General features: G+C 40.9%; 1 protein-coding gene across 1 annotated transcript; it reads right to left on the bottom strand.

The window, feature by feature from the left end:
• Nucleotides 1-23398: 23398 nt before the first annotated feature.
• On the bottom strand, nucleotides 23399-53354 carry LOC121399323. The gene is made up of 4 exons (XM_041579711.1): nucleotides 53323-53354; nucleotides 51189-51269; nucleotides 47571-47686; nucleotides 23399-24759 (listed from the first exon to the last, which is right to left on the bottom strand). Exons 2-4 carry the CDS (start codon nucleotides 51195-51197, stop codon nucleotides 24195-24197), a joined length of 690 nt encoding a protein of 229 aa, XP_041435645.1. The 5' UTR covers nucleotides 51198-51269; nucleotides 53323-53354; the 3' UTR covers nucleotides 23399-24194.
• Between the last annotated feature and the right edge of the window lie 18735 nt (nucleotides 53355-72089).

The raw sequence follows: 72089 nt of genomic DNA, 5'->3' as shown, positions 1-72089 counted from the left end.
CCTAATATTGTGGGGGGGTGACCCATTTTTGCTCAAAATAGTAATTAGTAGTCTACCTGAGCTTGATTAGGTCCAACCTGCTTATTAAGGCATGTTATTGTGTGTTTGTTTTGGAGAATGAATACACAGAATAAATGAGGAGGCCTGGAAGACCATCCACTAAAAATACTAGGGGGGGGAGGAAGACATACGGTGCTGTAGAAATGCAGAATACTTATAAGATATTCACACGGTAGGAAACCGTTACGCTGTATAACAAGGGCATGGGTTCCATTTAAATAGAAGCATTCATAACATGCGAAATATACTGGTTAAGTCACTTTTATGTACAATGAAGCAGGACATTGTCGAAGTGGACAAAACATGTATGAAAGCTCTAAAATGCCATACATCTCTCAAAGATACCATCACCACTCATGGGCTTATAAATCATCATGGCCAGTAGTCAAACTCCTTAGAATATATTGTTGGTGAAACAGTCCAAGGTCGACGCAGAGCTTTGCTGCAAATCTCTTTATTCACACAACATGTTTCGAGCAAAATTGCCCTTTGTCAAGTGTACACTTGACAAAGGGCAATTTTGCTCGAAACATGTTGTGTGAATAAAGAGATTTGCAGCAAAGCTCTGCGTCGACCTTGGACTGTTTCACCAACAATATATTCTACTGAACGCCAATACCAAGGACGAGGTATAGAAACAGACCTTACAGGTTAGAAAAACAGAGGGGACAAAAACCACAGCCAGTGGAAACAATAGAAGTTTTCCAGTAGTCAAACTCCTGTTACTGCATTCTTCCCAACGCTTAATCTTTCCATTTTCCACCATCACAAACTTCCACTCCACATTGGTGTCTGCTGGGAGGATCGCTGAATGGGACCTGAACCCATCTTTTCCAGATTTCAGTAGTACAAAGGTCTCCCATCCACCCAACTTCTCATTATTCCCAGTTACAGCAAGCCACTGGGTGTCAGAGTTGGTTATATAATGTACTTTAAAGTCAACTTTTATACTATGGGGCATTGGTTGTACTGCTGCCACTCTCTTTATCTTTGTATGATCGATGTCTGGTAACTTTGCATCCAATATGGTTGCACTGACTAGATCAATCTTCTCAGGACTTTGCACTGGTTCAGATGGTTCACCGTTTAAATCCAAGACTCATGAATCCACATGTTCTGCTTCTGTGTGACTTTTTGGTAGAATTATGCATTGCCATTTCTCCCCTCTGAACGATGTGTAGAAAAAGCATCTTCCTGTTCTTGACATTCTGTTATTGCTCCAGTTTGAACACTTGGTGAAAATTCACATTCTACCACCTGGTCTTCACATGGCATGTCTGGCAAAGAATAAACACATTCTGGTGGGACGATAATTTTTTCTTCTGCATCTGTTGCTACTAATGCTTCAGGAGAATCTTTCCTGCCAAAGTCAGACTCCTTTTGTGTGGATGGAGCTCCATTTTCTGTTGTATAGAGGATTTGTGGAGCCACATTTTGACATGGATTTATAGACTCCTCTTTTGCTTTCACAATGGATTCTAAAATCACTTTTGATCTGGGTTTCTCACTTTCAGTTTTGTTTTCAAACACCTGAAGTTGTGCAACCAGGGGTGTGGAGGTGGCATCTCATTCCAGGCAAATGTATGGAGAGCCTGCGTGCCATAAGGATGACTAGGTGTACTTTTGGAGGGGAGAGTGCCAGGTGCACGTCTTGCACCCAGCTCAGCTTTTATGAAAAATTATCATGAAAACAGTAGAATGCATTAAAGGTTGCAAAAGAATTTAAAAAAATGTATAAGTGCATTTTACATGGCAAGAAAAGTCTACTTTCTGTACTGCTGCTCTTGTAAAAATAACATCATCATTATTGGAAATTCTTAACTCGTGGATCAGGAACTATAGGTCTCCTTGACCCAGTTTTAATATTTTTTTTCCTAAACAATGGCACTTAAGAGAAGGGACACAATTTGTTGTAAATCAATTCTTTATTAACTAATCTAATCCGACAACCAGACAAAATTGTCATGGGCCCAAGATTAGGAAAATCCTGATTTATATAAATATACTTTGTTAGCAGTGCTAACTAAAATCAGTATAATCATCCTGTTGCTAACAGGTAAGCTATTTAGAATGCAATAATAAGTCATTAGTCAAAATAGGGGCAATAAATTATATAGGCAAGTAAGACTGGGATTCAAAATAGACCCTGGCATTTCAAGTGCAGTGAGACCCAAACATCTCCCACCAGCCCCTTTCGTATATACTGGATAATATGTTTGAAGCCGGTTGGCCCCCGGCTCTTGTGGGCCCCACCGGCCCAGATCTGGAGACGACTTAGTGCTCATGCACACACGTGCAGAAGTGGGGGGTGGAGGCCCCGTTGGGCCCCCCAGTCCTATCCTGAATAAATAAGCTTTAAGCCTGATAGGGCCTATCTTCAGGTAGGAATAACACATGATGAAAGAAAAAATTACAGTATATTTAGTGTGCAGCTTCTTTTTGATTACAGGTATTACACTTAGTGGTGAGATGAGCCTCTTTCTATATGCTGCCTGTAGAGGCAGGATGGGGGGGGGACCTACCGATTTCTACGATTTAAAGCAGTAGTTCACCTTTGTTAACTGTTATTATGGTGTACTATGAATTATATTAGAAATATTTCAGTTGGTCTTCATTGTTTTATAATTTTTGAATTTCTAGCTTTCAGAGAAGCTACTACTGTTCAGGCCCTCTCCCAGTCATCTTTCAGTCTATTATTGAAACCACTGGTTGCTAGAGTATATGTGACCGTAGCAAACTGACAGCATCCAAATTTGGAATTTCAGAACCTACTGCTGAACTACCACTTTAAGCCACAAATATGTTACAGGATTCTGGAAGTTGGAGTCCTGCAACATCTAGGCTACGGTACAAGGAATTTTGGGTACTGGGACCAGGCAGTGGAGATAAATCCCTACAATGTTTGCAATGTCACCAGAGGATGCAGAGTGCATGTGGCCCATGCTCAGTGCAGACTATTGGCTAGCACTGGGTGGATAGAGGGCCTTTCATCTCCCAAACATTAAGCTACAGCTCCAGGGAGCAATATTTAAACCTTTATACATGAATCTCATAGGATTTGATACACAAAATGGTCTTTTCAGGCTGAATAAAAGACATGCCCAGCACAGAATATATATGAAATCCCTGGACATATGGTTTAAATAGCGGTGTAAGGATTGAGCTATTGCTGCTCAATTTTCAAAAATGTGCTTCGCTGACATCTTTTTAGTCCATCCCTGACATCTTTTTAGTCCATCCCCTTATAATAATGATTCATGTTGCTAGGCTTCCAATGAGCTTCTCAATAAGTTTGGTCCAATGGCGGTGGCTGATTTCTGATTAAAGTCTTATTTTGCTGGTTAAGAAAATAAACAGAACTTTCCCCACAATGCAGTTGGGGGAAAAGTTGTTTTTGGTGCATTGCCACCAGAAACCAACAAGTCATGAGCTTAGTTCTTTGCAGAGTTTTGCCACAAAAATGACGCCCATAGGCTCCAATGGGTGAAGCAACGCATCTTGTAACAAAAAAGTTTTGATGCCCATTGACTTCAATGCATTTTGGTGATGTTTGCAGTTTTGAGAATTTTTGGCGCAACGGGTCAGATTCGTCCATAACTACACGAGTTAAAAAAAACTTCATAGCTGCATACTCTGCACAGTTATTACTGGAAGTGTAGAATCGACTAATCTCCCCGAATCTGCCCTTACACTTACTCAGCATTACTGTAGTGAGGACAAGCCCTAATTACAAACATATCTAGTCTGATTAAACAGGGACCCAATAAAACTACCCCCACTGTTACCACACAGCGAGTCAACACAGATAAGTGGTATACAGGCTGCAACAAGCCTGCACAGTTTGGACCTGTACATGGCAATTTATAAATCATACCCTTAAAAGGGGTTGTTCACCTTCCAAACACTTTTGTTAGTCGAGTTGGTTTCAGGTTGTTCACCATAAACAGACTTTTTTCAGTTCTTTTATTTTTTACCGTTTTCCCAACATTTTAAGTTTTAGGGTCAGGTCACATATGCAGATTCAGGGAAGATTCGTCGCCCCAGCAACAAATCATCTCTTCTTCGGGGCCAACTGTCCGAACTGCCTTCTGCCGGCTAAATGGAAAATCGCCTGCAGCAATTCACACGCTGCGGTTCGTTTACCAAAGTCGCCGAAGTTTCATAGTGAGGCAAATTCGGGCGGCTTCGGAAAACGAAGCAGCTGACCAGTCTGAGGCAGTGGCTTAACTACCGGGGGAGAGGGGGTGCGATTGGGCCAGGGTCAGCACCCCCTCAGGGCCCCCTGGCAGCTCACGCACCGCTGATTCCGGGCAGATTCCTGGAGTACAGAGGGGGGGGCGGCTGCATGTTGCTGGTCGGAGGGGCAGAATACAATGTAAGTTAAAACATGATGAAGATTTAGCGTTCTCATCCGACAGTCGGATGCATGTAGCTGCAATATTTCATTAATTTAAAATTATATTCCCTTCCAACTGCTCGCCTGCATTTTCTTGCAGCGTGTCCCAGTGCACCGCATCGGATTGTGGAGTCTTGCCTTTAGAAGGTGAAAAATTAAACTTTACTCTTCTATATATTAGAAAAATAGTCACAAATATAAAGTAATTGGAAAAAAAAGTATTTCTGGTGAACAATCGGATACCAACTGAACAGAAGATAAGGTTTGAAGGTGAACAACCCCTTTAAGGGTTGTTTCCCAATAATGTAGGTGCAGTATTAACCCAATTACCAACAGTAACCAAACATTTGCTTTATTCAGCTTACTACATGTTCAAAAGTGAAACGTCTGATGCGTTGGGTAACTGCAGTGGTGAAATTTAGCGCTTACATAAGTAAATGTGCACTAGCGTCCAGGTGTGTGCGTGTCAGTACTTTGCGCTTATTATTATTATTACACCTGTAAAGTACACCAGAGAAGGCCCATTTTAACAATCTCGGTCATAGATCGCGGCAAGTGTAGTTACACTCCGTTAATATAAGGAAACTGCTCAGTGATCAGCAGCAGGTTGATCATTAAAGGAGAAGGAAACCCCCTGGGTGCAAAAATCCCTCCCCCCTCCCTCCTCCACCATGGCCTACCTGTCCCCCCGGGCAAATGCCCCTAACTTGTTACTCACCCCTCTTTGCAGGTCCTGTCCACGGAGCTCACAGGCGCCATCTTCTCCCAAGCGGTCTTCTCCCAGCTTTGATCAGCATCTTCTGGCGCATGCGCAGTAGGAGCATTTACTGGTACGGATCTACTGTGCATGTGCCGAATGTCACGAAATGTCGGAAAACTTCGTGACATTCGGCGCATGCGCAGTAGATCTGTGGCGGTAAGTGCTCCTACTGCGCATGCACCAAAAACGCCGATCAAAGCAGGGAGAAGACCACTTGGGAGAAGATGGCGTCTGTGAGCTCCATGGACAGGACCTGCCCAGGGAATTTCCTTCTCCTTTAACCCGTCCCTATCAGACACAATGAGCCGAGGAGTTTTGGTTTACAAAAATCATGCGGGTTTTATAGACAACAGAGCAGAGACTTCACTCTTACCGGAACTTGTTCCTCCAAGCTGTGCCCAGCTACACGGACTGGCTCCCCTGCACCGGCTGCACTTGTGCTCCCACTGAAATAGGTGCGCGGACCTTCACCTGCTCGACTCCCCCATCCTCCTGCTGAGATGCACAAGGCTTCTGTTGCACAGCACGTACCCTTACTATCACTTGTTCTGATTCTTTCTGGGGCTCCAGCCTCTTCTGCTCATTGGTACCCCTAAACCAGATCAAGGCAAAGATGGCACTTAAAACCCCCAGTACCAGGGCTACCCACACATTGATTGAGACCAATAAAGCAAACGAGGTGGGGAAAGAATACCAAAAAGCGCTTATAGCTGCATAGGTGCCTTTATTCACCGTCACACGACATGTTTCGAGCTAGGTAGCTCTTTTTCAAGTGTATAAATCACAACAGTGGAAACAATCAAGAAATAACCATCAACTCCTCCCCCCTCTATTCCTAATGGTCCTGAGGTAATTGCAAGGAGGATTTTCATGCCTAACCTCCACAATGAGCTAACCCTAAGTTAACCCTTTGTGAGAAATCCAACATGTTCAAAGTCCCATGTGAAAGTCCAATGTGTAAACGTTCATTGAAGTCATTTAGATCCTTGTGTGTTGTTGCTGAAAATGGAATAAATGAGAGAAAACATACTCTTAACCTTTGCACTGCTCATTGAAGCCTGCAAGAGTTACCATAGTCAGGCATACTTAAACACAGTAATAAAAACTGTTACATTCTGTTGCAAATATGCTGTCTTACTGTTTCAAATAAAGTTACTATGCTGCCAACCCTTAAATGTAACGGTAAAGTATCTTACCCATAGTAGAACTCGTTTTCAAAGGCAGCACTATCTGTTAAAGATGGAGTGAATATTAGCATTTCTTTACAAAAAGCTTACATTGATCATTTAATCCCTGGGGTACCATCGCACATAGTTTTTTGATCCACAGGGCCTCTTTTTGAAGCAGAATGTTCTTTTTATTGCCCCCTCTCTGTGGTGTTTGAACCACTTCTAGCACCTGCCACTTAAGTTGTGACATGTTGTGTCTACATTCATTAAAGTGGCGTGAGACCGAGGTGTCTGTGTAGGTATTAGGTTTGAAATTTTTAATATCACCTCCATGTTAATACCTGGCGCGAGGTCAGAAGAAAGCAGCACCAGCAGCAGCTCTCTCCCACGCATCAACACGGCAGCCAGAGGGAGTGTCGCCACCCTAACAGTCACCACAGTGAGCAGAGAAACACAAGTCCAGCGTATAACAGAAGGGATCCAACACTGGAACCAAGGAGCTTCGCAAAGGATTCCTCCAGCATCAGTGATTTAAGCGGCGCAAGTTTTTTAGACCAGGGGGCTGCATTCCAAAAGAAAAAGAAGAAAAATCCTCGGGCCCCAATTCCAAGGGAACAGTATCCCAGCAGACAGAGAAATTAAAGGTAATAGAGAATATTGTTATTAACATTTCATCCTATGACCTTTCTCCTACTTAACTTAATTTACTGAATCACGGCCTGGGCTTCATTCCCACTTATCAACTAGATTTTTGTGAATGGGAAATTGACTTTCAGAAGTTTATTAGAAACTTAAAATTGAAAATGTGCTTCCCTAATCAACCCGAGGCCTCTGTACCTACACAGAGGACATGGAAAAAGAAAAGCACTTACATGCCTGTTATTGATAATGATTCTTTAACTGCTTTTGAATTTGTTGTCACTAATGAAGTAAGGAAATTGTGGGACCACACTACCAGAATTGTACCCAATTTGTCACATGCTGAAAAATGTGCTTTAAAATCCCTAAAAAACAACGATGACATTATAATCAAACAAGCATATAAAGGTGGGGGGATTGTTGTTATGGACAAGGAGATGTATAAATGTGAGGCTCGGAGACAGTTAACTACCCCTGGGCATTACCAATTAATTGGTAAAGACCCAGTACAAGAGTTAACTAAAGAAATCTGTAATCTAGTAACTGATGCCTGGAATAATGGCACTATTAACCAAAATACCAAAGAGTTTTTGATTAATGAAACTCCTCGTACCCCTGTACTGTATCTATTACCAAAAATACACAAGACATTGGTTAACCCTCCAGGGCGACCGTTTTTCTCTGGGGTAGGTTCTGTGCTCAAGCCTCTCTCGAAATATGTAGACTCATATCTCCAATCATTGGTACAAAATATCCCTACATGCCTAAAAGATACAAATGATTTGCTACATAGGCTAAACCTGTTACCAACACTAGATGTTGATTGTATATTATGCAGCATTGACATTTTAAGTCTCTATACTTCAATACCACAGGATGAAATGTTGAACTGTGTAGAGGAAGCACTTTTGGAAACTGCCTTACCAAATAACATGATCTATTTCCTGTTAGATTGTCTCAACATCGTCCTAAAAAGGAATTACTTTAGGTTTGAAGACGAATTCTATTGGCAGAAACAGGGTACGTCGACAGGTGCGGCGGTAGCCCCCTCATTTGCAAACCTATTTGTCCACATGCTGGAATCAAAGTTTTTCCTTAAACATAGATACAGCGAACATATTTTAATTTACCTAAGGTTTGCGGATGATATTCTGGTTATATGGAAGGGAGATGTTACCCTATTTCAGGAAATGGTGTCTGAAGCAAATGAAAAACACCAAACAAATAAGTTTACCACAGAAACCTCAGACCAGTCATTAAATTTCCTGGACGTTAAGTTAACTATAACCAATGGAATGTTAACCACAGACCTTTACAGGAAAGCCACTGGCAAAAATAATCTCCTTAGCGTTAACAGTTTTCACAATCCCCAGTGCATTAAGAGAATACTAAAGGGACAATTTCTTAGAGCTAAAGTAGCCTCAAACAATGTGAAATACTGGGAAGCAGCAAACACACTGATTGATAGATTTCAAACCAAAGGCTACAAGAAAAAAACACTTTTGAATATTGCTAGGACTGTAGGGGAGATACCAAGAAATACATTGCTTGCCATTGCTTGCCAAAAATGGGAACTGGGAAGGGAATGTTAAGCCAATTAGAATACCTTTGGTTAGCAAATTTGCCAAGCAGATTAAACCCATCGTAAAAATCATCAAAATATTTTGGCCGATACTTAATGGAGATAAAACCTTGGGAAGATTTTGCACAGATAGCCCTTTGTTCAGCTACAGGAACGGTAATACACTTAAAGACATTTTGTGCCCAGCTGAGCCACGGATACCAAAAAGAATGGAGAAAATCTTTAAAGGTAAACTGAACCTAGGCACTTTTCCTTGCCTGGGCTGTGTGTGCTGTTCATCTATTATTAAAGGTGCGGTTGTTCAACATCCCACCAAAGGAAACAGCATTCCCCTAAGACATTATGCCACATGCAATACCCAAATGGGTAGTTTACATGCTAAAATGTCCTTGTGGAAAAGTCTATGTGGGCCAATCCTCTAGAGAAGTAAAAGCTAGAATAAAGGAACATAGAGGTGATATTAAAAATTTCAAACCTAATACCTACACAGACGTCTCACGCCACTTTAATGAATGTAGACACAACATGTCACAACTTAAGTGGCAGGTGCTAGAAGTGGTTCAAACACCACAGGGGCAATAAAAAGAACATTCTGCTTCAAAAAGAGGCCCTGTGGATCAAAAAACTATGTGCGATGGTACCCCAGGGGTTAAAGGGTCAATGGAGTGTTGTAAGCTTTTTGTAAAGAAATGCTAATATTAAATCTTTTCTCCTTCTTTAACAGATAGTGCTGCCTTTGAAAACGAGTTCTACTATGGGTAAGATACTTTACCGTTACATTTAAGGGTTGGCAGCATAGTAACTTTATTTGAAACAGTAAGACAGCATATTTGCAACAGAATGTAACAGTTTTTATTACTGTCTTTAAGTATGCCTGACAGTGTTTTTTGGCTATGATAACTCTTGCAGGCTTCAATGAGCAGTGCAGAGGTTAAGAGTATGTTTTCTCTCATTTATTCCATTTTCAGCAACAACACACAAGGATCTAAATGACTTCAATGAACGTTTACACATTGGACTTTCATATGGGACTTTGAACATGTTGGATTTCTCACAAAGGGTTAACTCTGTTCATTGTGGAGGTTAGGCATGAAAATCCTCCTTGCAATTACCTCAGGACCATTAGGAACAGAGGGGGGAGGAGTTGATGGTTATCTCTTGATTGTTTCCACTGTTGTGATTTATACACTTGAAAAAGAGCTACCTAGCTCGAAACATGTCGTGTGACGGTGAATAAAGGCACCTATGCAGCTATAAGCTCTTTTTGGTATTCTTTCCCCACCTCATTTGCTTTATTGGATTCAACTTTGGATGGAAGCAGGGGCTTAAGACACCTTCAAGAAAAAACAACAAGGGTGATTTATACCAGTTTATTATTTGATTGACATTGCTTGAGACATCAGTCATTGCGCCCTGCTCTCCGCCCACTGGACTCTGAGGTTTTCCTGGTTGGCCCATCCCACCCCGTTCTGGTTGAGCTCATGCAGCAGAGAAATGCGGCACCTCCCTTTATCTGGGTGAGGATCAGCTGGTGCTGCTGGACCGGGACCAGATCCCGCCCCCCATACTGTATAACAAATCATTCCCTCTGGCACTGGCAAAGGGAATATTCCCAACTTAAAAGGATACTCAAAATGTATCAGTTAATAGTGCTGCTCCAGCAGAATTCTGCACTGAGATCGGTTTCTCAAAAGAGCAAACAGATTGATTTATATTTAATTTTGAAATCTGCCATAGGGCTAGACATATTGTCAGTTTCCCAACCTTCATGTGACTTGTGCCAGTGTCGTAACTACCGGGGGAGCAGGGGGTGTGATTGGGCCAGGGCCCGCACTCCCTCAGGGCCCCCCGGCAGCTTGTGCGCCACTGGATTCAGCGCAGAAAATATCGTACAGAGGGTGGCAGGGGGCCCGGCTTCACGTCCCGCACCAGGGCCCGTCCCCTCTAGTTACGTTACCATCTTGTGCTCTGATAAACTTTAGTCACTCTTTACTGCTGTATTGCAAGTTGGAGTCATATCACCCCCTTTGTTTCCTCCAGAGCAGCCTAATAACAGAACAATGGTAAAGTAACCAGATAACAGCTGCCTGCAGGGCCGGGCCAAGGTATTTTGGCACCCTAGGCAAGGGCTTCCATCAGTGCCCCCCACCACCAGGCCATGCATTACCATTTCCCACCTTACCATTCATATTCCCCCCTGTACCTGTGCCAGCAGCCATCATATTGCCCCATGTACCTGTGCCAGCACCTATCATATTTCCCCATGTGTACCTGTTACAAGCAGTCAATCCCTCAGATTGCTCCCAAGCCCCAAATCAGCCCCAAATCAATACCTATGTCAGAGGCAGCTAAAAAAAAATCATCATATTGCCGCTAATTTGATCCTGTGCCAGCAGGAGCCAATAATCCATCATATTGCCCCAAACATCTGTGTACCTGTGTCAGCAGCCACCATATTGCTGCTGACAGCAGCCAGCAGCAAAACCAATCCCTCATTTTTCCCCAATCTGTACCTGTGCCAGCAGCAGCGATAAATCCACAATATTTCCCCCAAATATGTACTTTTGACTGCAGGAGCCAAGAGGGAGGTGGGGAGTGCTTCTGCCCGCAGTACAAATCACGAGGAAGAGGGGTTTGGAACAGGCGGTGTATAAAATTGAAAAACTTTTCAATTCCCCTTAAAAGTGCGCCCTCTCCCATGAATGCGCCCTACCCGTAGTTCCGGCCCAGGCTCCCTGTTAGATCTATGAACAGCATTCAACAGTAAAAATCCAGGTCCCTCTGAGACACATTTTTATGTTGTTTCTCCTACATTGAGTAGGAGAAACAACAGCCTGCCAGAAAGCAGTTCCATCCTAAAGTGCTGGCTCTTCCTGAAAGCACATGACCAGGCAAAATGATCTGAGATGGCTGCCTACACACCAATATTACAAATAAAAAAAAATACACTTGTTGGTTCAGGAATGAAATGTTATATGATAGAGTGAATTATTTGAAGTGTAAACAGAGTAATTTAGAAATAAAAACTACACCATAAAAATCATGACAGCATCTCTTTAACTGTGCTCAAATCCTCAAAAAAGAAAAAAATCATTTAAACAATATATATGTTGCCTAAACGGTGTCCATATTCAGCCATAATGTGCTTGCGCTCTATTACTAATTACATACGCTTTCCAAACAATTTTATGTTTTAAAACACCTGTACTCGGACATTGGCTGGGAGGCCCATCACAAGTAAAATGCCCAAACATGCTAAAGGCTGCTTCCCATAGATTTAAAAGGAAGTTGGGTATCTAGGGATTTTAGATTGCAATCTCTTCTGAACAGAGGCCACTCTACATTTGCATTGGTTACTGGTTGTTTTGTTTATTTTCTTGAAACACCCATTTATTGAACAGCTCTGCAGAACATTTGCACTGTATAAATAACTGTTTAAGGGGTGATTGACTTTTAAGTGAATTTTAATATGTTATAGAATGGCAAATTCGAAGCAACTTTTCAACTGGCCTTCATTTTTCTTTTTTATAGTTTCTGAATTTGTCCTCTTCTTCTGACTCTTTGCAGCTTTCAAATGGGGCCTAAAAACAAGTTCTCCTACACATTTACTGTTATTGCATTGTATTACCCATCTTTCTATTCACACCCTCTCCTGTTAATATTCCAGTTGCTAGGGTAATTTGGACCCTAGTATACAAAACACACCAGCCTTCCTATATTTTATTTTTCCATACCTGTTAAAAACATTAAGCCTCATTTTTACTGGCCATATGTCAACCCTGGTTGGTAGGTATTACACGGAAATCTGTCTACTGGTAAAAGTAGACAGTTGTATGGGGGAATGTAATAAAAGATTGTCACAAAAAATATGTCCAAATTTGTGAAAAAGGGTTTGCTTTTGCAAACTCAGAAAGTATTAAGAGACCTCATCAGCCAGTGGAGGAAAGATTGTACATTATATACTGTAATTAATAAACAGAATCTTCCAAATGAAAGTGCAGTGTTGATTGAAGTATGAATAACAGGGATAACTTACCAATACCCCATGTATGGTGGGTCCAGGTGCACAAGCCCCAGGGACTGCTGGCCTTATCAACTCTGGGGCCCGATTTAAACTACCCAATTTGTACCACTTTGGAGGGGCACGCTAGACTGGGTGTTGTCGACTGGCAGGGCTCAGGGGTTTGCAAATGGTGTCTTCTTCTCCTTCTCCCCTGCTGATTGCTGCTGAAACACTGCTTGTTCACCTATTTTCATTGTTCCATTGACCTTCAGCATATTATGGCACAGTTTGGCACCCAAGACTTCTGTATTAGACACAATGACAACCCCCTCCCCAATCCCCAGCTCTCTTGTCTCTAGGTGGCTTTGGGTACAATTTGTATAATGTGGGAAGTCATGGCACACTCATTCCATGAGACAAGCACTTCAGAGGGAGAGTGAGGCCCTCATGGGCAAAGGGTCCAATACGGTTCTGTGACCAGTGATCTGTTAACTAATCATGTTGAGACTGAAATACCTTGTAGTATCTTGCATGTTAACAATGTTGTATGCTCATCTGATGAACATCTTTGGCCATAGACCTCTACGTTCTGTATCAGAACATAATGCTTCCCAAGGAATTAGTGAAGTTGCCTTAGTAAATTCTGACTGCAGGGTTCGCTAGATAAATATTTCTGGAGTCACTTCCCCCATATCCGATAGCCATAGGGGATAATTGGATTACAGTTTAAGACACCAACTGCTTGGGCTCCCTGTTCTCTGGTTACATTTATGAAAATGGCACATTACTTCCCATTGTAGTCAAAACATCTGCTATATAACTGATGACTTTTTATTGATGCCAGGTAGAGGGTGTCTTAATCACTGCTACAAGCAAAGGCCAGCATAACCTCTTGTGTACTACAACCTTATAAAGGACAATCTCAGCCAGGGTCGGACTGGGGGGCCCGGGGCCCACCGGGACTACTGGCCAGGGCCCCTTCCGACCCCCCCTGCCCCCCATTGTGATGCACCGAGTGCGCGCACACAAAGGCGCCACTCGGCGCACCAGCGTGAAGGCGCTGTAACGATCTGTTACCTGGGATCCCGGAGGAGGACAGCTGGTCCTAGGCGGACAGATGGCAACTGGAACTCCTCTACGGCTCCGGTCTTCACCGACGCCCTTTTGGGGCCCCGGACTTTCTGCGGCGGAGTCAGCAAAGGAGCCAAGCGTGTTAGCCAAAAGCAAAGTATCCAGGGATCAGGCAAAGGCGTAGTCAATTACAGGCAGTGGTCGGTTTCAGGAAGCAGAGAAGCGAAGTACCAAGGGATAAGGCAAAAGCATCGTCAAGTTCAAGCAGTGGTCGGTCCGGGCAGCGAAGGTACAAGGTCGAATTAACAGGCCAAGGGTCGAATAAACAGGAAAGCAGGCAAACAGGACTTGAGCAGGAACTGTGGAAACAGAAGCCAGCTTGGGCAATGTGAGGAGGAAGAGGAAGGTATTTAAGGGGACAGGAACCAATCAGGAGCAGGCTGAGGAAGACAGACAGATCAGGGACCAATAGGAAGCCAGGCGCCCAAATTAGATGTCATAGCTCCTAAGTGTTTTGGTGGGAGCATCCATTTTGGCATGCACCGGTGTTTATGCGCCGGCGCCTAAGTTGACGCGCTCCAGCGTTTATGCGCTGGCGCACTGCCGGTGTTACAGGCGCCTGGCCCATGCGCAGAAGGCGCTGCGCTGATCGGCGCTGCGCCAATGGCGCTGCGGGAGGAAAACTTTTTGTTACAGATCTCTGGAGAGGTGTCTGGCCCGGCGGGGGCCCATTAAGGGTCGGGGCCCACCGGGTATTTTCCCGGTGTCCCGCCGTGCCAGTCCGACACTGATCTCAGCCAAAAATCATGGCAAAAGGGATGTTGTATCATATATAGGATGGAGAACAGGATTGAAATGAAACATCTAATTACATTTCCCTATGCTATGCCAGAATGTGCTGCTGGATAAAGCAGCCATAAAGAAGACCATTCCTGAAAGCAGAATGAGATGGAAATGGATGGCAGATGGTTAAGGATGGGAAAGAAGGAACAGAGAGATGAAATACAAGAGGGTAGATATGTAAAAGCAAACTCAGTAAGAAACTGAGAACATAAAGTGAATGGGACAAAGCAATAATATAATGGGAATATTGAGAATGAAGAAAAAAAGGGCAGAAGCAGGAAAAAGAGATGGCAAGAGTAAGCAATTGCAGAGGATTGAGAAAAAGAAAGCTAAACTGTAAAAGTGAGAAGTAGAAGATTTAGAAAGGAGAAATGAGTAAGTGAGATCAGCATAAAAGTGAATATTACTTAAAATAGGAAAGTACTTGCAAAGACCCACTTTAATCTACCCCAAAAATAGTACAGGATTTATAAAAGTATAAAAGAGGTACAAAAGGCTGTGACTGTGTGAAGTTCACTAATCCTGATGATTAGAGGAGGCTATATTTTGTGATATGGGAATGTGCTGTATATAAAATGCACTAGAGTTGAGCAGATTTCATAAAGTGTTTTTATTTTAGCCATTTTCAAATGAATGATGCGAATGGTGCTGTAATCTAATCTATTTGATGTCACATCTTTATCTACAGTGGTGTGAAAAACTATTTGCCCCCTTCCTGATTTCTTATTCTTTTGCATGTTTGTCATACAAAATGTTTCTGATCATCAAACACATTTAACTATTAGTCAAAGATAACACAAGTAAACACAAAATGCAGTTTTTAAATGAGGGTTTTTATTATTTAGGGAGAAAAGAAATCCAAACCTGTGTGAAAAAGTAATTGCCCCCTGAACTTAATAACTGGTTAGCAGCAATAACTGCAATCAAGCGTTTGCGATAACTTGCAACGAGTCGTTTACAGCGCTCTGGAGGAATTTTGGCCCACTCATCTTTGCAGAATTGTTGTAATTCAGCTTTATTTGAGGGTTTTCTAGCATGAACCGCCTTTTTAAGGTCATGCCACAACATCTCAATAGGATTCAGGTCAGGACTTTGACTAGGCCACTCCAAAGTCTTCATTTTGTTTTTCTTCAGCCATTCAGAGGTGGATTTGCTGGTGTGTTTTGGGTCATTGTCCTGCTGCAGCACCCAAGATCGCTTCAGCTTGAGTTGACGAACAGATGGCCGGACATTCTCCTTCAGGATTTTTTGGTAGATTTTTTGGCAAGTCTTCCAGGTCCTGAAGCAGCAAAACAACCCCAGACCATCACACTACCACCACCATATTTTACTGTTGGTATGATGTTCTTTTTTTGAAATGCTGTGTTACTTTTACGCCAGATGTAACGCGCACCTTCCAAAAAGTTCAACTTTTGTCTCGTCGGTCCACAAGGTATTTTCCCAAAAGTCTTGGCAATCATTGAGATGTTTTTTAGCAAAATTGAGACGAGCCTTAATGTTCTTTTTGCTTAAAAGTGGTTTGCGCCTTGGAAATCTGCCATGCAGGCCGTTTTTGCCCAGTCTCTTTCTTATGGTGGAGTCGTGAACACTGACCTTAATTGAGGCAAGTGAGGCCTGCAGTTCTTTAGATGTTGTCCTGGGGTCTTTTGTGGCCTCTCGGATGAGTTGTCTCTGCGCTCTTGGGGTAATTTTGGTCGGCCGGCCACTCCTGGGAAGGTTCACCACTGTTCCATGTTTTTGCCATTAGTGGATAATGGCTCTCACTGTGGTTCGCTGGAGTCCCAAAGCTTTAGAAATGGCTTTATAACCTTTGAAATTGAACTCAGGTGTGATAAACCACAGTTAAGTTATTTTTTAACAAGGGGGGCAATCACTTTTTCACACAGGCCCATGTAGATTTGGAGTTTTTTTTCTCCCTTAATAACGTAAACCTTCATTTAAAAACTGCATTTTGTGTTCAATTATGTTATCTTTGACTAACAGTTAACGGTTTTTAATGAGCAGAAACATTTAAGTGTGACAAACATGCAAAAGAATAATAAATCAGGAAGGGGGCAAATAGTTTTTCACACCACTGTAGTAGGATAATCCTTTGCTGAAGTTAATACTCTTTTAAGTAGCAAAAGTTCAGGGAAAAACATGAAAAACCATAACAGTTAGGGCCAGGGCACACACTACTATTTTGGGAGATTAGTTGCCCGTCGACAAATCGATTCTTCATTGGACGAGTAATCTCCCCGAACTGCCTTCCTGCCGGCTAGAATGTCGGATACCTTCAGCTTTCCAAAGTCACCTGAAGTTTCTTCGCGAGGCAACTTCGGGCGACTTTGTAAAACGCCGGCCCAAAGAAGAGGCGTTTTGTCGCTGGGTGACAAATCTCCCTGAATCTTCGCATGTGTCTCTGCCCTAAAAGCATCAGTATTAAAACATGAGAAATTGTCTCTAGTCATAAGCGCGATAGGCGCTTAGTGCTCCACTAAGAAAATATGCGCATGCTTGCACTCTTACGCAATCTTGCGGGAGTGAGGGGGCACCGGATTTCACATTTAGTTGAGGCCTAGATGTAGTCATAGAAGGGCCCTGCAGGAAAACTTCTGAAACTTTTTTGCAGTACTTTATTGCACCAAAAAACCTTCCAGCTGGTCCTGGCCCAGATTTTCCTTTTTTTGTTAAAAAAACAAAACATCAACAAACAAAATATAACACTATTTGCTTACAGCCAGAGAGAAGACAGAAATATGTTCTGAGCAATAGGGATGTAGCGAACTGCCGAGTATGTGTTCGCGAACGCCGTTCGCGAACACCGGCAAAAAATGCGAACAGTTCGCGAACAGTTCGCGAACTTCGAACATCCGAAAATCGTTCGATTCGAACGATCGAAGGATTTTAATCGTTCGATTCGAACGATCGAAGGATTTTAATCGTTCGATCGAACGATTTTCGTTCGAATCGAACGATCAAAGCCATTCGATCGAATGATTTCATTCAATCCAATGGCTTCGATCGTTCGATTCGAACGAAAATCGTTCAATTTTAGCGATCGAATGGTCGAACGATTTTGACGCGAACGCCTATTGGCGAACGTCGCGCGACGTTCGCGAACTTGCGGCGGACGCGAACAGTCGGAGTTCGCGCGAACTAGTTCGCCGGCGAACAGTTCGCTACATCCCTACTGAGCAATAATGTAATAGAGAACTAGTAAGCACCAAAGGAAGACATTGCGCTCACCTCTGGGTTTCTGTGTCCTCACTTTTTCAGAAATTCTTTAAAAGTAATACGTGAAAACTTTTTTGAAGTACAGCATACTAGGCTCTACAATGGCAGCTTTAGGGGTGGCACTCATACAGAAAAAGAAAATACTTAAAAAAATGAAAACTTCTAAATATATATATTTAATCTTGGAAGGAGCACGCTAAACGTGATTGTCAAATGCCTGGATGCTAAAAAAAACTATAAAAGAAAATAATTACAGCATTCAACAAAAGAAAGTTTTATTTTGCTTTCCCTTAAGAAAGGTCACATAAAGTAATGGAAATGTTGTAGAACTTGTAGAATATAGAAGTTTTAGCTTTGTAATCAAGACCTGTTGAGTGCTATATATATATCATATATGCCCTATATAGTTTGAACATGTCTACATACATGATGTCTAGAATAGGCTTATAATAGGTAACCCTATTGGAATGTAACTGGAAGGCAGTGAATAATTTTGCAAGGTCCATAAACATGTTTGAGAATGGAAACATTCTTACTGTGCCTTGATTTACACAGAAAGCAATCCTGTGAAATACAAAACTGTTAAATAACAAAAGCCCACTGTACAAAACAAACAGTGTTTTCTTACCAATGTAAAGACTTGTGCTTGAGGCACCATCATGCCATTTCAGTGCAAAACCGTAATTTCAAGGCCCAGTAATGTCCTACTTATTTAACAATAATAGGATACAACTACAAGCCAAATGGATGCGGCTCATTCTTATTCTTAACCATCAGGTCAGAAATCTTTGAACATACAGTAGAGATTAACTCAATAAAAAACTGGATGTGGTCATTAAAGATTTACTATAAAGGTAAAATATTTTCCACCTCATTTTCCTTACCAGCTACATATGAAATCCAAAGAAAAACAGGTAGAAAAATAAGTAAGCAACTCAAATCAGATAAGGTACAAGCAGCAGGCAGCATTTATTTCAATATCTCTCTGATTTGATTCTTAAAGGAGAAGGAAAGGTTTTTTTACTTGGGGTGTCAAACAAAAGTTAGGCACCCCCAAGTGACCGCATTTACTTACCTTAAACCCTGGGCCAGTGCAACTTTTAGGAGAAAACTGCACCGGCATGGGATTCTCCCAGAGAACACCATGGAGCGGTCATCTTCCGGCTTCCTCTTTCTTCAAATTTCCTGGGGCAGACGCATGTACAGTCGAATGAAATAGCTAACTTCTTCACTAACTTTTCACCATTTTGCGATACTGTGCATGCACAGCTGTGAATAAAAAGAAGCCAGAAATAAAACAACTCAAATGCTGTTGAACTGCAGATTTTCAGCTTTAATTTGCTGGATTGAACAAAAAGCCCTGGAGTTGATTTGAGGGGGAGTTCTTGTATGTGGATGATTTTGCTGTGAACGGACAACATGCGGTCAAAGGAGCAGGTAAAACAAGCCATCCTTATGCTGCAAAAACCAAAAAAAAAACATTTGAGAAATTGCTACAATATTAGGAGTGGCAAAATCTACAGTTTGGTACATCCTGAGAAAGAAAAAAAGCACTGGTGAACTGAGCAACGCAAAAAGACCTGGAAGTCCACAGAAGACAACATTTCCACTGAAGAGAAACCCATTCACAACAGCCAAACAAGTAAACACCACTCTCCAGGAGGTAAGTGTATCAATATTCAAGTCTACCATACCATAAAGAGAAGACTGCATGAAAGTAAATACAGAGGGTGCACTGCACGGTGCAAGCCACTCATAAGCATTAAGAATAGAAAGGCTAGATTGGACTTTGCTAAAAAAAATATCTAAATAAGCCAGCACAGTTCTGGAAAAACATTCTTTGGACAGATTAAACCAAGATCAACCTCTACCAGAATGATGGCAAGAAAAAAGTATGGAGAAGGTGTGGAACAGCTCATGATCCAAAGCATACCACATCTCTATAAAACATGACGGAGACAGTGTGGTGGCTTGGGCGTGCATGGCTGCCAGTGGCACTGGGACACTAGTGTTTATCAATGATGTGGCACAGGACAGAAGCAGCCAAATGAATTCTGAGGTGTTCAGAGACACACTGTCTGCTCAAATCCAGCTAAATGCAGTCAGATTGATTGGGAGGCGTTTCATAATGACCCAAAATATACAGCCAAAGCAACCCAGGAGTTTATTAAAGCAAAGAAGTGGAATATTCTTGAATCAGTCGCCTGCTCTGAACCCTATTGAGCATGCATTTCTTTTGTTGAAGACTAAACTTCTGACAGAAAGACCCACAAACAAACAGCAACTGAAAGCCACTGCAGTAAAGGGCTGGCAGCAGGGGCGATTCTTGCTATAATGCCGCCTGAGGCGGCCTTCTTTCGCTGCCCCCTTCCCTCCTCCCGGCACTAACCTTTATAGCGCCGGAGAGGGCAGGGGCGGTCCGCGACGATTCGTGCAGAGAGCGCAATAGCGCTCTCTGTGCTAGAAGAGCCGAATTTCCGGTTTGAAAACTGGAAATTCGGCTCTTAGTTACCAGGAGCGGCATTTTTGCCGCCCCTGGCAACCAGGGGGGCGCTGCCGCCTGAGGCGAGTGTCTCAACTCGCCTCATTGGTGGAGCGCCCCTGGCTGGCAGAGCAATAAAAAAAGAGGAAACCCAGAATCTGGTGATGTCCATGAGTTCAAGACTTAAGGCTGTCATTGCCAGCAAAGGGTTTTCAGCCAATTATTAGAAATTAACATTTTATTTTTAGTTTTTTAATTTGTCCAATTGCTTTTGAGCCCCTGTAATGAAGTGAGTGTGTTAAAAAAAAGGCTTTGGTTCCTCACATTTTTATGCAATATTTTTTGCATAAAAATATATATATATATCAATTAGACAGGGACCCGCACTCCAAAATTCAGTGACGAAAATTAATGTTTATTCATACTTGTGCATCCAACGTTTCGGTCCATGCCTGGGCCTTTATCAAGAATAGATTACAAGTGTTTTAGGTGCATATTTATACACATAGACCATCCCATTTCCAAAAAAGGGCACCTAGATATGACGTCATACATGTGAATCAAACCTCAGTAAATTAATAAACTTAGTGAACATACTGAATCCATTATGTCACGTAATTAGCATTCTCACCACAAGATGCCACTAACAAGTGGGGTAAGTGAATGTTCATATAAAAGTCCATTTGAAGAGATTCCTTCCATGTATGCCCTGCAAATCCATACAAAGTATATATTGTATTGTTATCAGAAGCGACAGACACACAATAAAGCAATTTTGTTACAAACAATGTGTCATTTTCTTATTAAGGACATTTTCTTACTCTTGTTACTTTGTTGCCTTTTCTGTCTTCTTATGGCCACACATCATGAAAATATGTTAGTTTCAATTTAAAAAGCCGCTCAACACCAATTGACCATTTAACCCTTTTTGTGCCACACAGTCCAACTCATAGGTCCAATTGGCTTTCCTCTGGAGTAAAGCCTTATCAAAATCACCTACACGTAATCTCTCTGGAACATGCTCTATAGGCATGCATCTGAACGCTGCAGGACTGTGCTTGGCTTCTGCCACCAGTTGCTGTGCTATATCTTGCTATCTGCCCTTTTCTTTATTATTATCCTCCCTTTCTGAGTCTAATGCAGCCCTAATAGCTCTATGCATTTCAATTCTCTCTTTGAGTTGGTGTATCATCTTCCCGCAATATAAGAGACCACATGGGCATTTTATGATATAGACCAACATAGTGGTGGTGCACGTCATACGTTACTTTATCACGTATTTTTTGCCAGTGTGGGGGTGAGTGGAGCTGGTATCCAAAATGAGAGTGCTACACAGTATACAACCGGTACATTTAAACACACCCGGACACGGTGTTAGGAAGTGCTGTTTCTGGAGCTCTGTATATATAGTTACCCGGTCTGCGCAACTTAAATTCTCTTTCAGACTCCGGCCTCTTTTGTAACTGAATTTTGGTCTAGGGGGAAGCATTTTAGCCAACGCCCCATCACTCTGAACCAATGGCCAATGTTTCAATACACACTTATGTCTGTAGCTTGCTGCTACATCATAACGACTCACATAATACATATCGTCTGTGTGTTTTTTATCAATTCTTTCATATTTTTGCTCCAGCAGCATGTCATCCCTCTCCAATTCAAGGGCCCACTGCATAGTATCATGTATCAATTTTGATGGGTATCCCCTCTCTTGGATAAGATATATTAAGTTGACAGTTTTACATATACCCCACTGTCATACATTGTGGACTGAAGTAGGTGGATCCTGGACATACTGCAGGGGGGGGTGCACTTGCTCGTGCGATGGGAGGATACAATAATGACTGTTTACATGGATTGAGAGTCTAAACAAAGTCTAATATTGGGACTTCATGCACACTATTTAATATTTTTTGTTTCTATACTGTCTTTTATTTTTTTATTTTTTTGAATTTTAAGTATATTTTTTATTTTTTTGTTTTATTTTGTTTGTGGGGCTAGATTATTCTTATACTTATAATTATACAATGGCTGCTCACAAGAAAGATTAACTATATTTGGGTTTTTGCACATACACATTATAAATATAGCACAATTGGGGATTTTTGTGTTTAATTTAACAATGGGATATGACATGTATAGGCTAATGGTTTATTGCATTATGGGATGGTTACGAGATTTGTACACATGAAGGGTTTTTGGATTATATCACATGTATATTTAAAAGAATGACATGAGTTAATGTGCCTAAGTAGTGAATAGATAACAGTTCCACACATACTTCGTTAAAATACATGGACTGACACTGTCATAAGGGATATACTGAGGAGGGGTGTAAACTATTGAGGCTAGTTCTAATACAATAGTGTGATATAAACCCAGGGGCATAGAGATCATACTAGCTGTAGGGGCCACCTAGCCGTTATTGAATGATAGTTTGTAATAGAGGTTTAGTTCAGAGCAGGCCTGTCAACTAGCTCAAATTAATGATATACTTTTGGCAACATAGTTTTACGGCTGAGATAAGGAAGTACGTTGTGACAGCAATTGTAAAATTATAAAACAGTGTTGCAAAATATTGTGTTTTTAATAATAGAAGTAATAATGGTTGTAATCAATGTATGTAAAATGCATGTTTAAGATGGATAAGTGTTTTTAATGTTGAATATGTAAATGGCTGTTGCGATTCTATGATGATGACAATACGTCAGTTCCAATGTGTCTATTTTTCCCGCCAATTCTTCTATTTAAGGCATTTTTACAACTTATTAGACACTTTAAGAAAGACCTCAGAGGAGGCCGAAACGTTAGTCTCGCATTTAAATAATAAAACCGTTTATATTTTCATAAGACCTGAGAGTGCGGATCTGTCTTTGTGGATTGAAATTTAAATTATTGATAGTGCACCCAGGCAATTCAAACTAATTTATCGAGAGGGCGGGCTACTGTGTGGACTATATATATATATATATATATATATATATATATATATATATATATATATATATATATATATATATATATATATATATATATATATATATACATATACATACATATATATATATAAAACCTGCCTAACTTTCAGAGAAAGGCAAAAACGCAATTTGAAGCCTCTCCAGTTTTCCTCAGAGGGAGAAAAAATCCTTCCTGACTCCAAGATGGAGTCTAGTCCCTGTATCAACTGTTACTGTGAGCTATCTTCCATAACCCTGTATTCCCTCATTTGCTAAAGAACTGTCCAACCCATTCTTAATGCTATCTAGTGTATCAGCTAACATCACTGATTCAGGGAGAGAATTCCACATCTTCCACCTATCTTCCACCTATGTATATGCTGTTGGCAGTTTTCCCATTGTCCTGGAAAATCATGGAAATGGACAGCACTGCCATAGATATATAATGTTTTTATTGCAGTGACAACTTTGTGCCAACTACTGAAATAAATGCATTTTAATTGTATAAGAATGGTGTAAATTTGCATAATATTCCTTGGAGTAGGACATGTATGCAAGGGTACCAGGTGAGCTGCACACTTATTGGATTGTAACATCCAAACACCTGTATACCACAGATATAGGATACATACCCGTGCCATGATTGTAAAGGTAAATCACACAAATTTCCCACTATCTGGCTCTTCTTGAAGCCCCAGGAATCAATTATGATCTTGACGAATTTTCTGGGGAAAAGTAAAAAAAAAACCATAATCTGTTTATAAGCACAGATTCTATTCCCCAGAAAACGAAGTGCAAGATAGCTACTGGACAGAGTTGAAAAACAGGCAATGGCATTGGCAATGCAGATCTTGCCCCACAGGTCTTCGTGGGACTGCAGTATGATCTGACTGGTAGCCAAAATAGGCAGAGATCCGCTTGTTTACTGATCTTGCCAAAACACAGTAGATCTTTTTCCCACACCTGCCCTGAAATGTTGAACTACTGCTCAAAAATCTTTTTAAAACATTGATGACTTATCAGGTATAATAACAATTACTATTTTGGGTACCGTTTTTAAAACATCTGACACAGCGATTATTAAAACAACGATAAAAACCAATTCTAGCATTTACCGCTGCCCAAGCTGCCCAAACAATATCTTCCTTCCTTGTAAGATCAGCAAAATACACATCATTGTAAACTAAAGCTCTGTTGTTGATGTTGTCAAAGACATTAAGTTTATTTAGAATATTGTACTGCCCTCCAATCCTGACACAAAGTCCCGTACAGGGTGAATTCAAAGTGTAAAACAACACACATCCTCTATCCTCGTTTCTGTTTATTAAATCTTGTACTGGAGATGGAGCATTTCCTTCTCCATTCAAAAGACGAGCTTCTGCATGCACTGCGTGTTGATTATCTATTTGTAAGTATGAAGCTGCTACCATTTTGGTTCCTCTGTATATCTGTTGATCTGCAACCGTCATCACAAGGTTTGCAGCATCTTCTTGTCTGAGAGCATCCCTTAAATCAGCATCAGCAAGCTGTCTGCATTGGGCAACCGTAAACAGAGCGACATAGGCATACTGATTATTTAAGCCCCTGTGTACAGGAAAACAAATATTAAGGAAGAAAATGTAATATTTCTTATATATATCTAATATATGGGGTAATGAAATAAATCACAAAATTTGCAACAGATCTGTTGATTCCGGCAATGCCAGAGAGGCTGCTGTAAGATGCCATACTGTTACTGCAGTTACTGCAACAGTTACTATTTAGTGGGCTGGTGGGGGGGGGGGCTTTTTGGGTCTCTTTGTACTGGAAATGCCAGGCCAATTTTGAATTCTAGTCTTGACCTTCCTTGAAGTGCTGTCTACTGTCACAGAATATGAAAAAGCTGACCAGATCACTTAAAAATGAGGGTGAACTTCTAAAACATCCCTGTGCAACCCCTGCAATCCACTACATTTGTAGAAATGTCATTATTAATTCAATCTGTTTATATGTTTTTCTATAGGAAATAATCAATTTGTGTCTGAAATTGTAATTAATGTTCCTGTCCCTAGTGCTTCAGTCTGGCAGCTCAGTAATGTTTGCAACTATTGTATCAATTATAACATTTGCCTTTAAAGGAGACATATTGTGACAGTGCATTGTACTCCACTAAATAATACATATAAATAATGATAATATGATATATAATAATAATATATAGAAGGAATGTTAAATAGTTACATAGTAAAGTTGGGTTAAAAAAAGACCATCAAGTTCAACCCCTCCAAATGAAACCAAGCATCCATACATACACACACTCTGACCCCTCCATACACTAACATAAACTATATTTACCAATATCTATATTAATTGTAGATTTTAGTATCACTATAGCCTTGGATATTATACTTGTCCAAGAAATCATCCAAGCCACTCTAAAGGAGAAATCAACCTGTTCTGAAAAAAACCTGTACCCCCCACCCTAGGTAGACCCCCCTCCCTCCTACCCCCAGGCTAACTACCCCCCAGGGAGATACCCCATACTCCATACTTACCCCTCGGCGCTGAGAGATCGGTATTTTAGCACATGCGCAGTTGGAGGAGTTTGCCGGTTTGCGCAACTGCGCATGTGCGGAATTACAGGGAAATTGGCGATCTCCCAGTCAGCTTACCAAGGATGCAGAAGATGGACATGTGGAACTTCGCTGTAAGAATCTGCGCCGAGGGGTAAGTATGGAGTATGGGGCATTTCCTCGGGGGGTAGTTAGACTGGGGGGAGGAGGGAGGGAGGTCTACCTGGGGTGGGGGGTAGGGTTTTTCCCCCCCACAGGTTGATTTCTCCTTTAAATGCATTTACAGAATCAGCCATCACAACATCTTTCAGCAGTGCATTCCACAACCTCACTGTCCTCACTGTGACAAATCACTTATGCTGCTTTAAATGAAAGTTCTTTTCTTCTAGTCTAAAGGGGTGGCCTCTGGTACGGTGATCCTCTTTATGGGTAAAATGGTCCCCTGCTATTTGTCTATAATGTCCTCTAATGTACTTGTAAAGTGTAATCATGTCCCCTCACAAGTGCCTTTTTTCCAGGGAAAACAACCCCAACTTTGACAGTCTACCCTCATAATTTATATATTCCATCCCCTTAATCAGGTTAGTTACACGTCTCTGCACTCTATTCAGCTCATTTATATCCCTCTTAAAGGGGTGGTTGTCCTTTAAAGGGGTGGTTTAAGTCAACTTTTCGTATGTTACAATATGAGCAGTGCTAAGCAACTTTTCAATTGGCCTTTATTATTTGTTTGACGACAAATGTAGTGTTATTGCTACTTTTTATCACATCTCTGTTCAGGGATTTCTCAGAATATCTCAGAATATCACTCCCTACATCATACTAGTTAATTTAAAGGTGAACAACCCCTTTAAGGAATGGAGCCCAAAACAGCACTACTTACTCCAGATGAGGCCTTACCAGGGACCTATAACGTGGCAAATTTATGTTTTCATCCCTCGAGTTAATGCCCTTTTTTATGCAAGACAGTAATTTTTTTTCTTTAGTAGCGACAGAATGACACTGCCTGGAATTAGACAACTTTCAATGCTGTCCTCCAGGTACAGACCCCTGCTGTACTCCACTAACAACATTAGTTAAATTAGAATATGTTTCATTCACCGCTAGTGATGGGCGAATTTGTCCCGTTTCGATCCGCCGCGAATTTTGCGAATTTCCTGCAGAAAATGGCAATTTTGACGCTGGCGACTAGAGATGTCGCGAACTGTTCGCCGGCGAACTTGTTCGCGCGAACATCGGGTGTTCGCGCTCGCCGGAAGTTCGCGAACGTCGCGCGACGTTCGCCATTTTGGGTTCGCCATTGTTGGCGCTTTTTTTTGCCCTCTCACCCCAGACCAGCAGGTACATGGCAGCCAATCAGGAAGCTCTCCCCTCGACCACTCCCCTTCCCTATAAAAACCGAAGCCCTGCAGCGTTTTTTCACTCTGCCTGTGTGTGCTGAAGAGATAGTGTAGGGAGAGAGCTGCTGCCTGTTAGTGATTTCAGGGACAGTTGAAAGTTTGCTGGCTAGTAATCGTTTTGATACTGCTCTGTTATTGGAGGGACAGAAGTCTGCAGGGGTTTGAGGGACATTTAAGCTTAGGTAGCTTTGCTGGCTAGTAATCTACCTTCTACTGCAGTGCTCTGTATGTAGCTGCAGTGGGCAGCTGTCCTGCTTCTGATCTCATCTGCTGACTGCTGCAATAACAGTAGTCCTTGTAAGGACTGCTTTTATTTATTTTTTTGTTGTTTTACTACTACTACTACTACTACTACTATAAGAGCCCAGTGCTATTAGTCTAGCAGTGTTGGGGAGTGGGACTGGTGTGCTAATCTGCTGCTCCTAGTAGTTCAGCAGCACCAACTTTAATTTTTTTTTTTAATATTCATTTTTTTTTATTTTACTTTTTTTTATTTTACTACCGCTGTAGTAGTGTATAAGTTGACCTTTTAGGCATTATTTGCCCTGTAGGCATTATTTGCACACTGTTTTCTTCAACCCGCCATCTAGCTGTGTGACCTTGTTCACATTCTGTCTAAATATCCATAATATTACCGTCTCCAGAAAAAACACCGAAGTGACTTTTTTCAAGCAGCCATAATATATTTTACGTAATCCGTATCCACCGCTGTTGTAGTGTATACGTTGACCTTGTAGGCATTATTTGCACACTGTTTTCTTCAACCCGCCATCTAGCTGTGTGACCTTGTTCACATTCTGTCTAAATATCCATAATATTACCGTCTCCAGAAAAAACACCGGAGTGACTTTTTTCAAGCAGCATTCATATATTTTACGTAATCCGTATCCACCGCTGTAGTAGTGTATACGTTGACCTTGTAGGCATTATTTGCACACTGTTTTCTTCAACCCGCCATCTAGCTGTGTGACCTTGTTCACATTCTGTCTAAATATCCATAATATTACCGTCTCCAGAAAAAACACCGGAGTGACTTTTTTCAAGCAGCATTCATATATTTTACGTAATCCGTATCCACCGCTGTAGTAGTGTATACGTTGACCTTGTAGGCATTATTTGCACACTGTTTTCTTCAACCCGCAATCTAGCTGTGTGACCTTGTTCACATTCTGTCTAAATATCCATAATATTACCGTCTCCAGAAAAAACACCGGAGTGACTTTTTTCAAGCAGCATTCATATATTTTACGTAATCCGTATCCACCGCTGTAGTAGTGTATACGTTGACCTTGTAGGCATTATTTGCACACTGTTTTCTTCAACCCGCCATCTAGCTGTGTGACCTTGTTCACATTCTGTCTAAATATCCATAATATTACCGTCTCCAGAAAAAACACCGGAGTGACTTTTTTCAAGCAGCATTCATATATTTTACGTAATCCGTATCCACCGCTGTAGTAGTGTATACGTTGACCTTGTAGGCATTATTTGCACACTGTTTTCTTCAACCCGCCATCTAGCTGTGTGACCTTGTTCACATTCTGTCTAAATATCCATAATATTACCGTCTCCAGAAAAAACACCGGAGTGACTTTTTTCAAGCAGCCATAATATATTTTACGTAATCCGTATCCACCGCTGTAGTAGTGTATACGTTGACCTTGTAGGCATTATTTGCACACTGTTTTCTTCAACCCGCCCATCTAGCTGTGTGAGCTTGTTCACATTTTGTCTAAATATTGATAATATTATCGTCTCTAGAAAAACCACTTGAGTTACTTTTTTTCAAGCAGCATTCATATATTTTACGTAATCCGTATCCACCGCTGTAGTAGTGTATACGTTGACCTTGTAGGCATTATTTGCACACTGTTTTCTTCAACCCGCCATCTAGCTGTGTGAGCTTGTTCACATTTTGTCTAAATATTGATAATATTATCGTCTCTAGAAAAACCACTTGAGTTACTTTTTTTTCAAGCAGCATTCATATATTTTACGTAATCCGTATCCACCGCTGTAGTAGTGTATACGTTGACCTTGTAGGCATTATTTGCACACTGTTTTCTTCAACCCGCCATCTAGCTGTGTGAGCTTGTTCACATTTTGTCTAAATATTGATAATATTATCGTCTCTAGAAAAACCACTTGAGTTACTTTTTTTCAAGCAGCATTCATATATTTTACGTAATCCGTATCCACCGCTGTAGTAGTGTATACGTTGACCTTGTAGGCATTATTTGCACACTGTTTTCTTCAACCCGCCATCTAGCTGTGTGAGCTTGTTCACATTTTGTCTAAATATTGATAATATTATCGTCTCTAGAAAAACCACTTGAGTTACTTTTTTTCAAGCAGCATTCATATATTTTACGTAATCCGTATCCACCGCTGTAGTAGTGTATACGTTGACCTTGTAGGCATTATTTGCACACTGTTTTCTTCAACCCGCCATCTAGCTGTGTGTATTATCGTTTCCAGAAAAACCAACTGAGTTTTTGTTGTTGTTGTTGTTTTTTTAAAAATAATGCCAGGCAAAGGCAGGCCGCCACGCAGAGGCCGTGCTAGGGGCCCGTGCTGCTATGCAATCCTGTGGCCCTAGCAAATTGCCCAGTTTTAAAAAGCCAATGACCCTGAACTCCCAAAATGCTGAAGAGGTAGTTGACTGGCTTACACAGCACACCCCATCCTCTACCGTTTCTAACTTTACCACAACATCCTCCTCATCCTCCACTGCTATGGCCACCCCACGTAACACTTCCTCCACCACCGGTGCCCCTTCTTCACTGGGGTCAGAGGAGTTATTTTCCCATGAGTTTCTTGAACTGAGTAATGCGCAACCATTATTGCCAGAAGAAGATGAAGGAGATGAGGACCTTACACCAGATTTAATTCTGGCAGAGAACACGATAGAGATGGACATAATGAGTGATGAGGAGGAGGTCCCCGCTGCTGCTTCCTTCTGTGATGTGTCAGAAGAAATTGATGCATCTGAGGAGAATGATGATGAGGAGATTGATGTTTTGTGGGTGCCTAGTAGAAGAGAGCAAGAGGAGGGTAGTTCAGATGGAGAGACGGAGAGTCAGAGAGGCAGTAGGAGAATAAGACTTAGAAGAAGCAGGGAGGACAGCCCGCAGGGATCAGTAGGGCAACAACATGTATCGGCACCTGTGTTCAGCCGGCCAACGCACCCGCCATTGCCGCCAATGCCGCCAACTTCTACTGTTACCGCCAGATCGCACACTTCCAAAAAGTCAGCAGTGTGGGATTTTTTTAATGTGTGTGCCTCTGACAAAAGCATTGTAATTTGCAATGAGTGCAGTCAGAAACTGAGCCTTGGTAAGCCCAACAGCCACATAGGTAGGGATGTAGCGAACGTCGGAAAAAAAGTTCGCGAACATATTCGCGAACTTGCGCAAAAATGCGAGCGGTTCGCGAACGGTTCGCGAACCCCATAGACTTCAATGGGAAGGCGAACTTTAACATCTAGAAAAGACATTTCTGGCCAGAAAAATGATTTTAAAGTTGTTTAAAGGGTGCAACGACCTGGACAGTGGCATGCCAGAGGGGGATCAAGGGCAAAAATGTATCTGAAAAATCTGCCTGTGTGTGCTTGGAAGAGATAGTGTAGGGGGAGAGCTGTTAGTGATTTCAGGGACAGATGATAGTAAGTTTGCTGGCTAGTAATCTGCTTGATACTGCTCTGTATTGGAGGGACAGAAGTCTGCAGGGATTTGAGGGACATTTTAGCTTACAGGTAGGTAGCTTTGCTGGCTAGTAATCTACTGTTCTCTTTAAACAAACTGCCATACGTTGACCTTGTAGGCATTGTTTGCCCAGTTTTTTTGGACGCAGCCACTGAAGCACAGTTGCCAGAAAAAATATGCCATATAAATGCTGAAAATAGTCATTTTTCGCCATACGTTGACCTTGTAGACATTGTTTGCCCAGTTTTTTTGGACGCAGCCACTGAAGCACAGTTGCCAGAAAAAATATGCCATATAAATGCTGAAAATAGTAATTTTTCGCCATACGTTGACCTTGTAGACATTGTTTGCCCAGTTTTTTTGGTTGCAGCCACTGAAGCACAGTTGCCAGAAAAAATATGCCACATAAATGCTGAAAATAGTCATTTTTTGCCATATACGTTGAGTCAACGTATGGCAAAAAATGACTATTTTCAGCATTTATATGGCATATTTTTTCTGGCCTCTGTGCTTCAGTGGCTGTGGCCAAAAAAACTGGGCAAACAATGCCTACAAGGTCAACGTCGTTGACCTTGTAGGCATTGTTTGCCCAGTTTTTTTTGGCCACAGCCACTGAAGCACAGAGGCCAGAAAAAATATGCCATATAAATGCGACCAAAAAAATGACTATTTTCAGCAGCCACTGAAGCACAGTTGCCAGAAAAATTATGCCATATAAATGCTGAAAATATAAATTTTTTTGGTTGCAGCCACTGAAGCACAGAGGCCAGAAAAATTATGCCATATAAATGCAGAAAATATGCATTTTTTTGGTCGCAGCCACTGAAGCACAGTTGACAGAAAAATTATGCCATATAAATGCTCAAAATATAAATTTTTTTGGTTGCAGCCACTGAAGCACAGAGGCCAGAAAAATTATGCCATATAAATGCAGAAAATATGCATTTTTTTGGTCGCAGCCACTGAAGCACAGTTGCCAGAAAAATTATGCCATATAAATGCTGAAAATAGTAATTTTTTTGGTTGCAGCCACTGAAGCACAGAGGCCAGAAAAATTATGCCATATAAATGCTGAAAATATGCATTTGTTTGGTCGCAGCCACTGAAGCACAGTTGACAGAAAAATTATGCCATATAAATGCTGAAAATATAAATTTTTTTGGTTGCAGCCACTGAAGCACAGAGGCCAGAAAAATTATGTCATATAAATGCAGAAAATAGGCATTTTTTTGGTCGCAGCCACTGAAGCACAGAGGCCAGAAAAAATTAAACCAGTAGGGTTTGCACCCTAGTTTGTAACGGTGGCGGAGGGAGGAGGAGGACGCTAAAGGACAGCTGTGTGTGGAGTCATGAGGCTTGAAGAGAAGGACAGCTGCATAGAAGTCAGAACAAGTCTTCCGGCGTGCAGTAACCCTCCGAGATCCACCCCTCATTCATTTTAATAAAGGTCAGGTAATCGACACTTTTGTGACCTAGGCGAGTTCTCTTCTCAGTTACAATCCCTCCTGCTGCACTGAAGGTCCTTTCTGAGAGCACACTTGAGGCTGGGCAAGACAAGAGGTTCATGGCAAATTGTGACAGCTCTGGCCACAGATCAAGCCTGCGCACCCAGTAGTCCAGGGGTTCATCGCTCCTCAGAGTGTCGATATCTGCAGTTAATGCCAGGTAGTCCGCTACCTGCCGGTCGAGGCGTTCTTTGAGGGTGGATCCAGAAGGGTTGTGGCGCTGCCTTGGACAGAAAAACATTTGCATGTCTGACGTTACAGACTGGCCAAAGGGCTTTGTCCTTGCAGGTGTGCTCGTGGCAGGATTACTGGCACCTCTGCCCCTGGAATGTTGATGAGTTCCTGAAGTGACATCACCCTTAAAAGCATTGTACAACATGTTTTGCAGGCTGGTTTGTAAATGCCGCATCTTTTCGGACTTGTGGTATGTTGGTAACATTTCTGACACTTTATGCTTGTACCGAGGGTCTAGTAGCGTTGCGACCCAGTACAGGTCCTTCTCCTTAAGCCTCTTGATACGGGGGTCCTTCAACAGGCATGACAGCATGAAAGACCCCATTCTCACAAGGTTGGATGCAGAGCTATCCATCTCCGCTTCCTCATTATCAAGGACTGCATCATCCACGGTCTCCTCCCCCCAGCCACGTACAAGACCAGGGGTCCCCAAAAGGTCACCACTAGCCCCCTGGGAAGCCTGCTCCTGTTGGTCCTCCTCCTCCTCCTCCACAAAGCCACCTTCCTCCTCTGACTCCACTTCTGGCACCTCTCCCTGCGTTGCAGCAGGTGCCTGGGTTCGTTCTGGTGATTCCGACCAGAAATCGTGCGCTTCCAGCTCCTCGTCACGCTGGTCTACAGCCTCATCTGTCACTCGTCGCACGGCACGCTCCAGGAAGAAAGCGAAGGGTATTAGGTCGCTGATGGTGCCTTCGGTGCGACTGACCATATTTGTCACCTCTTCAAAAGGTCGCATGAGCCTGCAGGCATCGCGCATAAGCACCCAGTAACGGGGGAAAAAAATCCCCAGCTGTGCAGATCCAGTCCTACCACCCAGTTCAAAAAGGTACTCGTTGACGGCCCTTTGTTGTTGCAGCAGACGTTCCAACATAAGGAGCGTTGAATTCCAGCGAGTCTGGCTGTCAGAAATCAAACGCCTGACTGGCATGTTGTAGCGCTGCTGAATGTCAGCAAGGCGTGCCATGGCTGTGTAGGAACGTCTGAAATGGGCCGACACCTTTCTGGACTGGGTGAGAACGTCCTGGAATCCTGGGTACTTGGAGACAAAACGTTGGACTATTAAATTTAACACATGTGCCATGCAGGGCACATGTGTTAAATTGCCTAGTCTCAACGCTGCCAACAGATTGCTTCCATTGTCACACACCACTTTTCCGATCTGCAGTTGGTGTGGGGTCAGCCACCGATCGGCCTGTGACTGCAGAGATGACAGGAGTACAGATCCGGTATGGTTTTTGCTTTCCAGGCACGTCATCCCCAAGACAGCGTGACAACGGCGTACCTGGCACGTCGAATAGCCTAGGGGGAGCTGGGGGTGCACAGGTGTGGAGGAGGAGAAGGAGGACCCAGCAGCAGAGTAAGAAGAAGAAGAAGACGAGGTAGAGAGCGATGGAGGAGTAGAGGTGGTGGCAGAACCGCGTGCAATCCGTGGCGGTGACACCAACTCCACTGTTGTTGTTGAGCTACCCATTCCCTGCTTCCCAGCCATTACCAAGTTCACCCAGTGGGCAGTGTAGGTGACATACCTGCCCTGACCATGCTTGGAGGACCATGCGTCAGTAGTCATATGGACCTTTGGCCCAACACTAAGTGACAGAGATGCGGTAACTTGGCTCTGCACATGTTGGTACAGGTGTGGTATTCCCTTTTTAGAAAAAAAATTGCGGCTGGGTACCTTCCACTGCGGTGTCCCAATTGCTACAAATTTGCGGAAGGCCTCAGAGTCCACCAGCTGGTATGGTAAAAGCTGGCGGGCTAAGAGTGCAGACAAGCCAGCTGTCAGACGCCGGGCAAGGGGGTGACAGTCAGACATTGGCTTCTTACGCTCAAACATGGCCTTCACAGAAACTTGGCTGGTGGCAGATGACTGGGAATGGGAACAGGTGGTCAAGGTGGAAGGCGGAGTGGAGGGTGGTTCAGACGGGTCAAGGAGAGCAGAGGTAGAGCAGTAAGATGCTGGACCAGAAGGAGTGTGGCTTTTAGTTTGCCTGTTGCCTTTGAGGTGTTGCTCCCAAAGTGCTTTGTGCTTGCCGCTCATGTGCCTTCGCATAGAAGTTGTACCTATGTGGCTGTTGGGCTTACCAAGGCTCAGTTTCTGACTGCACTCATTGCAAATTACAATGCTTTTGTCAGAGGCACACACATTAAAAAAATCCCACACTGCTGACTTTTTGGAAGTGTGCGATCTGGCGGTAACAGTAGAAGTTGGCGGAGTTGGCGGTATTGGCGGCAATGGCGGGTGCGTTGGCCGGCTGAACACAGGTGCCGATACATGTTGTTGCCCTACTGATCCCTGCGGGCTGTCCTCCCTGCTTCTTCTAAGTCTTATTCTCCTACTGCCTCTCTGACTCTCCGTCTCTCCATCTGAACTACCCTCCTCTTGCTCTCTTCTACTAGGCACCCACAAAACATCAATCTCCTCATCATCATTCTCCTCAGATGCATCAATTTCTTCTGACACATCACAGAAGGAAGCAGCAGCGGGGACCTCCTCCTCATCACTCATTATGTCCATCTCTATCGTGTTCTCTGCCAGAATTAAATCTGGTGTAAGGTCCTCATCTCCTTCATCTTCTTCTGGCAATAATGGTTGCGCATTACTCAGTTCAAGAAACTCATTGGAAAATAACTCCTCTGACCCCAGTGAAGAAGGGGCACCGGTGGTGGAGGAAGTGTTACGTGGGGTGGCCATAGCAGTGGAGGATGAGGAGGATGTTGTGGTAAAGTTAGAAACGGTAGAGGATGGGGTGTGCTGTGTAAGCCAGTCAACTACCTCTTCAGCATTTTGGGAGTTCAGGGTCATTGGCTTTTTAAAACTGGGCAATTTGCTAGGGCCACAGGATTGCATAGCAGCACGGCCCCTAGCACGGCCTCTGCGTGGCGGCCTGCCTTTGCCTGGCATTATTTTTAAAAAAACAACAACAACAACAAAAACTCAGTTGGTTTTTCTGGAAACGATAATACACACAGCTAGATGGCGGGTTGAAGAAAACACTGTGCAAATAATGCCTACAAAGTCAACGTATACACTACTACAGCGGTGGATACGGATTACGTAAAATATATGAATGCTGCTTGAAAAAAAGTAACTCAAGTGGTTTTTCTAGAGACGATAATATTATCAATATTTAGACAAAATGTGAACAAGGTCACACAGCTCGATGGCGGGTTGAAGAAAACAGTGTGCAAATAATGCCTACAAGGTCAACGTATACACTACTACAGCGGTGGATACGGATTACGTAAAATATATGAATGCTGCTTGAAAAAAAGTAACTCAAGTGGTTTTTCTAGAGACGATAATATTATCAATATTTAGACAAAATGTGAACAAGGTCACACAGCTCGATGGCGGGTTGAAGAAAACAGTGTGCAAATAATGCCTACAAAGTCAACGTATACACTACTACAGCGGTGGATACGGATTACGTAAAATATATGAATGCTGCTTGAAAAAAAGTAACTCAAGTGGTTTTTCTAGAGACGATAATATTATCAATATTTAGACAAAATGTGAACAAGGTCACACAGCTCGATGGCGGGTTGAAGAAAACAGTGTGCAAATAATGCCTACAAGGCCAACGTATACACTACTACAGCGGTGGATACGGATTACGTAAAATATATGAATGCTGCTTGAAAAAAGTGACTCCGGTGTTTTTTCTGGAGACGGTAATATTATGGATATTTAGACAGAATGGGAACAAGGTCACACAGCTCGATGGCGGGTTGAAGAAAACAGTGTGCAAATAATGCCTACAAGGCCAACGTATACACTACTACAGCGGTGGATACGGATTACGTAAAATATATGAATGCTGCTTGAAAAAAGTGACTCCGGTGTTTTTTCTGGAGACGGTAATATTATGGATATTTAGACAGAATGGGAACAAGGTCACACAGCTCGATGGCGGGTTGAAGAAAACAGTGTGCAAATAATGCCTACAAGGCCAACGTATACACTACTACAGCGGTGGATACGGATTACGTAAAATATATTATGGCTGCTTGAAAAAAGTGACTCCGGTGTTTTTTCTGGAGACGGTAATATTATGGATATTTAGACAGAATGTGAACAAGGTCACACAGCTCGATGGCGGGTTGAAGAAAACAGTGTGCAAATAATGCCTACAGGGCAAATAATGCCTAAAAGGTCAACTTATACACTACTACAGCGGTAGTAAAATAAAAAAAAGTAAAATAAAAAAAAAATGAATATTAAAAAAAAAAAATTAAAGTTGGTGCTGCTGAACTACTAGGAGCAGCAGATTAGCACACCAGTCCCACTCCCCAACACTGCTAGACTAATAGCACTGGGCTCTTATAGTAGTAGTAGTAGTAGTAGTAGTAAAACAACAAAAAAATAAATAAAAGCAGTCCTTACAAGGACTACTGTTATTGCAGCAGTCAGCAGATGAGATCAGAAGCAGGACAGCTGCCCACTGCAGCTACATACAGAGCACTGCAGTAGAAGGTAGATTACTAGCCAGCAAAGCTACCTAAGCTAAAATGTCCCTCAAACCCCTGCAGACTTCTGTCCCTCCAATAACAGAGCAGTATCAAAACGATTACTAGCCAGCAAACTTTCAACTGTCCCTGAAATCACTAACAGGCAGCAGCTCTCTCCCTACACTATCTCTTCAGCACACACAGGCAGAGTGAAAAAACGCTGCAGGGCTTCGGTTTTTATAGGGAAGGGGAGTGGTCCAGGGGAGAGCTTCCTGATTGGCTGCCATGTACCTGCTGGTCTGGGGTGAGAGGGCAAAAAAAGCGCCAACAATGGCGAACCCAAAATGGCGAACGTCGCGCGATGTTCGCGAACTTCCGGCGAGCGCGAACACCCGATGTTCGCGCGAACAAGTTCGCCGGCGAACAGTTCGCGACATCTCTACACATAGGTACAACTTCTATGCGAAGGCACATGAGCGGCAAGCACAAAGCACTTTGGGAGCAACACCTCAAAGGCAACAGGCAAACTAAAAGCCACACTCCTTCTGGTCCAGCATCTTACTGCTCTACCTCTGCTCTCCTTGACCCGTCTGAACCACCCTCCACTCCGCCTTCCACCTTGACCACCTGTTCCCATTCCCAGTCATCTGCCACCAGCCAAGTTTCTGTGAAGGCCATGTTTGAGCGTAAGAAGCCAATGTCTGACTGTCACCCCCTTGCCCGGCGTCTGACAGCTGGCTTGTCTGCACTCTTAGCCCGCCAGCTTTTACCATACCAGCTGGTGGACTCTGAGGCCTTCCGCAAATTTGTAGCAATTGGGACACCGCAGTGGAAGGTACCCAGCCGCAATTTTTTTTCTAAAAAGGGAATACCACACCTGTACCAACATGTGCAGAGCCAAGTTACCGCATCTCTGTCACTTAGAGTTGGGCCAAAGGTCCATATGACTACTGACGCATGGTCCTCCAAGCATGGTCAGGGCAGGTATGTCACCTACACTGCCCACTGGGTGAACTTGGTAATGGCTGGGAAGCAGGGAATGGGTAGCTCAACAACAACAGTGGAGTTGGTGTCACCGCCACAGATTGCACGCGGTTCTGCCACCACCTCTACTCCTCCATCGCTCTCTACCTCGTCTTCTTCTTCTTCTTACTCTGCTGCTGGGTCCTCCTTCTCCTCCTCCACACCTGTGCACCCCCAGCTCCCCCTAGGCTATTCGACGTGCCAGGTACGCCGTTGTCACGCTGTCTTGGGGATGACGTGCCTGGAAAGCAAAAACCATACCGGATCTGTACTCCTGTCATCTCTGCAGTCACAGGCCGATCGGTGGCTGACCCCACACCAACTGCAGATCGGAAAAGTGGTGTGTGACAATGGAAGCAATCTGTTGGCAGCGTTGAGACTAGGCAATTTAACACATGTGCCCTGCAACGCAGGGAGAGGTGCCAGAAGTGGAGTCAGAGGAGGAAGGTGGCTTTGTGGAGGAGGAGGACCAACAGGAGCAGGCTTCCCAGGGGGCTAGTGGTGACCTTTTGGGGACCCCTGGTCTTGTACGTGGCTGGGGGGAGGAGACCGTGGATGATGCAGTCCTTGATAATGAGGAAGCGGAGATGGATAGCTCTGCATCCAACCTTGTGAGAATGGGGTCTTTCATGCTGTCATGCCTGTTGAAGGACCCCCGTATCAAGAGGCTTAAGGAGAAGGCCCTGTACTGGGTCGCAACGCTACTAGACCCTCGGTACAAGCATAAAGTGTCAGAAATGTTACCAACATACCACAAGTCCGAAAAGATGCGGCATTTACAAACCAGCCTGCAAAACATGTTGTACAATGCTTTTAAGGGTGATGTCACTTCAGGAACTCATCAACATTCCAGGGGCAGAGGTGCCAGTAATCCTGCCACGAGCACACCTGCAAGGACAAAGCCCTTTGGCCAGTCTGTAACGTCAGACATGCAAATGTTTTTCTGTCCAAGGCAGCGCCACAACCCTTCTGGATCCACCCTCAAAGAACGCCTCGACCGGCAGGTAGCGGACTACCTGGCATTAACTGCAGATATCGACACTCTGAGGAGCGATGAACCCCTGGACTACTGGGTGCGCAGGCTTGATCTGTGGCCAGAGCTGTCACAATTTGCCATGAACCTCTTGTCTTGCCCAGCCTCAAGTGTGCTCTCAGAAAGGACCTTCAGTGCAGCAGGAGGGATTGTAACTGAGAAGAGAACTCGCCTAGGTCACAAAAGTGTCGATTACCTGACCTTTATTAAAATGAATGAGGGGTGGATCTCGGAGGGTTACTGCACGCCGGAAGACTTGTTCTGACTTCTATGCAGCTGTCCTTCTCTTCAAGCCTCATGACTCCACACACAGCTGTCCTTTAGCGTCCTCCTCCTCCCTCCGCCACCGTTACAAACTAGGGTGCAAACCCTACTGGTTTAATTTTTTCTGGCCTCTGTGCTTCAGTGGCTGCAACCAAAAAAACTGGGCAAACAATGTCTACAAGGTCAACGTATGGCAAAAAATGACTATTTTCAGCATTTATATGGCATATTTTTTCTGGCAACTGTGCTTCAGTGGCTGCGTCCAAAAAAATGCATATTTTCAGCATTTATATGGCATAATTTTTCTGGCCTCTGTGCTTCAGTGGCTGCAACCAAAAAAATGCATATTTTCAGCATTTATATGGCATAATTTTTCTGGCAACTGTGCTTCAGTGGCTGCGACCAAAAAAATGCATATTTTCTGCATTTATATGGCATAATTTTTCTGGCCTCTGTGCTTCAGTGGCTGAACCAAAAAAATTTATATTTTCAGCATTTATATGGCATAATTTTTCTGGCCTCTGTGCTTCAGTGGCTGCAACCAAAAAAATGCATATTTTCAGCATTTATATGGCATAATTTTTCTGGCAACTGTGCTTCAGTGGCTGCGTCCAAAAAAATGCATATTTTCTGCATTTATATGGCATAATTTTTCTGGCCTCTGTGCTTCAGTGGCTGCAACCAAAAAAATGCATATTTTCAGCATTTATATGGCATAATTTTTCTGGCCTCTGTGCTTCAGTGGCTGCAACCAAAAAAATTTATATTTTCAGCATTTATATGGCATAATTTTTCTGGCCTCTGTGCTTCAGTGGCTGCGACCAAAAAAATGCATATTTTCAGCATTTATATGGCATATTTTTTCTGGCCTCTGTGCTTCAGTGGCTGCGGCCAAAAAAACTGGGCAAACAATGCCTACAAGGTCAACGACGTTGACCTTGTAGGCATTGTTTGCCCAGTTTTTTTGGCCGCAGCCACTGAAGCACAGAGGCCAGAAAAAATATGCCATATAAATGCTGAAAATAGTCATTTTTTGCCATACGTTGACTCAACGTATATGGCAAAAAATGACTATTTTCAGCATTTATATGGCATATTTTTTCTGGCAACTGTGCTTCAGTGGCTGCGACCAAAAAAACTGGGCAAACAATGCCTACAAGGTCAACGTATGGCAAAAAATGACTATTTTCAGCATTTATATGGCATATTTTTTCTGGCAACTGTGCTTCAGTGGCTGCAACCAAAAAAACTGGGCAAACAATGTCTACAAGGTCAACGTATGGCGAAAAATTACTATTTTCAGCATTTATATGGCATATTTTTTATGGCAACTGTGCTTCAGTGGCTGCGTCCAAAAAAACTGGGCAAACAATGCCTACAAGGTCAACGTATGGCAGTTGTTTAAAGAGAACAGTAGATTACTAGCCAGCAAAGCTACCTAAGCTAAAATGTCCCTCAAATCCCTGCAGACTTCTGTCCCTCCAATACAGAGCAGTATCAAGCAGATTACTAGCCAGCAAACTTACTATCATCTGTCCCTGAAATCACTAACAGCTCTCCCCCTACACTATCTCTTCCAAGCACACACAGGCAGATTTTTCAGATACATTTTTGCCCTTGATCCCCCTCTGGCATGCCACTGTCCAGGTCGTTGCACCCTTTAAACAACTTTAAAATCATTTTTCTGGCCAGAAATGTCTTTTCTAGATGTTAAAGTTCGCCTTCCCATTGAAGTCTATGGGGTTCGCGAACCGTTCGCGAACCGCTCGCATTTTTGCGCAAGTTCGCGAATATGTTCGCGAACTTTTTTTCCGACGTTCGCTACATCCCTACTGGCGACAATTCGCCAGCTTCAAAATGGGCAAATTCACACCTGGCAAATAAATTCGCCCATCACTATTTACCACTACTCTTTGTAATCTATCTTTTAGCCAATTCTCTATCCAAGCACAAATACAAGTATGGGATCCAGAATGCTCGGAAGCTGGGGTTTTCCAGATAATGGATTTTTCATGGATCTTCGTACCTTTAGTCTACTAGAAAATCATATAAACATTAAATAAATCAAAAAAAATGCTTTTGCTTCCAATAATGATATCTTAGTTTGGATTATATATTGGAGTCTAAGGGAGATGCACTTTCTGTAATTCAGAGCTTTCTGGATACGAGCTTCTGGATAACAGATCCCATACCGGTATTATGTTCCAGACAAATATTCCTTAATTTAACCACTAACCTTCTGTGTGCAGAGCTTGGTTATGTGGTCTATTTGTCTGTAAACCTACCAATGCAGTGTTGAAATGTTCAATGAGATTGCAACATTGCAGCATTTTATAGCACTGGAGAATTAAGTAGTGCAAATGTTTTGCAAGACAGATAAATGAAAAAAGCACTGTTTTAAAGATGTTGGGGGCAGAACATTTTCCAGGGGGCGGCAAGAAAGAAAAACATACAGGTATGGGATCCGTTAACCCGGAAACCTGTTATCCAGAAAGCTTCGAATTATGGCTAGGCCATCTCCCACAGACTCCAGTTTATCCAAATAATACAAATTTGTAAAAATGATTTAATTTTTCTCTGTAATAATAAAACAGTACCTTGATACAAAATAAGATATCATTTGTCCTTGTTGGAAGCAAAAGCAAACTACTGGGTTTATAGTGCCACAGAACGAAGAATCTACGTTCTGTGGAAACTTTTTTTAAATGCCACAGAATGTAGATTCTATGTACTGCAGCATTGAGGGGGTTGGGAACTGAAGAGCGGATTTCAAAGCCGGTTCTGCTGCTGCCTGCACTTCCTGGAATGCAAGCTCCTCCCACTTACCGGAGCTTGCGAAGAAGATGTGCTTTCTCTTCCTCTGCCGTATTGGACGATCGTGAGCCTGCTACCCCCAGTTTAGTGCCCCCCCACACACAAACACACATTTATTTTAGTAATACACACTGACATTCAAACTTACACACACATACAATTTTGGGGGATCAGGGGTGTCACACACATTCACAGCACTCAAACACACTTGCACATGCACACAACACGCAATTTGCCAATTGCACACACACATACACACTATTTTGTGTCTATTTTTTTAATCGAATCGTCTGTTTTATTGAAATTGCGATTAACTTATTCGCTAATTGCTCTGCACAATACCTTTGTATGTTATTTCGGTGATTATACTGCAATTTTTTGGTGCATTTTTAGCCATTTTATTGCATGTTTAGCTATTTTATTACATTTTTAGCTTAGCATAAGCGTTGTTCGCTTATTTCTGTCCATAAAACCTATTTGGCCTGCTAAAATATTAAAACTTTGATTCTGACTGCTGATTACACTAGGCAATAAAAAAAGCATTGATTTTTGTGGTTTTGTTGGATTTTAGTGATTTTATACCGTTTCACCCTGTTCCTTGTTACTTCATTTTGCCCATGGAAATTTTGTCTGCTATATATCTATTTGGGGGTCTCTCTGTGCGACATAGTTTGGTAAATCTATGCATATTGGGCATCAACCTGTTTAATAGACCCCTGGTGTTCATATTAGGATGCCTTTTGCTGGTATGTTACGAAATGTGGGGTATATAATGGGGTAAAATGCAAGCTTTTTGATGAGTTTCAGAAGTTTCATAAAAAGCATTATGTTTAACAAAGCTTTGCAGTTTGGTAGTTTGCAGTAGAAAGATGTATTTACCCATTTTAGATTTGTCAGAATGTGTACTTTCAGAAAATATATGGGTTTTCTAGGGTCTCCATACTGTTAGGGGATCTTATGGTGCATAATACCCATACCGGGTGCTTGTATTGTACCAGTTAGAGTGTCAGACGTGAAAATTTATATGTAAGATTTTCATTTGGGGGTCTTTGTATGCCACCTAGTTTGGTAAATCTTTTCATATGAGGCATCAAACTGTTCAATAGACCCCTGGCGTTCATATTTAGGCTGCTTTATGCTGGTAGGCTATGAAATGGGTATATTATGGGGTAAGATGCAAACTTTGTGACAATTTTTAGAAAATTCATAAAAACCAATATGTTTAGCATAGCTTTGCATTTTGGTAGTTTGAAGTAGAAAGATGTAATTACCTGCTTTAGATTCATCAGAATGTGTTATTAAAGAAAATATATGGTTCTCTAGGGTATCCATACTGTTAGGGGTGCATAATACACATACTGGGTGCTTGTATATTGTAGCAGTCAGAGTGTCATACATGCAAATTTATGTGTACTATTTTCATTTGGGGGTCTCTGTATGCCACCTAGGTTGGTAAATTGTTTCATATCAGGTATCAAACTGTTCAGTAGACCCCTGGCATTAATATTTAGGATGCCTTTTTCTGATACGTTACAAAACATGGGGTATATAATGGGGTAAAATTCAAGCTTTGTGACTATTTTCAGAAATTTAAAAATAAAGTGTTATCTTTAGCATAGCTTTGCGGTTTGGTAGTTTGCAGTAGAAAGATGTAATTACCTGCTTTAGATTCTTCAGATTGTGTACTTTTGGAAAATATATGGTTTTCTAGGGTCATACTGTTAGGGGGTCTCATGGCACATAATACACATACCGGGTGCTTATATTGTAGTAGCCAGAGTGTCATACGTGAAAATTTATATGCCCTATTTGGATTTGGGGGGCTCTGTCTGCAACATAATGAGGTAAATCTATGCATCAATATGTTTAGTGGACTTTCATAAAAAAGTTATGTTATGTTTAGCATTGCTTTACAGTTTGGTAGTTTCCAATAGAAAGACATATTAACCTGCTTTAGATTCGTCAGAATGTGTACTTTTGGAAAATATATGGTTTTCTAGGGTCGCCATACTGTTAGGGGGTCTCATGGCACATAATACAAATACCGGGTGCTTATATTGTAGTAGCCAAAGTGTCATATGTGAGGTACAAAAATATATATTATATTATTAGAGATATTTCTATTATTATTATTATTACTATTATCTATACAGATAAATATAGAGTGAGGCAGAGAGCTATTGGAGACAGAGAGGTGATATATAGAGTGAGGCACAGGGTTATTAGAGACGGAGAGGTGAGAGTGGGGGTAACAAAATGAAAAGGGAAAGGGTAAAAGAGGAGAGTGAATAGAGTGAGGCCACCGATAGGTGGGTGATACAATGGAGCAGCAGGACAAGGAACTGTAGGGGTTAATGTGCTTTGTGGCAAATGAGAGAATTGTTGTAGGCAAAACTCACAGCCAACCTGTACCTATAAGATAGAATAATGAATGTAGTTACACAGCTATACACAGGTTCATTATAGTCTCTATAACTCACACACAGTTTGTCAGACCTTATTACACACAGTTGCCCTTACACACATTAACACTAACAGTTAATTTTACACACAGACATAGATGCACACAAAGAAACACACATACACTGGCATTCACACTCATCTGCCCTGGGAAAGAACCTGCTTCTTAATGAGATTATTTTATACTCTCATTCCTCACACAGGAAGCATCTAACAGAGGCAAGGGGGCAGAGCTAAATTTGGACTGCTGCTCTGTGCAGTAGAATAAGCATTGGGATAGTCAATTTTTGAAGGGGTGCTGACCGTAAGATGTAAGCTTATGAGCTTATTGCAGGTTCTTAATAATAATTTTAAGAAAAGAACAAAACAATAGATGTATACATATGGCAAGAGAATATCCTTATTATAAAGTACAAGTCCGGGGGAGCAAGTGCCCCCCTTGCCCCTATCTATGGACCCCATGCAGGTTACTGTCTGTGTAAAGAACTCCCAGAAGGGTCTGGGGGTGCTTCCTGCCACTGCAAGGAGCTATGATCAGATGATTGGGTCTAAAGTGATTGAGGAAAGCCAGAAGGTGAGCCAGGCCTGAAGCTGGTGAATTTGTATCCCTGGAGAGGAGAGTCAGCAGGGCTTAGTGAGACGCCCAGAAAATTTTAGAGTGTGGAAGACTTCCTGTCAGATGCGCTCTGCCAATGAGGCGAGTTGAAAAATTCTCCTGAGGCATGAAGCGCCAGATAGGTTTCCAGGGGCGGCAAAAAGTCGCTCCTGGTACCTTTAACAGTTGAATTTCCATTTTTTAAACAAGAAATTCGGCTTTACTAGTGCAAGAGAGCACAATGGCACTCTCCGCACTAGTGTTTCTGCATCCCCACGACAGGTAAGCCGGTGAGGGGGGGTGGCATTGCAGGAGCTGCTTCCTGTATGGTGCGAACACCAGAGTGGGGAAAAGTTGTGAATGCATGCTGTTGAAACGCTAAATGAACTGTATTCCTGCAACCTTTATGTTAAGAAGAGTTTTCCAAAATAAACCTGTGTTTTTGCCTGAGGATGTGGTGTCCCTAACTTGATCCTACTCCTAACTGTCTACCATAGCTAATTTCCACAAAAACTCAGTGTACAGGCAGACAGTTTGTCACAGTACCAAATAGTTATGCAAATTGCCTTTGCATTGTCTAATCTGCACTGAAGAATTGTTTAAGTATTGACTCTAGGGAACCTTAGAGCTACAACAACCCTGAATATTGTGGTAGTTCCAGGATTCCCACAGTGGGTTGTATCAATATGTGTGCTGGGCCAAGCCCTACTGGTGCCTAAGGACCAGTGCTCCACCATTCTGCCCCCCTGCTGCTAGTTGCTTCAACCTTTCTGCGTCATTACCACAATCACTAATTGCTCCCAACCCATTACTCTTCTGCGGTCTGCTCGATCACGTATCACCTGCACCAATTACTAGTTTACTACTAGTGCCTCCGATCCATTGCGGTCAATGCCCCCAAGAGCTACCTCACCCCTCTCCAGCCTCTGTCACTGTGTGCAATTCCACTGGGTTTTCAGCTTGTGAGAAAAAATATCGGTTGCAAGGTTGCAAAGGGGTTTATTGTGCATACACAGTGAGTAATTAGCAAGTCCAAATGACTTTTGTATATTTGTAATGATTTTACTCCATGATATCACTGAGCTACTCCCCTTTTTGTGTGCAGCACAAATCTCCTGTATGATTTGATTTACAAGTTGACATCGCAAGAGGCAGCCACCTACTACGCCTACCTCTAGTTCTGGCCCTGATAGCGGAGAGCAAGGTGATGGGGAGCCCTGTACTTAGATCTGCCAATGGCAGGCATTAAGCAGAAGGCTTCCATGCGCCCACATGAGCCCAATGTGGTGCAATTTTATACCCTTTATATTTTATACCATTAGCATTTAACAATTATGCATATAGCATTGGTAAATGTATACTTTTGTCCATCCTCTACCATTAGTTATACAGTTCATTTATCTAGTTATAATATAAATATAACGCTTTCTTGGCCTAATCTGCCAATTAGAAGTTAAGGGTGACCAGCTAGGTAGTGGGAATGGGTTACATTGCGAATCTTCACCCAGGGCAGAGCCTTCGCCAAATGGAAGCTTCCCCTTTAAACTGTAGTTGAACTACAACTCACAGGCATATAAGTACAAATAGAAAAATGGATGCCAGGAGGTTCTTTAAAAGGGGTACAACAGGAGCAGATTTATTATGCCAGAGGCAAATGACCACAGGTTTACTCACAATAGTTCTGAGGACACAGCAGATGGAATCACTTTGGACAGTAAAGGTTCACAGTCAAACAGATGCGACTCCCAAAGGATATTGCAGATAGGTGTACATCAAATCCCAGTTCAACCGACGTTGCACAGTGAGGGGATCGGGATCTATCATGTAGGGTTCAGGTAGTCCTTTGCTCACCTACTGCCCTATCAACTGAGGTCCCTGCTCTAAAGGCAAACAGGCCTTGTGGGAAGCTACTTCCTCCTACAATCTTCGTTGGAGCGACAGCTGCTCTTTCTGCTACACCTCTCTGTCTTTCTCTCCTAGAGAGAACTATAACAGTATCTTACTATTTTAGCTGGTCCTCGTTCACGGGGTTACCTGGTCCCCGACTTAGCACTAAAGGTGTCAGGTCCCTTTAGGGTAAAAGCTTACTGGGGCCTATGGTGATCCCAGGCTCAATGGAGATTCACCTAGCAGCAGCACCAGGAGCCAAAGAGGAAGAGGACACTCCCTGCACACACTATATAGCAGTGTGGCAGGGGAGTGTCATTACACTCTTTGTCCAATAGGTGTGGGTGTTACACTTTACCAGTTACAAGGGCTTGGCCCAATAACAAGGGAAAAGAGAACTACATACAAAAGGTAGGAGATTAACTCTATAGGGATAGGATATCCTATAGGTCCCTACATAAAGATATGCACATACCCAGTTTTTTCTTGTCTTATGAAGTTTGTTGCTCTTAGCAGTTGTTCTTCGGTAAAGGGGGTCACTGTCAGAATACAACAGCACAGCACAATCAAGATGGCAGGGCCCAGAACCACCTGCAAGTAAACGTTATTTGTGAAGTTAATTCAGAGAATAAATTGCCAATTGCATATGCTTTATTCTGTAGTGTTCCTTAAACATTATGTAAAAATCATTCTCACTTAATAGAGGTTTAAAAGATGACTTTTTAACCCTTTGCACACCACCGATCATAAAATCTACAGTGCCAACATGGAAGTACCAGAGTGCCAGCAACACAGATTCGAAATTTTCAGATGAAATGCTAATATATGTGATCTGGATCATGTCAAACCAGTAGCATGGAAAGCGTTAAAACTGCAGGTGCACAATCATGGGTGGATCCAGGCAAATAACGCATTTCTATTAGTTATGAGCAAATAGGGCATGTTTTGCTTTGGTAAAGTACATGCAGAGTTTTCAAAATGACGAAGATTTGCAAGAGACATTAAAATATCTGGACCGTTTTTGCAGCACTTTTTGCATTCTGGGGATACCAATAAAACATTCTTTCAAGTCTTTGTGACCGTAGTTGGAGTGAATCTTCAGTATTTTGCTTTGTGTCAGAATTTGCAAACAGGCATCAAAATTTGCAGAATTGCATTGAAGAAAGTGAAATTACATGGAATTTGTTTGCTCTTTTTACTACTAGACACTTTAGAGCTGGAACTAGGGGTAGGCAGAGTTGGCGGGCGACTAGGCGCAGTCATAGGGGGGTGCACTTTAGAAGGGAAAGAATTTTTTTTTTTTTTATTTCTTTAAGTTTGAACTTCGCCCCTGTCTCCAGAAGCAGTGTTCGGCTCTAGTCCAGTCCCCACCTCCCTCTTACTTGCTCTTTGCCCGGCTGCGGCATCTACTGCCTGACGCAATGTGGAAGTGAAAAGTGGATGCGCATGCGCTGTAGTAAGCGCCACATCGTGTGGTGACATCACTCCGCAAGTGCTGGCGTGGCGTGTTGGTGTTGAAGAGAAGAGAGTCCGGCGGTGCGGCCAGATACTTCTGACTGGGCTGGGCTGGCTGTTGAAGTTGGAGAACAGTGTGAGCAGAGCACACTGAGCAGTGACTGCTCTGGCACAGACTTGGGGGGCAATGGCTGGTGGAACAGGTACAGACTTGGGGGGCAATGGCTGGTGGCACAGGTACAGACTTGGGGGCAATGGCTGATGGCACAGGTACAGACTTGGGGGGCAATGCTGGTGGCACAGGTACAGACTTAGAGGGCAATGCTGTTGGCACAGGTACAGATTTAGGGGGCAATGTTGGTGGCACAGTGACAGACTTGGGGGCAATGCTGGTGGCACAGGTAGAGACTTAGGGGGCAATGTTGGGGCAATACTGGTGGCACAGGTACAGACTTGGGGGGCAATGCTGGTGGCACAGGTACAGACTTGGGGGGCAATGCTAGTGGCACAGGTACAGACTTGGGGGGCAATGCTGGTGGCACAGGTACAGACTTGGGAGGCAATGCTGGTGGCACACATACAGACTTGGGGGGCAATGCTGGTGGCACAGGTAGAGACTTAGGGGGCAATGTTGGGGCAATGCTGGTGGCACAGGTACAGACTTGGGGGCAATGCTGGTGGCACAGGTACAGACTTGGGGGCAATATTTTGGGTGCTGCTGGCTGGCACAGGTACAGTTTGCTTTATGAATGTGTTGTAAGGTTTCTTAACTAAAAAAAACGTGATTAGGTGGGAAATAGTCATTCAGACCTGGGGCGGCCTAGGGTATCTTAGCCCAGCGCTGACACACATGCTCTATATTGTTAGAGGATCTCTTATCTACTATGCTACAAGGTTTTTGGTAAAAAAAAAAAAGACTCCCACACTGCTAATTTCTTAAAAACACGTGTGTGTTTTTTGACTGGAAATTACTACTACATTTCTAGTAATACATTACTAGTTTACAAACACAGGCACAACCAATAATAAATCTGATCACCAACAGATAATATCTGGCTGCTTTTTATCCCCTGCTTTTTATCCCACATTAAAAGATAATGAAACATATATTTATGTGTATTGAATCTGAAATACTATGTAATGTAATGTTACATGACTGAGATTGAGAATAGTCATGGTTGTGTTAATAATTCCAGCAACTTCAATTACAGACTGAGTCACTAAATGAAGAAAACTCTGAACATAGTAGAAAAATTACTAATTTACTATTAAAAACATAACAACAGTGCATAATGGATAGAAGCCACACAAAGGTGCATAATAGAAAAGATAAAGTAGATTTGGGGGGAGGGATAAAAAAATAAAACACTATACTAAATTAGCAGTAGTGTGCACCTACACGGGATACATACATACAGACAAAGACAAACAAAGTAGCCCTAACAACCTGGGTCTCATAGGTGAGCAGGCAAGCAGAAGAAGAAAAACAGTAATCTGAAATACACAACTTCCACTTGCACTGACTCAATCAGATGGCTCCATAAATGAGAACTTACCACCCCCCAATAAGAAAAGCCCCATCAACTACCTAAGATAGCCCCCCTACCTACCTTATTCGAATCCTCTTCCTTCCCTTAGGCAATTCACTGAACTTCTCACGCAGTTGGGGCAAATACCGGACTGCTCCAACTGTGCATGTGCCAAATACGGCATTCCTTTACAGAAGCGGACTGAAGATGGCCCCCATGAGCTCTGCTGCGCTACTCTGCATAAATACTCCTTTCTGGAGTAATGCACTATGTGGGTAGGAAACAGGGAGGGGAGGCTTTTCCTATTGGGAAGGTTAGTTCTCCTATAAACACCTACTCTAGCTAAATCACCCAAAAACACTCCTAGCACCTGCTCTAACCACAAACACACCCTCTACCTGTGCACCTCCTTATATAGACAGTGGGAAGGGTCAAATCCCATTGAATGATGTGGAAAGAGAGGGGAGGATAATATTGCATGACTCCTAACTAATGTCTATAGAAACAAAATGGTTTTACTATTCAAAATTGCTGTGTGAGCTGGTATACACAACTGTATGACACTGGAGCACAGTACAGAAAAAAACACAGGGCAAACAGTTATAGCAAAATTATACAAAAGCAATACATAGGTTAGTTTAGGTGCTGTTTGTTTCCACTGCATTGTGTAAAGACAACATTTCAGCATTGTATTTATATAGAAATATTTGCAGAACTTGAACCTGTGTTTCTTCTTTTAATATATAATTTCGATATATTATATATATATATATATATATATATAATATAACTAATATTCGGTGATACCATTCTGAAAGTGACTGATAACTAAGTAATCCGAAGGACTTGCAACTTAAAATCTATTTGTTAGCAGGTCAAAAGGTATCACTCTAATTGCTAGCTGCTTCTATCACTGTCATTATGGCACTCCAGGTTTCTGGTCATTGATAGGAAATGCCGGAGGAAATTTGCCATTATGGAGAATACAGTTTCGATTGAGACTGTGACTGGGGTTACTGCAATAATAGGGACAGGCAACATTTATTAACCATCTGTAAGCAAACAGAAAATTGGTGTTACTATATTTCCTCACTGTAAGATACACTTACCTGTACCATGATTGCTATGACAATTTGTACAAATCTTCTACTATATAGTATATGGGTCTTTTTAGAAGAACAAGAACTCTTCTGCAAATACAAAAGAACATAATTTAATCTATTTAAGACACATTTCTTTTCCATGGTGAACACATTATCTTATTTTCTATAGAATACTTTCTATATCATTTAAAAATACTAAATTCCATAATTCCACATCAAACCTTTCCACTGAAATATTGAATATGAAGTAGAATGCACTATGTTTGTGCAGGAGCAGTAACCCATGGCAACCATAAGATGCCTACTTTTGTAAATTCTGTATGTATATTGGTTGTTATAGGTAACTTTTTCACTTTTTTTTTCATTTTTTCTTCCATTTTTTACTTGAATAGGGAGCTCTTTTTAATACAGCTCTTCTATATAATTTCATTGTTATGAACCAGCCTGTACCTCAGTCATGGAGGACTGGGTGCATATTACCACTAATAACAGTATTTTTCAAATAATAATGGCTTTATTTGCAAACCTATCCAACCTATCTTCTCTAGTACAATTCACCATTGTCAATTCCCAGAAACAAGTTGTTCTTCATTATCTCCACCCAAAAACAGCTTTTGCATAGTGAATGAAAATGCAATTCTCTTTAACTTTGAAATGCAACATCTGTCTGTTTATATATTCTGCACTTCTGGCTCCCTCTTGAACAATATAGCAGAAGTCATATTCTTAAAGTAAAGCATTAAAATAATTGCATGTAAAATGGATGAGAGTGGTATTCTAAGCACTATTGTAAATTACATTGATTTTTTTAATTCAAAGATATATAGGTATGCATGTATTGTTGCTATGAATGTTTCTATGAATGCACTTCGTTACAACAGCACCACCTGGTCAGTTTCAGACCATTTCAACCGCTGGTCTGATGTTCATTTGGTCAGGATAAACATTGAAAAAAAAACATTGGAAAACATGGAAAACTCATCTCACATCTTTCCTAACCAGAAAAACATCCGACCAGCCCTATTTCTTTTTCCTAACAACTAATTTTACTATTTCATGGTTGGAAAATGACCATAAGGCGACACCGTTATGACAAAATTCATGTAAACAGTACATGTATCCCTTAAAATCTTGGAATTAAAATAAATTAATGTCAAATACAGCAGTGCTTATAATAGTGTTATCATCAAGTTTACATTCACTTATTTTAAAGGTTAACTTATCATTTAACACATCTGGAGGTGAACTGACTTCTGCTACACTATCTCTAAAATTAGACATAGAAAAAAGAAAGGTATAAATATTGCTTTGAATTACAATTACACTTACAAATTACTTGAAAACTAATTATATTTTTAGTTGTATACTTTGGAAAATGATTCCATGAAAAGAGATTTTGGGATAACCTCCCCTTGAAAAAAGTTTTTGGGATAACATCCCCTTTAAACCTGGTTAAATCTATAGTGACAAAAAAATTATAAGAAGTGCAGTTGGATGGGACATATGCTGCCTGGGCAGGGTCAGGCAATTGCTGGCAGAATACCACTCAAACTCCAAAGTGAGCATTTCTGATTAGTGGTCCTTCTGTTAATGCCAAGTCTGCAATAGGCAGAGCATTTACCTAACATCTTTAAGGGTTGCTGTGACTGGCAATTTGGATACCACCACCTGCAAAATATTTGCCATTACTGGAATAAAATATTCCTAATGTCAATGGAACATGGTGAGATTTCCTGGGCATGGTTAAATCTTTGCCCGCCCTCTTGCGAGGAGCAGCAGTGGAAAGGTTGCTTTAGGGCAGCCGGTGACCCAGAAATGCCACTGAAAAAAAGTAATTATATTAGGGATACACCGAATCCACTATTTTGGATTCGGGCGGTACCCCGAATCCTTCACCAAAAATTTGTCTGAATACCGAACCAAATCCGAATCCTAATTTGCATATGCAATTTAGGGGTGGAAAGGGGAAAACATTTTTCATTTCATTGTTTTGTGACAAAAAGTCACACAATTCGTATTTGGTTCGGCCTGGCAGAAGGATTCAGCTGAATCCAAATCCTCTTGAAAAAGGCCGAATCCTGGATTCAGTGTATCCCAAAATTATATATTTCAATTGCATTCCTTCTGCAATAGGACCTACCTTAGGACTTGCCTTGGAGGATCTGACACAGACGGCCCCAATAACTGCTCTATTTATAATACCAAATCTTCAAATTACTTTGTTATGAAATGTATTTTTGAAACAATCTTATCTTAAAAAAAAAAAAAATTAAGGAAGTGATAAGGAGAAGCTAATGTCACTGTAGCTATCACGGGTTCATATATAGGGCAATATTCAGCTGGACATACTTTTATTTCTTCCTGAACAGTAATAACAAGTACATATTTAGTATAATATAGTATATTGGCATCATGTACTTTTTATAAGGTATGTGCATTTTAATCCTGATCACTGTTAGACTGACCTACCAGGAAAACCCCTGTTGCCCCTGGCATCAGTGTTCTCTGCAGTTCCCATTATGCTTGTACAGTTGCTTCTCCCTCTTCCTACATATAAAAAGGGGACGAGAAGGAACAGAATGGAGGAAAGGAAAAAAAGCAAAGGGAGAGTAAAGGCAAGAATGAAAACTTACAAAAATAAATATAAAAACAAGGAAGAAGAAAGGAGCAGAGTGGATATTATGTGGTAACACAAGTAGATGAAAGAATGTGGGAAGATGATTTTAGTATTTTGGAGAGTTGAGGTCCTGGTCTAAAGTTTTCTTGTGCAACCTTGGCGCTGCTATTATTTTATATGCTCTTTCCCTTGTTGCTGCATAGACCAAGACCCTCACTATTACACCCCAAATAAGTTCACCAGGTCTTTTCAGTACATAGTTAAATAGTTAACTTGGGCTTAAAAAAACTTCCATCAGCTTTAACCCCTGCAGATGACCTCCAGTGCAGATATATACAAATGTGGATACAGATGGTATAATGAGATAGTGGTAACCAGGTGTACATGTACATAGGATATCAACGTAAAGGTGGCCATACACAAGCAGATTAAAGCTGCAGATTTTGGTCCTATAGACAGAGTGGGCAGCTTATCTGCTGTGTATGATGAGGCCCTTCGACAGGAGAACTAAAAATATCCAAGCCAATTATACGCTTAAATACCTTATACCTTGGAGTCATTGTAGATGATAAACTTGGCTGTAGCAAGCAATACTAGTCAGCAGCATCAAGGGCAAATAAAGTTTTGAGTTGTATTAAAAGGGGCATTGATTCACAGCAGGAAGCGGTCATTCTACCACTTTATAGAGCACTAGTAAGGCCCCATCTAGAATATGCCGTACAGTTTTGGTCTCCAGTGCTCAAACAGAACATTACTGAATTAGAGAGGGTCCAGAGAAAGGCAACTAAGCTGGTAAAAGGTATGGAAAATCTTAGCTATGAGGAAAGACTGGCCAAATTGTTTACTCTGGAGAAGAAGCACTTAAGGGGTGATATGATAACTATGTATAAAATATATAAGGGTATCATATAATAATCTCTCTAATGCTTTATTTACCAGTAGGTCTTTTGAGCTGTCGTGAGATCACCCATTCCGATTCAAAGAAAAGAGGTTACGTCTAAATATTCGGAAGGGTTTTTTTACAGTGAGAGCTGTGAAGATGTGGAATTCTCTCCCTGAATCAGTTGTACAGGCTGATACATTAGATAGCTTTAAGAAGGGGTTGGATGGATTTTTAGCAAGTGATAGAATACAGGGTTATGGAAGATAGCTCATAGTACAAGTTGATCCAGGGACTAGTCCGATTGTCATTTTGGAGTCAGGAAGGAATTTTTACCCAAATTGGAGATGCTTCAGATAGGGGTTTTCTTAGCTTCCTCTGGATCAACTAGCAGTAAGGCAGGTTAAAAGGTTGAACTTGATGGACGTGTGTCTTTTTTTTTTTTAACCTAACTTACTATACTATGCTAACTACTCATGCACTTACCTGTTGCTCCACTGGAGGTCCTTAGAGCTGTTCTGCTATGAGTTCTTGTTTCACCTAATATACGCCTACCTTCTGATCCATCTCTCTGACCATCTTGTTATCCCCATCTGTTTCTCATTATTCAATACCTTTATAAGCTTGCCCCTGACCAGTGCTTGGTCCTTAAGCTATTTCTGTGACTTTGCGTCTGGTTCCTGAGACTCCTGATCGCGTATACTGTTCTCGTTTCCCCCCTCTGTATCCTTGTTTTCGGTTCCTGCTTTGCTCCATTTTCCTGTCTTGCTTGTTTCCTGCTTTGTTCCAGTTCTCCTGTTCCCTCCATGCCCTGCTCTTGGATTCCCCGGTTCTGACTCCTGGCTTGTCCCTCAACTCCGCTTGTCTGCCGCCAGTCTTGACCTTTTGGCCTGATTCTGGTTTGTGTCTCTGCCTGCTGTTTCATAATGTTCAAATCTGTATATTCTTTGTGAGCACTGCACTCGTGTAATCACTTATGTGAGTTTATTAAAATTTTACTCCACTGTTAACCATGGCTTTGGACCTTAGTACAGCTGTATATGGCTACACTACAACAGGCTCCCTACTTCCTGGTACTCTATGGCGTCTCCTCGGGGAAGATGTGATACCTTTATTAGTCTTTATAATGCCCACCTTTTACAAGCCTATATTGGGGGAAAGATCCACCAATATCTTTGAGACAGCTTCTTGACTTCAAAACTCACTGTTTGTTTAAAGAAACCTAAAAATTAATTGTTGCCCTTTATTGATTGAAAGTTCACAACTTGTGTGGAAGTAGTGGGCAGGTTTATCGATTATTGGGATTGTTGTTGTGTTATGCAAAGAGTTGAGGTTTTTCCTGGTGCAAAAGACCAAATTTTTCCCAAAGAAAAACAAAATAGATTCATGGAACATTTTTATTTTTAAAGCCTTTACTCCTATTCATAGCTCTCATAGGATCCCTCCACCACAGTGTGATCACACCATGTAATGTTGTGTATCTTGCTGAATCTGCTGTGCATTTGCAATTCTGCAATGAGTCCTGTGCTCCCAAGCAATAATATTATATCTACCTAAACTCTTCTCTAAATACAATAAGGCTCCTGTTAGAGCATTAGTGTTCAGCTGATTGAATAGGCAATTGGCATCCTGTGAAAGTAAGAACAGTGTTGTTGCTTTTAAAAAAAATCCTGTGTTTTATTTGGAATATTGTGTTAAAGTCAGAAATTTTTATTCCGCCATATTTGCATTGAGTTATATAATTTTACATTGTAGGAGGTATATACTACTGGTTGCAGTTACAAAGGTGTTTTGTCTATTGGAACATCCCTAACTACTTTACTTGCCAGAACGTGCTGTGCAGCCATTGCAACTGTGGCTGCATTTTTTATTACCCCATTTTCCTAAGTGATTTCTCTGCAGAAGTAGTTTAAGCCAACCTTAGAATCACACCAGGGAGTTTTGTGGGTCCTTGTTTTGTGGGTCCTTGCTGCCCTGAGGCGGTCTTTTGGATACTGCTCATACCATTTTGAGCTCCAGATTGGGTGGGTGGGGGGATGTCGCATCGCTAGTGCAGAGAGAGCAATTGCCATCCCTGGTAATCTGCTTCTCAACTTGCCTCATGGCAGCAGTGCCCCTGGAAGCACAGCATCACGTGGCACGGTATTGCATATAAATGTTTCATTTCTGACACAGTGGGCTGCATTGCTGGTGTTCCTCATGTAGGGAAAGCAAAGCATATAATAATTATACCACAGAGCACCTAATAGGACAGCAGCAATAACCCCATCAATAATGCATATTACAGGTACAGTATATGATCTATTAATTAAAATGATCTGATCTGGAGTTTTCCAAATAAAAGATCTTTCAGTAGTTTAGACCATTGTACTGTAAGTCTTTAAACATTAATTAAACCAAATAGGATTGTTTTGCCACCAATATGGATTCATGCATCTTAATTTTTTGTGCTAATGATACATATAACATTGCCCAACTTCAGTAATAGTCTGTGGTTTTTAGATTGTTTATTAACATTAACCACAATATGACAAAAGCAACTTTGCACCATGGAGCTGATAAAGAAACAGTTGATTTGCATCAGAAATCTTGAAACAAACAGTGTTGCTTAAAAAAGGTTTTTAAATAGAAGATGTTCTCTAGTCTCTTGCTATAACATTTTCATAACCAGAAATATCCAGAAAAACTGGTTTAATATTACAGATATATCCCTCTATGTTTGATAATACTTAGTGCCCAAATACTCCTTACGGCCACTCATCAGTAGATTATGGTTCATGCCTGACCCCATTCCCTCTCTTTACTCGCAATATGAATCTTATCATAATCTAGCCTAGCATTTGTTCATTAAACACTATATGCCACTACCATATGCTAAATGTAATACTCGTTCCCAATCTCTTACTTTGCTAACACCCATCTAGCCCATCCCTTCACCTTGTATCTCACACTGCCTTCTCTTTTTAGACTATAATGAACAGGGCCCTGTACGTTAGTGCTTTATAAATACACTTTAACCCTTTAAGTACCAGCAGAATTTCTCATTTCAGTTACACGAAATGCAAGACGATTTTGAAACATTTTGTGCTCTCTCACTTTAGGGGCATTTTCTGGGGAAACCTTTAGTATACATAGGAAAACTATACATTGTTTTTTTCAGGAGAATCTGCGATTTCTAAATCTGCCTGACTTTTCATGTATTTCCACCTCTGCAAAAAGATTTATAGAGCTAAATACCAAAAAATCCAACTGATTTGGAAAGCTTCATGTCTCTTGAATGTGCCAATACCAGATATGTATAGTTTAGGGAGATTTAGGACTTCTGCACAGCAAAAGCTCCCGACTGTATGCAGTATTACCGAATTTTTGAAAACTGCATATTTTAGATTGCAAGGCCAAGAAATTCTGAAACAGTAGGTTTACCCCAGAAAACCATCTATTTTTGAAAAGTTCACATTCTGTAACTATGTCTCTCTACTCCTAACTACCAAAAAGCAAAGCTTGTCTAAACGTAGCATTTTTTAAAATAATTTATTAAAATTCTGAAACATAACTTACTGCTCCGCATAACCCACACTGTGTTAGGTACCAAAAAAAAGCACCCTGAATATGATTGCCAGGGGTCCACTGAACAGTTTGATATATAGGTTTACCAAAGTTTCTGGCATTTAGAGCCCCCACTATGAAGTTAGCACATCCAAATTGTCCAGGACTTTACTTCAGCTAATGAAAAATCAACACATTTACTGCATTATTTGTGGGGTAAAAACACCGAAAAATAGGTTTACCCCCCAAAACCATATATTTTTGAAAAATACACAATCTACCAAATCTAAAATGGGTTCCCGTGCCTTACCCAAATTTGTCGGTTTTGGTGAAATACCTGAAAACTGCCTCAAAGCTTCAACTTTCCAGCATTATATTGCCCATGTATCATTACATACCAAGACAAAGCACCCTAAATATGATTGCCAGGGGTCCTCCAAACAGTTTGGTGCCCATTGTGCATACAATTACAAAAGTATCTAGCATTTAGAGGCCCCAAAATGAAGTATACAAATAGTCCTGTGGGTAACTTCAGCTAATGAAAAATCAACACATTGACTGCATTTTTTGTGGGGTAAAAACACAGAAATATATGTTTCATTACAAGCATAAAGCATCCTAAATATGAATGCCGGGGGTCTACTAAACAGTTTGATGCCCAATATGCATAGATTTACCAAACTGGTATGTGTATCATGTGCCCCGTAACAGTACGGAGACCATAAAAAATATATATTTCCCAAAAGTTCACATTCTGACGAATCCAAAGCAGGTAATTAAATCTTTCTACTGCAAACTACCAAACTGCAAAGCTATGCTAAACATAACGCCTATTTATGAAATTTCTGAAAATTGGCACAAAGCTTGCATTTTACCCTATTATATACCCCCCATTTCGTAGCCTACCAGCATTAAGCATCCTAAATATGAATGCCAGTGGTCTACTAAACAGGTTGATGCCCAATATGCATAGATTTACCAAACTATGTTGCACACAGAGACCTCCAAATGGATATAAAGCAGACAAAATGTCCATGGCCAAAATGAAGTAACAAAGAACAGAGCGAAATGGTTTAAAATCACTAAAATCCAACAAAACCACAAAAATCAATGCCTAGTGTAATCAGCAGTCAGAATCAAAGTTTGAAAATTTTAGCATGGCCAAATAGGTTTTACAGACAGAAATAAACTAACAACACCTATGCAAAGCTTAAAAAACACAAAAATGGCTAAACATGCAATAAAATGGCTAAAAATGCACGCAAATCACTGAAATTGCAATATAATCACTGAAATAACAAATAAAAGGTATTGCGCAGTGCGATTAGCAAATACACTATTCGCAATAAAACGTTTTTTTCAGGCAAAACAACGCACTATGCAGTAAGAATTAAAAAAGCTATAAAATTGTGTACTGGTAAGTGTGTATATGCGTGTGTACACTAGGCAAATTGTTTGTTGTGTGCCTGTGTATGTGTGAGTGTTGTGAATGTGTGAAACCCCCCTGATCCCCCCCCCCTGTGTGTGTAAGTGTGTAATAGTATAAAATGTGTGTATTTGTGTGTGTGTTACACTTACTTGGTTGAAGGCTGGTTGAAGTCCATTGAAGAAGAGGCAAAAAGGGGTCCCACAACAATCTGCAGTTAACCTCGCACTGGATCCGATAAGTAGTGCTGGTGGGGGGTCCAGGAAGTCGCATCTGCAGCAGGCACGTGTCCCACATGCGCCTGCTACTGTGATGGGTTCCCTGGGGGATTGCGCCCAAGGGCCTGCTCATTTCCCCCTCCTGCTCTTTTCCTAGGGGCGAGGGAATGAGCAGGAAGCAAAGTCGCAGCTTTACAAGCTGCTCCTTTGCTTCCCTGCACTGAAATGCTGCAGAAAGTAGAATCTACGTTCTGTGGCATTTCAAGTTGCTTTGCCACAGAACATAGGTTCTACGTTCTGTGGCATTTAAAAGGTTATTAATGCTATGCCAGCGCATATTATTTGTTGTTTTAGCACAACAAATTACATAGTGTCATGATATATCATATTTTGTAATACACTCAAAGATTTACAAATGCATGCATACAGTCAATATGTCAGTCTGTGCTTGAGTTAAAGTCCTGTTGCTTTAGGAAGATTTCAGGCAATGTATGCACAACTAGCCCACTAGTGAGAGACTACAAAAATACTTTTTTTTCTTCTTTAAAGTAGGAAAATAATTATGGTTCCTTGTTAACCCTTTAACTGCCAAGCACATATGGCATACATGCTTGCGGGTCAGGGTTCTAAGTGTCAATAATGTACCTCGTACACTTATCCTCTTCATTTATAGCTATGCAGCACAAAAGACGCAGATCTGCTGCCACTCCCATTGGCAACAAGCACTGAGCTGCTGAATTCTTCTTATACTCCGCTAATTGTCCCCCAAAACAACAAAACGGCAGCAACGTAATCAGGACGTGCCTGCTGCTGGGGTGTACTGTATAAGATCGGCCCCCCAGTGCGGCTCCCTTTTCTCTGCTGGACGTGGACGTTGCTGGAGCCCTCCTACTGCGGTCTTCCTGCCTGTCAGATCTGCTGTTCCTGCTCCAGGTAACACATTTGCACACTCACGTCCACTTACACACTTGCACACTCCTCTACACACTCCTGTACACACTTCTATTCACACTTACACGCGCACACACACATATATATATATATATATATATATTCTGTATTGGTGTTATTTTTTATTGCCTGTGTTTTTGTATTTTTATTGTATTGGTATTTTATTGTATGGGAGCTCATCACTCCACTAATGGGCTGAGGTTTCCACTTATATGTGAATAACTTTTAAACATGTATTTCCCTCTTCAGAGCCCTATATTTATTGGACATCCTAGCCTGTGGCACCATAAATCGTACCAAAAATTATTGCACAGGGATCTGCTCAACAAAAAACGGAACCGTGGAGAAATGTAAGCCCTAAGAAATGATAAGCTCCTTGGCATCAAATATTTTGATAAATGTTTTTATGCTGATGTCAATCACGATGAGTCAGTAATTACAGAACAGAAAGCTGGTAGGCCCCCAAAATCTAAGCCTCTCTGTAGCAATGAGTACAGTATGTACATGGGTGGTGTTGACAGAACTGACCAACTTCAACATGATTACACATATATATCATATTATAATTACACATTATAGACAAATAGCAGAGGACCTTTTTACCCATAAAGTGGATCACCGTACCAGAGGCCACCCCTTTAGACTAGAAGAAAAGAACTTTCATTTGAAGCAACGTAGGGGGTTCTTCACAGTCAGGACAGTGAGGTTGTGGAATGCACTGCCGGGTGATGTTGTGATGGCTGATGGCCTTTAAGAATACTAAGCTCTATAGTTAGGGGCCGATTCACTAACTTCGAGTGAAGGATTCGAAGTAAAAAAACTTTGAATTTTTGTGCTCCTCGACTATCGAATTGGCGTAAATTCGCCTAAATAGAATGATTCGAATAGATCGAGCGCAAAAACGCTGCGACTATTCGCCATTCGATAGTCGAAGTACTGTCTCTTTTAAAAATACTTTGACTGCCTACTTCGCCACCTAAAACCTACCGAATTGCTTTAAAAGCCTATGGGAAAGTAGGCTTGTTTTCCAAGTTTTTGATCGAATAAAAAGGCATTCGATCGAATGAAAATCCTTCGAGCGAATATTCGATCGAGCGCCTATTCGCCTGGCGAATATTCGATCGAGCGCCTATTCGCCTGGCTAATATTCGCCAATTCGACTATTCGCCAGCGCGTAAATTCGCCCGAATTGCCTATTCGATTCTATTCGATTGTATTTCCCAGTCGAATTTCGAGGGATTTAACCACTCGAAATTCGACCCTTGATGAATTTGCCCCTTAGTATAGGTATGGGTATATAGAATTTAATTAAAAGTAGGGAGGGGTGTGTGTATGGATGCTGGGTTTTCATTTGGAGGGGTTGAACTTGATGGACTTTGTCTTTTTTCAATCCGATTTAACTATGTAACATTATTACAATGCCACCCAAAGAAAGTTGGTATATATTTGATTCAAATGGCCCTCGAAATTCCTATGTTGCATGTAAGGCAGCAATATCAGGCCCCAAATTGTCCTGTTATAAATACCAGTTGCAGATAATCCCTGCCTGAGATGCCTGCTAGCGCCAATTTGGCCCGATTGATTGGGAAGCAGCATTTAATATATACACTTCCACCCACTCCTGAAAAACAAAGAGCCCAAAATGCCTGCAAGGTATACCGGTATCAGATGAGATTCACGGTACTATTGCCCAAAGTGCCTTCGCAACCCTGGGTTATGTTTCAAATCATATTTTGAAATATACCATACACAGATACACTATTGAAATGTTGTAGATTGTTGTGTACAGGTTTAATTTAATATAAAAATTGGCATCCCGCTTTGTGCAAAATATATATTCAAGGCACTCTTATTTTATGTTGTGGTTAATTTGGTATTTTCTTTTGCCTAAAGTGTTCCTATGGTTATAGGTAGCACTAGGGGTATAGCCAAGTGGGGTGTAAGGTGAAGGACAAAGATGCCTAAAAAATTGTGGTGTATTTATAATTTCATCTCCCCTGCTGATGATTTCATCTCTCTGATGCCACAAAAAAAATTTCTGACACCTAATAAGCTCCCCTCTGAATGTGGTTGCTCAGTATATTGGTATTACTGGGCACCATTGTTTTAGGTCTCAATAGAATTTTGATTAGTATGGGCTTCAGCTTTTTTTGTAAAACTAAGGCTAATTGTAGTCTTTCTCTTTATTATGGATAGTAGTTAGCACTGTACTGAATGCATAGCCGAGATGGTTGGAGAGAAAGACTAAAGCAGCATTGCCAAAGGATACCAAAGAGTACAGATGAAACAGAAGATACTCCACTAAACAGATATTGGTAAGTAGAATATTCAATAACTATTCAGTAGGCTCTTGTTACTTGTCTTTGGGGTTTTGGAGAGAAATCAAATTTTGAATGTTTTTTATCTTCATTTCAAGCCTAACTGTAACATTTTACAAAGAACTGCGTCCACCATTCACACCATGCACACCATGCACACCTGCTGAATAGCTGCAGGTGTGCACTTTCAAGGAATATATATAGTTATGGGGTTATTTTAGAGGTAATGGGGTGTTTGGACTAAAAAACTGCAAAAATGTGCACTTAGGGCATAGCCCCAAATTTAGATATTTCCCATGTTTTAGGGTGCTTGGAGGCTACGTCTTTAGGTGCACCCATACATGCAGGGTATCATTTTGTTCAGGAGAAGTTTCAGATTGATACTTAGCAAGTTTTTTTAGTTGTCATGGCAATTTTGGGGAGAAATCTAACTTTGGAACTTTTCTTTTTCTTTATTTCAGGTCAAACTGCACCCATACATGCAGATTATTGTTTTACTCAGGAGTACGTCTCCGGCAGGGTGCCTGATGTCTTCCAGCGCCGGTTCCTCTATGGTGTGCGCAGCCACACGCTTCAAGGTTTATGCACCGGTGTGATGGCGTCATCGCGCAACGGCACGAAATTCAAACTATTTAAAGGGGCTTTGTAATAAAACACATTGCCGTTGTAAGGTTCAACTTAGGTTGTTCCTGGTGCTACTTCTAAGTGATTCCTGTTGATCTTCTGGTTATTGACCCTTGCCTTGCCTGACTATTCTGAACTCTGTATCCTGACCCTTGCCTGACTGTTTATCCTGAACTCTCCCAGCTGACCCTTGCCTGTCTGACTATTCTACGCTCTCTAATCCTGATTCCGGCCTGTCTGACTATTCTACCTCCTCTTGTGCTGGCCGGCCTGCCTGTTCCAGGCTGTGTTGTCTGGCCTGCCTTCCTAGTGGTGTTCTTCCATCCAGTATCCTTGGTGAGACAATCGTGCCCCTTTGCTCATCCAGAACCTGTAGCTTTGCTCCTCTCTTAATAAGACCTGGAGGCATCCAATTAGCCGAGGGCTCCTCCCGAGGTGAAAGGCAGAAGCCAGAACCGAGACCAGGGAGCCTAGCACTGGTTCTGGATTTAGGGTGCTGTTCGTGACATGGGGTGTGTTGTGGACAAGAAAAGTGGTGTACCAATACATATCTGGTATCAATGGATTCAGCAGAAACTTGGCTTTTACAAACAGTAAAGTATTTTTACCAGTAAATGTAATTCTTTGAAAAAAACAAAATAAAAATATTTTATTCTTTATTTCACTTTTTTTTTACATATTTTCATTCAAAATGTTTGTTATATCTCCATAAAAAGTACAAAATGTTGTTTGTGTTCAAGCCCAATTCATTAAGGAAAAAAAAAAAAAAAAATATATATATATATATATATATATATATATATATATATATATATAATGTGTTTTATTTCACATAGGTTTTCTTGTAAAAAAAAATCCTTAGTAAACTTAATGAGTGCAAAATGTCTAAAAACTGCTTGGCAGTAGATGTTCGCATTTAGGACAAATCAGCTGGCAGGGAAAGGGTTAAGGGAATGTCAACTCAAAAAAAAATTTTTTGCCTAAAAAAAACGTAATTCTAAGCAATTAATGGGATATACATTCATTATAAAATGTGATGATGATTTTTTAAGTTATTTGTATATGTATTGTTATTGAAAGAGGTGTTGGTCCTTTTCTAGTCTCTGCACTGGTGGCTCAGATTTCAAAACAATGTAAGACAAGGCATCTGATGAACAGACCTGTCTTTTCTGGGGAACTTGGCTTTTGCAACATTGTTGAAAAAGTAACGACCGGGAGTTAAGCAATTTCTGCTTTCATTAGCTATTGATTTTATCATAACTTTAAAAGCACTGAAAAATGTATATTGTATATAATAATATAAATCAAATATAAAAATATAAAAAATAAATATATATATATATATATATATATACAAAAATATTGTATATAATAATATAAACATGTATATTAGAATTAGGAATGCACCAAATCCACTATTTGGGATTTGGCTGAATCCCCGAATCCTTGGTGAAAGATTCGGCCAAATACCGAACCGAATCCTAATTTGAATATGCAAATTAGGGGAAAGAAAGGAAAAAGTGGGAAAAAATCATCTTTTGTGACAAAGTCACGTGATTTCCCTGCCCGCCCCCAATTTACATATGCAAATTAGGATTTGGATTCCGTTCGGCCAGGCACAAGGATTCGCCGAATCTGAATCCTGCTGAAAAAGCTGAATCCTGGCCGAATCCGAACCGAATCCTGGATTCAGTGCATGCCTAATTAGAATGTTACTATGAATTATGTTTTCTTTATTGGGCACATTTGACTTACACTAATACAATAATATTGGCATTAATGATCATTTATCTACTAGTCTGGTGGAAACCATAGTCTTCAAGTACTTGAACTGCAAGGGCTTATTTTGAGTCTCAGTCCTCATGGGATTCAGCATGACAGCATTTTCTGTCCCTAGACTAGCCATTTTGGCTGAGGAAAAATGCATGATGCACTCTCAAAGATCAGGAGGGTCTAATGGTCTCTTTTGCTTCCCTTCTGCAGATGATGGATCAAGCCAAACTGCATTATTGTCATAGTGTTTTCCCTCTCCCCTACTCCAGACACTCTGACATATTTGCAGGTAATGATGAAAGTCTTTATAGGAAAGGTGTAGGGGTTCTGATTGCAAAAATGTCCAGCAGACTAGGGGGAGAGCTCTGTGCTATCACACTAAAAACAAAAAGCATCAGCACAGGAGCACTGCAAGCACAACTGCATTGCAAGCAGGTGTTTGTATTGCTTATAACTTGTGCCATCCCCAGTTTAGTATCATCATTAATTAAGAGAAAATACTGACAACCAGGATTCTCTACTAGGGTAATGCAATTAAAGTTTTAAAGGGATAAAAAATTTTGAAAACATTTTTTGAAAAAAGGAAAATACTTGGCATAGTGAATATTTTCCATCAATTACATTCCTGCATATGTCTGCATACATGATAGACAGTACTGTATATGGGAATTATTCAGTGACGCAAAGTACATTGTACAGGCCAGTAATGATGATGCCCTATAGAAGTGCTGTCCAACTTTTGTGGCAGCTAGAACCAGAATTTTTCTGGCCTACATTGTGGTGGGCCAATGATAGAAGCCAGTGTTGCCACTCCTAGTTTTTAACCTGCACTCACTTTAAACCACACCAATGTTATTACAAGAAGTTTTATTTAAAAGTATATAAAAAGTTTATTAAGCACAAACTACACCACAGCTAAAAACCTAGAGGTATGCACTTCCGAAAAATACCTAACTTATGGGGGTATTTCACTTCTATCATTAGATATGCCACTTTACCATGTACATGTCCTTATCTGTTGTGTTCCAATGTCAAATTGTACAAAATGCTGTTTTATTATTGGTGTGTGTTGTGGACAAGAAAGTGGGGTACCACCAACACATATTTGGTATCCTTGGATTCAGCAGAGTTGAGGCTTTTACAAACAGTAACATTTTTGCCAGTACATGTAATACGTCTTTGAAAAAATACACAAAATATATTTTATTCTTTATTTCACTTTTTTCTACATATGTCACTCAAGATTTTTGTTATATCTCCAAAACACATCAGTTAATAGTGCTGCTCCAGCAGACTTCTGCACTGAAATCCATTTCTCAAAAGAGCAAACTGATTTTTTTTATATTCAATTTTGAAATCTGACATTGGGCTAGACATTTTGTCAATTTCCCAGCTGCCCCTGCTCTTTTGAGAAATAGATTTCAGTGCAGAATTCTGCTGGACCAGCACTATTAACTGATTCATTTTGAAACAATTTTTTTTTCCCATGACAGTATCCCTTTAAGGAAAAAAACTATAAATCATGTGTCTTCACGTAGGTTTTCTTGTAAAAAATCCTAAGTGAACGTAATGAGTGCAAAATGTCTAAAAACTGCTTGGCAGTAGATGTTCGCATTTAGGGGAAAGGGTTAAGGGTATGTCAACCCAAAAAAAATAATTTTTTTGCCTAATAAAAGTAAACTTAATTCTAAGCAACTTATACGATAAAGATTCATTACACAATGTGATGATGATTTTTCAAGTTATTTGTATATGTATTGCTATTGAAAGAGGTGTTTGTCCCTTTCTATTCTCTGCCCTGGTGGCTTAAATTTCAAAACAATGTAAGACAAGGCAGCTGATAAACAGACCTGTCTTTTCTGGGGAACTTCGCTTTTGTAACATTGTTTAAAAAGTAACAACCAGGAGTTAAGCAATGCTGCTTTCGTTAGCAATTGATTTTACAATAACTTTAAAAGCTCTGAAAAATGTATATTGTATTTAATAATATAATATAAAAATAAAAATATATAAATATACAAAAATTATTTACATATATATATATATATATATATATATATATATATATATATATATATATATATATATATATATATATATATATATATATATATATATAAAACCATAATATATAAAAACACCTTAACCTATAGATGTCCTTATCTGTTGTGTTCCAATGTAAAATTGTACAAAATTATGTTTTATTATTCCGGTGTGTTGTGGACAAGAAAGGTGGGATACCAATACATATCTGGTATTGTTGGATTCAGCAGAATCGGGGCTTTTACAAACATTTTTGCCAGTACATGTAATTCTTCTTTGAAAAAAAAACACATTTTTCAGTTTTCTAGCTGGGGTCAGTGACCCCCATTTGAAAGCTAGAAAGAGTCAGAAGAAAAAGGCAAATAATTGCTATCGTACCCATAACATAACATAAAATATGTTATCTGCAGTATCGTACACTGAAAAGTTAAGCTTTTAGCAATGTCGGCTCATGCATATATGTAAAACAAGCAGTGCTTTTCCTGATGTATGTACCTAAAACACAACTGCATAGATGAATGTGATGCAACACAAAGGAATTCATAAAAATATTGGTAAAGGAAAATGTTGTATGTGCGCCAAATTATTCTCAGTCCAATTTTCAGTCTCTTTTCCACCTCTACCAACAATTTTCCAAAAAGTTGTTAAAAAGTGGGCATGGCTATTTATGTGTCGTATGTATGAACTTTTTGAGAATTAGCCATACCTACAACATTTTTACAGACTTTTTTTTTTGCTGAAATGTCTCCACTATAATGATGTCAGGGAAAAATGTTGAAAGCTGCAATTAGCTTAAGTCTATATAGAGAAAATTATTTGGTGCAATAATGACAGTTTTTACCATGTATATCACACTTTGATTTTGGGAAAATGTTGGCGGCATTACAACAAATCCATAAACCCATAAGATACATCCTATGAATTTGTCCTTCTTACATCAGCCACATTAAAATCAAAATACTGACTGGCTTTTTTTGTGAATTACCCCATTATATTAAGTTGTCCCAAAAGCTTGCATTTTATAATCTACTAAATTAGACAATAATAGTTATCACATACAATTCCTAGGTGTCCATTATATCATGTTATACCAATTGTCCCACATGGCTATTATATATGTTAAAAAGAAAAACAACAACAAATAATTTAACAAACGCAGCTTGGAAACTTAGTAGCTGCCAATATCAGTTGTGTAACTAGAGGAAGTAGACCCTGCAATTACAGGGGCGCATGAACTGCAAGGTCTGCTTCCTCTATAACTGTAAACAGTAGATACCCCTCTTGTTATCCTTCCTGAGAGCAAGCAGACAGGGACTTAGTAGGGGTTGAGGTGAGCACTTAGTAGTTATGCCACTGGACAATGTTCTGTATTAGTTACTGTTAGCACTGTTCAGTCCAAAATATTTAAGGGAGCAGCTACCCCATCCAAAAAACTCTCCCTGTGCTTCACGTGTTAACCTGACCCCCACAGGTATATGAAGTATACGCAAAGTCCAATCACACACGGAGCAAAAAACAGGGGAGAATAAGTAATTAATAAAATACCACCTTTAATGGTCCATCTTTAAAATCCATGGTAATTCCAACTCATCCCAACATTATGGATCACACGCTCAATGCGTTTCATGGCTTCTCGAGGTTTCCGGATAGAGCACCACAACATTCATATCGCAGTCTTTTGAACTATTGTATAAAAAAAATTCTTTACATTATTATCCCTGTTTTCAGCCTCCTCCCTCTGTCCTCCCCCCACCACCTGGTGTTATATTGTCTTATTTTCAGATTTTGCATTTTGCTGTTTTTTAGGACCCAACTGGCTGGATAGACCTCAAACAATGTATTGGATCAGGAGGATTTGGAGTAATCCATAAGGTCAGATATGAGATTTTAAGATTGTAAGGGGCGGGAATCACCTACCTTTTGTGTCCCTTAAAATCTCAATGTAATTATATATTGTATATATTTATCTATCTAGTATATAAATATTCATACATATGTCATGTATCACTAAATTTATGAGAAGGAGATACAAGTATTTATGCCACATTTTAAGCAGGATTCATATTACCTTTTGGAGTTTGTTTTTTGTTTTCGAGACTGCAAAGACCGATGTGATTATACCCAAGTACTTTATCAAATTCAAGTCAAAATTCACCACAAATCTGTTTTCTTTTAGGCATGGCATATTATGGAAAAGAAAGAAGTGGCCATAAAAGTAATAAAAGATCTTAGGGTAATGTATATTTTTACTATTTAATTTATTATAACGAGAATGTGCAGAATGTTTTGTTTCACATATAAATCAGCTGCCAGTAAAAAGAGACTTTGTAAACCATGATTAGCAAGTCGCCCCCTTATATAATGGTTAGCCATAATGCAAAATGGAATTTATAATGATTAGAAATGGACTTCTTTAAATGCCCCAAGCTCTGCTCAGCCCGGTGAAATATTCACTGGAGGTTTAATTATTTAATAAATGCAAAACTAACAACTAACTATATCAACCGCTTGTAATATTTGCAGCTTATAAAAGGCAAATTGTTTGACTTATATTCATTGATCTCTCTGTAACAATACTATAAAGTAACCACCCCTAACAGAAGGGAATTAAAATCCCACCAAATCATAACAAAATATTGATCATCTGAATGCGTAGCTTATCGTAGGCATCATAAAACTTTAAAGGGGATCTCTACCCAAAAATTGCACCTTTTCATAATTCAAAAATATTCTAAGCAACGTTCCAATATACAGTACTTAAGAATCAGTTTTTTATGTGACTCAGTCTTTACACTCTCTTTGCACCTAGTTCAAATCAAGAGTCAGCACCAGACAAAAGAAAATACTGCTTCATAAATATATTTCCATTTGTAATAACTATAACACCTTTCTGTATTGTCATAGATGTTATGACTGCATTGTACAAAGTAAATTCATGCTTGTTTCTTTCAATTTCAGTTGATTTTGGCCTTACCACAGTAGGGCCCATCAGTACAAGTAATGGAGGAACCCTCTGTTGGATGGCACCTGAAGTCCATGCATGTTTTACAAGAAGAGTACATTATGACTGCAAGGTATAAGTAATAAAATAATTGTCATTTACTTCAATTTTCATGAAAGTGATTAAACAAAATGCACTCTTAAAGCAGGAATAACCAATCCATGCCAAATGTAATTTGTAGAGCTTTTTTCTCCCAGTAGAGACTCTTGAAAATGTAAAATCATAAATGTGTATAGTTGAAGTCGGCTACTGGAAATAGTCATACAGCGTAGCTTGGTTCTAGTCTAGTGTATTAGTCATTTAGCATCCCATATTGACCCTGAGACAGGATGAGGTCAGTAGAAGTATCTTTATCATCTGTAACAATGATTATAATTTGTTTGCTAAATAGGTGTTGCTTTTTTTATTTTCTTGGTGGATGTGTGGTCTTTAGGAATCACAGCCATAGAAATGGCAGAATATGATCCTTGTAAGTAATCTTAAATAACATTTTGTGTGCGTTTATGTTGATTTGTGGAGGAGTGTTTTTAGGAAGGTCAAGGGGTATCACTCCATTCTTTAACAATGAAACATGTAAATTGGTCGTGAATCAGAGAATCTTTTCTGTGCTTTTATTTTAATGGTGTCTTCTGTAATTTGCATTAGTTACTTTCTTTTTAGTGATACACTGGAAAGAAAGATATAACTTTTTGTTTCAGAAACAGGAGCAATCAGATAAAAAATATAGACTGTGTCTTTCCTTTATCCCCTCAGGCCAATGGCAAACAATGGGTTCTTTTCTGCTGCTGAGAAAATGCAGATACTATACAGCCATATACTGCCCTATATGTCCAATATCTGTCTGTCACTGTGCACACGCTGCAAATTCCACCCAGACTGCATTTATTTACTTGTTATGTATAAAAGAAGGAAATTCTGTCTCTTAGGGGCAGATTTATTTACTAAGCTCGAGTGAATGTTCGAATTTCAAAAACTTCGAAGTAAATTTTTGGGTACTTCGATCATCGAATAGGCTATATTCAATCATTTAAAAAAAAAACTTTGACTTCATACTTCGCCAAATTAAAGCTACCGAAGTGCAATGTTAGCCTATGGGGACCTTCCACAGCACTTTTCTACGTTTTTTTTGGTCGAATAAAAATCCTTCGATCGAGGGATTTTTATTCGACCGCAGGATTGCCAAATTTGTTGAAAATAATCAAATTCGAATTTTTTTAACTAGATGGTTGAATTTCGAAGTTTTTTGTACTTCAAGATTCGACCCTTAGTAAATCTGCCCCTTAATCTCAAAAAGTTCAAATAAATCATCGGTTGGTTCTGATAATAGAAACTCATCAGAATATTTGATGTAGTCACCCCTCTACTGTACAATGCTGCAAAATATGTTGGTGCCTTGTAAATTTGTAAGAATAACAATAATAATATTGTGTTCTCTTACACAACAGCACACATCAGACTCCATGCTACTGAGATGTTCGAAAGGATTATGAATGGTCCAGCTCCAGCTGTA

Source organism: Xenopus laevis, chromosome 1S (assembly GCF_017654675.1).
Source record: "Xenopus laevis strain J_2021 chromosome 1S, Xenopus_laevis_v10.1, whole genome shotgun sequence".
In the NCBI taxonomy this organism is placed as follows: Eukaryota; Metazoa; Chordata; class Amphibia; order Anura; family Pipidae; genus Xenopus; species Xenopus laevis.
The sequence above is the reverse complement of the archived record's forward strand: the minus strand, read 5'-3'. Positions and strand labels throughout refer to the sequence as shown.

Excerpts from the sequence above, each read along its gene's own strand:
- LOC121399323 (XM_041579711.1), bottom strand. Across the intron at positions 24,760-47,570 it reads ATAAGACAAGAAAAAACTGG|GGGCTTAAATAATCAGTATG; the intron begins GTATGTGCATAT and ends TCCTGTACACAG.